This window comes from Hibiscus syriacus, unplaced genomic scaffold (assembly GCF_006381635.1).
Source record: "Hibiscus syriacus cultivar Baekdansim isolate YM2019G1 unplaced genomic scaffold, ASM638163v2 tig00111408_pilon, whole genome shotgun sequence".
NCBI lineage: Eukaryota > Viridiplantae > Streptophyta > Magnoliopsida > Malvales > Malvaceae > Hibiscus > Hibiscus syriacus.
In genome coordinates, this window is record NW_024063085.1 from 571,868 (window position 1) to 643,956 (window position 72,089).

At 34.3% G+C, this 72,089-nt stretch overlaps 4 protein-coding genes and 2 pseudogenes across 5 annotated transcripts; 4 read left to right on the top strand and 2 right to left on the bottom strand.

Annotated features, from left to right (window-relative positions):
• The first annotated feature begins 2,648 nt into the window (after window positions 1-2,648).
• Window positions 2,649-6,887, top strand: LOC120162767 (ATP synthase subunit gamma, mitochondrial-like). Its single transcript, XM_039172849.1, has 9 exons — window positions 2,649-2,803; window positions 3,163-3,206; window positions 3,360-3,512; window positions 4,229-4,342; window positions 4,431-4,558; window positions 5,625-5,747; window positions 5,844-5,963; window positions 6,437-6,558; window positions 6,664-6,887. The coding sequence occupies exons 1-9, from the start codon at window positions 2,649-2,651 to the stop codon at window positions 6,731-6,733; spliced, it is 1,029 nt and encodes a 342-aa protein (XP_039028780.1). The 3' UTR covers window positions 6,734-6,887.
• A 1,691-nt stretch (window positions 6,888-8,578) lies between these two features.
• On the top strand, window positions 8,579-26,808 carry LOC120162768 (annotated as a pseudogene).
• A 2,149-nt stretch (window positions 26,809-28,957) lies between these two features.
• LOC120162778 lies at window positions 28,958-33,330 on the top strand. The gene is made up of 3 exons (XM_039172855.1): window positions 28,958-30,613; window positions 31,335-31,744; window positions 32,580-33,330. Exons 1-3 carry the CDS (start codon window positions 29,716-29,718, stop codon window positions 33,282-33,284), a joined length of 2,013 nt encoding a protein of 670 aa, XP_039028786.1. The 5' UTR covers window positions 28,958-29,715; the 3' UTR covers window positions 33,285-33,330.
• A 549-nt stretch (window positions 33,331-33,879) lies between these two features.
• On the bottom strand, window positions 33,880-35,281 carry LOC120162779 (annotated as a pseudogene).
• Window positions 35,282-36,422: 1,141 nt separating this feature from the next.
• LOC120162780 (glycine-rich RNA-binding protein 2, mitochondrial-like) lies at window positions 36,423-39,415 on the bottom strand. Of its 2 annotated transcripts, XM_039172857.1 has the most exons (6): window positions 39,359-39,415; window positions 38,380-38,533; window positions 38,214-38,282; window positions 37,822-37,928; window positions 36,767-37,041; window positions 36,423-36,706 (listed from the first exon to the last, which is right to left on the bottom strand). In XM_039172857.1, the coding sequence occupies exons 2-6, from the start codon at window positions 38,522-38,524 to the stop codon at window positions 36,577-36,579; spliced, it is 726 nt and encodes a 241-aa protein (XP_039028788.1). In that variant the 5' UTR covers window positions 38,525-38,533; window positions 39,359-39,415; the 3' UTR covers window positions 36,423-36,576. The 2 variants fall into 2 exon arrangements, with proteins under 2 accessions (XP_039028788.1, XP_039028787.1); XM_039172856.1 differs by having other exon boundaries at window positions 36,423-37,041.
• Window positions 39,416-50,775: 11,360 nt separating this feature from the next.
• Window positions 50,776-51,576, top strand: LOC120162781. Its single transcript, XM_039172858.1, has 2 exons — window positions 50,776-50,962; window positions 51,122-51,576. The coding sequence occupies exons 1-2, from the start codon at window positions 50,783-50,785 to the stop codon at window positions 51,395-51,397; spliced, it is 456 nt and encodes a 151-aa protein (XP_039028789.1). The 5' UTR covers window positions 50,776-50,782; the 3' UTR covers window positions 51,398-51,576.
• The last annotated feature ends 20,513 nt before the right edge of the window (window positions 51,577-72,089 follow it).

Genomic DNA, 72,089 nt, shown 5'->3' on the forward strand with positions numbered 1-72,089 from the left:
AATACCCATTCCCAATAGTATTTCTAATACTACGTGGGATTGAACATTACCAACATTCCCCCACTAATGCGAAAGAATTCTTCTGAAACTCGAAAACAAACTTTCCAGAAGAGCAATAGCGATATTAGTTGCTTAAGCACTAGTGAACGTATCTGGAACTAGTACAATGAGCAATCATTCTCTTAGATAAGGGAAACTAGTCTGAAACTTTCTAAGATGGGGGTAAACTCATAACACACAACTAACCCCTTCATCCACCGGAGTCCTCGATGTGTAAGATATATATATATATATACAAAAGTATATATTTGGTCATCTTACCTCAGGATTTTAGTAAGTGTGCTAGAAAATTGGCCCAACATTTTTCATAGAAGGCGGCTAACCCTTCTCACTTACATAGGTTATTTCATCAAGTTTATCTCGATATAAACCACCCTTAACAAGGATATGAAATAATTAAGAGGTTTTATAAAAGCTCAACCTCACAAAGAGTATGGTGACTTTCTTCAAGTTCATTATAAATGAACCACCCAAACTCTGGGCTAAGAAGTCATTAAGAATAAATATTAAACCTCGTTTATCGGTAAATTCAATAAGTCCTTCTCACTAGAACCATCCAAATACTTGGATTTAAATTTATTAAGAGTTTAACAAACTCAACATTTCTGTTGGTAAGTTCATTATTTCCTTCTCACTTAGGAATACCCACTCAAATTGGGTTATGAACTTATTAAGAATAGATATTCAGCCAAAATCGGTAAATTCATCAAGTCTTTCTCACTAAGACCACCTAAAGCCTGGGCTATGAATTTATTAAGAGCACTTAAGCTCATCCTGGGCATGCACATTTAAGATAAATTTAATACGATGGTATGTTTCTGCTGGTAAAATAGACTGTAAAACCACACCGTTAGCACTGACAGGAAAGATAAACAGTAATTGAAAAAGAACAGATTTGTAAACCGTGTCGTGGTATAAACACTACCTTAGAAACGAATTAGCCCCGATGTGTGTAATCGCTGCTGTATGCGGACCGTTCCCCGAGGTTAACACGGTCGCTTCGAATTTCGTACACCTGAAATCGGAGTGGACTGCTGGTGGTATTGCTCTTCTTATCGGAAATCACACAGAGAGAATATTTAGAAAACACTTAGAGAGTGAATTCTGAATGTTGAGAGTGAGTCGAGAAGCTGAATATAGCTCTCTATTTATAGGCTAGAAATAGGGTTAAAGTAATCCATAAAATTTCAGGATTAAATCTCTTCTTTGTAACAGCTGAAACGTCTAGATGAACCTGACTCATAAATATTCCAGGTTCATTGCATCATTATTCAGCTGTTATAACTCCCGAAATTATATCATGTAACCCTTGGAATTAAATCAAATAACTCCTGTAACTCCTGATATTAACAGCTTGTCCCCTTTGTACAAAGCTGGAAATTAGTCCAGATACATCTTAACGTTTTTGATTTAATTTAGGAAAAGTTGTTTAATTTCTGATAACTCTCATAAACCAGCTGTTATCATTTAAATTTAAACAGTCCTCAACAGACTATAAATATCTGTTGAAATCTTTCACATTTTTCCATTTATTTCTTTCAAAGAGAAATTCCTCTGAAAAGATAGTATCCGCGCGGACGCGTCGAAGACACGTATTACCACGAGCCGAGCCGTGCCGTGCCGAGACGAGACGGACAGCGGCGGCAGCGGTGCGCGAGAGTCCCCCTTGTTCTCTTTCACTCAACAAAGAAGTGAGAAATCCAAACCATAAATACCCATTCCCAATAGTATTTCTAATACTATGTGAGATTGAGCATTACCAACAGTTACCATAATGCTTCGTTTGTTGTGGGTCTAAGCAGCAGTATATTCGCCTATTGCATGACAAGGAGACTCGAGATATTGTACTAAAGAGCTGGATCAATGAAGCTATATATTGCCTCCACTGTTCGTTTTTCTTAAAATATAATTAGGTACAGAGAAATCTTTAAAAACAAATGTACATTCCCGTGTTAGACTAAAACACATATTTATGTCCCACACTCATACTCGAATTTGAATAAAAATTAACTGTTACAGTTTGCAAAAAGCTTTTGCGAGCAGAATTAATTCTATTAGTCGTTTGTATCTATATCGTTTCGACCCTTCATTTAAAATATTCATGTTCAATACTTGTATACATTGCATACTTGGATATAGGTTGGTGATAGGGTCCTCTAAGGACCCTCGAAATACATGGAAATCTATTATTAGTCCTATTAGTTGTTTCTATTTGTGTTGTTCCGACTCTTCCTTTGGAACATCTATGTTTGACGCATACATGGGGATGGAGATATTACACTCTAACAACTGTGAAATATCAAGATAAACTTTGAAAAATTAAACATATTCGTGTCATACACATATTGTATTTGGCATATGCATCAAAGTTCAAGTAACACACAATGTTTGTACAAGTATGATATGGAATTGATGCCTCTTAATGTTGTTTGTAGGTTCGAAACCAAAATTCTAACGGGAAATATGCTGTCGTTTGAAAAGCAATATGGCGTGGAACGATTTAGTATCTAAAAAATGCACACAAAAGTTTGATTGTAAGATTTCTGCGATCACGGCGTATTTGTCGAAGGTGAAAACCGAACAATTCGATGCCCCTGACTATTCTTAAGTTGTCTAAAGTAGTTGCCATCGGCAAGATTTCTACTGTCGAGTCACATTTTTTGAAGTTGAAAACCGAGCAGTTCGATGGCCTCAACGCTACTCCTAGGTCATCTAAAGTGGCTCTTGGTTGTATTGCTGGAGAGTAAGATTTGAAAAATCAGTCAACAAGTATTAAATTGGAAAAATGGAAAATCATTCTATTTTTCTTACCGGGGTATTAAATTGTCAACTGTTCTTGGTGGACAAGCTTAATCCATTTCCCTGCTAACATAAGTTACTGCATTAATTTTTTAAATAAAAATTCCCAATGTGATGAAGTACATATAAAAAATGAGATAAACATTGATTCTGGTCTGATTGGGTGATTTAAATTTTCAAAAGACTGGAAAAGATTAAAATATAAAAAGTTTGATTGAACCTAATAAGATTTATAATGAAATTTATTTTATCTATTTTCTTTGATGTAATTTGAACTAATAAATAAGTTAACTCGGATGGCAGGGATGAGGGTCCTATTGGAGTTCGCAATATTTCAACTCACGTCGGTAAGAATATTTCCTGTTTCTTTTAGTTTCCTCCTGTTTCTTTTAGTTTCCTTTTAGTATGATGTTACATGGTTATGCTTCTCATGCTTTCTTCTAGAGTTAGGGTTTTTTTGTTAAGGTAATAACTTGGGTGATGGCCAATTATTCATGCAGTTAGAAACCGTATGAAGAGTGTTAAAAATATTCAGAAAATCACAAAGGCAATGAAGATGGTTGCAGCCTCAAAGCTGAGAGCAATTCAAACTAAAGCTGAGAATTCTCGTGGCCTCTGGCAACCGTTTACTGCACTTCTCAGTGATCTACCCAGTATGTCCACTAAGAAGCCTTTGATATATATATCCCTTGACTGAGCAAGCTCAGTTGAATTTGTGTGTGTTCTCATTGCATTTTGCTTAACGTTTGCTATCTCAAATTGTGCTTTCTTCCCTTTATGTTGAATTGGTTTACAAGTTGTGAACCATATGGGGGCTGGCTTAGTTTTTCTTCCCCCATTCTCTATATCCAGAAGATTACACAAATGTGGCTTATTTTGTTGGTAAAAAAATAACTTGAGCAGATTAGCTGCACTTTTATGTATGCTTCTTATTGTTTATTTGTTTGAAAGTTTAGTGAATATATCCTTATTTGTCCGAAGTTTATATTAGTTCATGATTTGGAGAAGATGGATTTTTCTCATTGAATTTGTTTATTGGGGAGTAATCGGGATTGTGATTTTTCATGCAAACATGCTGTATGTGTGTGCCTATTTGGACTAACTCTGAAAGAACATAAGCTTAAACAGGCTATGGTTATTTACAGAACTGGTTCTGTATCAATAATGCATAGTTTCAGTTAGTAACTAGTATACTTGGTTCAAGTTGAAAAGAGTGGTGAACGGAACTTGCTTGGTTATGGTTATAGGGTTTTCTATTCATTCTCATGTCTTGTCCTTCTATAGTTTTGTTATACTATCATGTTTTACATATATCAAATTTATATTTTTCTTTCTGCCTCATTTTATTAATGTCTTGTCACAATGCTAGGTGCTGATGTCAAGAAGAGTGTCGTGGTGACCATCTCTTCAGACAAAGGTCTCTGTGGTGGAATTAACCCCACATCTGTCAAGATAAGCAAAGGGCTCCACAAGTTGAACTCTGGTATATCTCCCTCACAACTACTTGTTTGTTCCCTCTTTGTTGGTATCCAAATTGGATGCTTATGAGTTAAATATCTTAATTTCCGAAGGTCCTGAAAAAGAAACAAAATATGTTATTTTGGGAGAGAAGGCAAAGGCTCAATTGATTCGTGACTCTAAGAAGGACATTGAGTTAATCATAACCGAATTGCAGAAGAATCCTTTGAACTACACTCAGGTCTGTCATTGTGCTTTATTTGCAACTATGAAAGAACATTTGAATGCTTGATTTCTTTATTGACATCTTTGGTCATTCAGGAGTAGGATATGTCGCATTAAGAAAAATCTGGTCATATAACGGGCAAGGACCAGTAATTATAGGACTTAATTTGATAATAGATCATAACTTTATTCAGTTGGTTTAGAAAGGAAATACTCCGTTTTGAGGGCAACAAAGCAACTAAAGATTCAACCTTCCTACTGACCTGGGATGTGAATAGTAGCCATAACAGTAATTTAAGGTAGGGTTGGAGGTTGTTTTGCTGTGGATCTAGTTAGAGTTTGATAGATGGGGGTTCTGGGTTGAACGAGAATGCTTTAAGGTTGGTTATAATCTGTCGTAGATCTCCTCAGTCTTCCCTTAAAAGCCATAAAGGCTTCATATAGGATTAGGTATTCTTCACGCAAACCTAAAGAGCTTACAGGTGCATATTCTCCTATAATTGTTCTCTATTAGTTGAATGATCTAATTTGTACATGTATGTAGTCTTTTACTTATCCTACTATCACACTTAGTAGATTCCCAAAGTGGGAGCTAGCAAAATTGACTGAATGAAATTCAAAACTGAGAAGGGGAATATGATAATGGAAGGAAACTTTTAATGGGCCTTTGGTCTCAAATTCTAATATTTAAATCAAAAGAATTATCAAATGCTGGACTCAAGTCCAAGAGAAAAGACTTTTCTTTAACGCATTTCAACCATTGACCTGAGAACATAACATTGGCACTTATCAATATCAATTCTAGCTTTAGTTAATGCCCATTTGTCTAACATCAAATATAGAATGCAATCCCAAATTTTCTTGGTTGAAGTTCAATTTTAACTTTCCCTAGTCCTCTTTCTTTGCCAAGTCACCTTGTCTTTCAATAAATGTCTTGTACACAATGTTGTAGATTGCAGTTGACTGTGTTAACCATCAATCTTTTCGGATGAACTGTAGTTTTCCAAAATAGTTGAATCTCTTTTTTTTGTGGACTTTTTCTATTGTTTTTTCTCCATACTTGCAAACATTTGTACCTTCAGGTCTCTGTCCTTGCTGATGAGATCTTAAAGAATGTTGAGTATGATGCTTTGAGGATTGTCTTCAACAAGTTTCACTCAGTAGTTTCATTTGTGCCGACGGTATCAACTGTATTATCACCCGAAGTGAGTATTACCAGAATCTTTCAGCTTGATAGTTTCTTTTCCTGCTGTAATGTTGCTCTATTTGATCTCTGGTTTATTTGGCGATTATTCGTACAGATTGTTGAACGGGAAGCTGAATCTGGGGGAAAGCTTGGTGATCTAGACTCCTATGAAGTTGAGGGTGGTGAGACAAAGGGAGAAATACTTCAAAATCTGGCAGAGTTCCAATTCTCTTGTGTAAGTCCTGTTTTTTTAACAAAAATCCTTGTTTTTTCTCTTTCTGCATCAAAGTTATACCATGAAGGCATGAACTATGAATAATTAAATATTAAACATTTAATGAATAAATTCCCATCTTTCAAATTTGTGAATGTTTCTCAACACCCTAGGTCTTCTGGGAGAGCTGTATAACGATGAGTGTAGCCTCTTCTATGTAATGCTGGTTAATGAAACGATATAAAGTAAACACTTGATCAGTGAGGTTCCTATAATTGTGATAGAGGTTTAAGCTTCCTTGTTATATTATTGCAAATTCTGCCGACTCTGGTTGCCGGGGCAAGCCCGTACAATCTCTGTCTGACCCATATGGATGACCGAGTACAATCTTACCGTTATAAAATCTGTTAAAAAGGATTCTCATGTGTGCTTTATATCAGTGTGTGATAGAGTTTCCGAAATTCACCCTCAAAGGATTTTCATGTTTCCCGCAGGTCATGTTCAATGCGGTGTTGGAGAATGCTTGTAGTGAGCAAGGAGCAAGAATGTCCGCAATGGATGGTTCAAGCAGAAACGCTGGCGACATGCTTGATCGCCTAACGCTTACATATAGCAGGTCTCCCTCTTACCCTCTGCGTTTATGTGACTCGGTTATTAAACCGGATTGCCAGTCACTTGTGTTGAGCCTCATTTAGTCTATTTTTACATATTCGTGTTACAGAACCCGTCAAGCATCGATTACCACCGAGTTGATTGAGATTATATCTGGATCATCGGCACTTGAGGGTTAAATAAAAATAGAAAGATCGACTGCTAGGTTTCCGACGGTGACAAATAAAATTCCAATGGTGCGATGTTTTGGAATCTGCTCAAATGAGGCCTAATGCTTTGTTCAAATAATTGTTGATTTGATTAAATTTGATGTCGTGGTATTATATGCACAACTTTTAGCACCTAACATTTACCTTTTTTTTTTTTGCCACTGTGGTTTTAATTCTGAAAACATGCCATATGGGTTAAAAGTGTCCATTGAACAATGATCCCTTAAAGTAAAAGTATGATTCAGTGTTTCTGGGTGAGGGATCGAATCGAATTGAGTGAAAAAAATCGAGTTATTCTCGAGTTTTATTTTATAATTCAAATTTTATTTGAAATGTTTTCAAGTTGAGTTTAATTTTTAAAATTCAAGTTGAGTTAGATGAGTTTTTGTTTAAGTTTGATTGTAAATATTTATAATATTATAGTATTATTGATTATAATTTAAATGGTTCTTTACAACCATCTATAATACTTATATACTTCATATTTTTTTATGTATGATATATGTATATAATACAAAATTGAGATGTTTAATTCAAACTTGAAAATTAATTTATTAATCAATAAAAATTTTGAGTTATTCGAGCTACTATTTGAGTTCTTTTTATCATTCATTTGAATTTAATTTTTTTGAATATAAAATTTTAAATCGAGTCGATTAATTTTTTCTTCTTATCTCTAATTAAAGTTGTTCCAACTGAAAATCGAAGCCAGGCCCAAGAAGATACGAGCAAAAGCTTTTGCCCTTTGCAATGGTTGTAGTAAACTATGGTGTGAAGGTCGGATTTTTAGAATTAGAATTAATTTATAATAATATTTAAAAGTTAAGAATTAAATTTATTATTATATAAATATTGTCAATTACCTCGTCAATTTTTGATTAAAAATTAATTATTTATGATCATTTTGTAAATTTTAATAATTCGAATATTAATTTAGAGAAAATTATTAAAATCACAAAAAAATATGTGTTTTCTTCACTATTGAGTCTTCACCAAGCAAGTGTTCGAAGAAAAATATATGGGTAAACTACATTTCCAGTCCCTCAACTGTACATTTGTTTCTATTTGGTCATGAGACTACTTTTTTAAAAAATTTATCACCTAATTTTTTAATTTCATTTTTTGTCACCTACTGTTAAATATGCAATGCTGCTTTAAATTTTTTTCAGTTTATGTAAAAAAAATTAAAAAATTTTCTTTTAAATTTTTTAATTTATTAATGTTAAAATATTTTCTTTTAAAATTCAAATGATGAAAAAACCAAGAAAGAAAAGAAAATCAATATATCTTGATAATACGATAATCATATAATAGATATTATATATCATATTAAAATTTTGATTTAAGTTTTGTTGATTTTGAAGAAAATCAAACTGAAAAAAAGAGAGAAGAAATGGGAACACTTTAGTAGGACAATAAATGAGACGAGATAGATCTTGAACTATTCGAGATTGGCTCAGTCAAAGCTTGATAAATACTCTACTCGAGTTTTTAACAAGCTGAAACGAGCTACTTGATACTCGACTCGAAAATACGAGTAACTCGAAAAAATAATATACTAAATTTTATTTTTTTAAAATAAATTATTAATAGTATTAACATTTATGTATTTATTTTTTTAATATGCAATATAAATTTTTCATGTACTTAAGGTTTATGATCGAGTTAGAGCTTCAACCGAGTTAGGTTCGAGTTTGAGTCGAACTTGAAAATTTTAGGCTAGTAAATTTTCGAGTTGATTTTAGTTCAACAATACTCAAGCTTGACTCGTTTTAACCTACACTTTTGTATCACTTACATATTACATCATAAATGATGACCGACAACGGTCAACCATCAGAAGCCTCAACTACTCGGCACATTGATAATAAGCTGCCTTCCAAAGGTTCTTGTCCTATGTATTTCAAGTGGTTCCCTTCGTATATTGCTTTATTTGAGTTCCCCCAAAATATTGGATAAAAAACAAGAAAGGGGTTTAATTTTAAAATTAAAATGGCTTCTGAATTTTATGAGCTTGAATGACGAATGCCTGAACCTGGTTAAGGGTTTAAGTTTAAAGCTAGAAATTAGAATGCTCCGACTCTTCATTTTTCTTTAAGTATTTGTGTCCGACACTTGTGTTCAACACATGAATATGGGGATATGATCTTCAAGGATCCTCTGAAACGCATAGAAAAACATGGAAAAATCTTATCATACCTGTATCAGACACATACTATTCGACATTCAAACCCAAGTTTGAGTAATGTAGATTTAACTTTTTTATGTCTTGTGATGGTAATTGTGATTTCCTTTATTGATAGTCTTCTTTATTACATTCCAGAGGTTCTTGAGCTGTGGAGAAGTGCTGATGCAGTATGCTTTGATGTGGATAGCACGGTATGCGTAGATGAGGGCATCAATGAACTTGCAGAATTTTGTGGGGCTGGAAAGGCTGTTGGAGAATGAACTGCTAGGTTCTTTCCCCACATTTTTAATTACTTCAATTCCATTGTGAATCGTAGATGGTTGATTCTTTTTTTTTAATTTATTATATTTTTATTTGTAGAGCAATGGGCGGTTCTGTTCCTTTTGAGGAGTCCTTATCTGCACGATTATCTTTATTCAAACCTTCCCTATCTCAAGTCCAGGATTATCTCTGCCAAAGACCCCCAAGGTATGAGGGTTATACTTCAGTCTTGATTATATATTGATATGTTCGTATGATCACAATGCTTTTCAGTTATGGATGGTTAGTAGCGTCAGATTAATACACTCTGCTAGGAAGTCCGTAATACGAATTAAACTTGCAATTTTTGTTCTGCAATATGTTCAATATTTGCTTTAAATATTATGATATATTATGTTGTAGTGCTTGCCCTGTTACTTGATGCAAGGTACATTATAACTAAGTAAATTCTGGTGCTTCTATTTTGTCAATGGCCATTTGTCTCTGAAACAACCATCTTAACCTTTACGAATATTTTACATGTTTCAGAACCTTAAACCCAGTGTTCTATAGCCAACTGTCAGCCTAGGTTAGTGAAGTTAAGCTCTAGTCTTTTATATAATGCTTCTCAGTTTATGATTTAAGAAAAAATGCTCGTCACATAATGATTGTTATTTGCAAAAAAAATCATATCAATCTTTATAATTGTAGTATGTAATTTAAATTTGTAAAACTTGTTAGTTGCCCCTTGGATTAGGGCTTTCCTAATGTTTGTCTTCTATTCGACATGATGATTTAAGGGTTGTGTTCATTGTTCTTCTTACTGATGTGTAGGCTTTCTCCTGGCATAGAAGAACTAGTCAAGAAGCTGAAGTCTAGGAATACCAATGTTTATCTAATTTCCGGGGGGCTTCCGACAAATGATCAAGGTATGCAACTATGCTTCTAAATGCTTGAAAGACTATCTATGTTTTACTTTTATCTGTTAGGGCATTCATGTGGTTTTGTTTTCCATTTTGATGGACGTAGTCTGAAATCACTAGCAATATTCTGATGGCATTGAAAATGGAAACTCGAACTTAAGAATCTGGAAATGAATGAGTCTCTTGCCTAACAATTAAACACCAAGTGGGAAATCCTTGCATGACTTTAGGTCCGAGACATACAGCAAAAGGCAAACGGTGACTTGGGAAAACAATCAGATTTAAAACTATTGAAGTATGTATGATATGGTTAATGTTGTTTTACGGCCAAACAATGTGGTATCCGATGATCTGCTTTATCAGTTTAGAGTCATTATCAGCATGTAGGTTCTTTACCATTAAAAAAACCTTATATATTAATATAATCTTTGATGGTTATTTGAGAAACTCTTTTGTAGCCCGTGGCATCAATCCTCGGGATTCCACAAGAAAAGATTTTTGCCAATCAGCTGCTCTTTGGAAGTCCTGGGGAGTTTCTGGGATTTTATCCAATGAGCCTACTTCAAGGAGTGGAGGAAAAGCTGTTTAAGAAAGGTGTGTCTTGTTTCTGTTTTTTTTTTTTTGTATCGGCCGGCTAAAAGTTCTGTTTTGGGGAATTTGAAGAGTGTTTTATATTACATATATTTATTGTTTTTTATTTTTTATTTTTCGATTGATTATTATTTATTTATTGGATTAATTAGCTCAAAAAGTATCAGATTTTGATGGTCCAGTCAGCATATTGAATATTTAATTGAAATTTACCTGATATAAGATTATCCATAAGATGAAGTAGAATTCAACCAGAAGTAAAAGACTTAAATATTTATTTTTATCTTTTGTGATAAACCTTTTTATTTAGGATTTTTAGTTTGATTACTTTATTATTATTTTATTTAGGAATTAATTATTTTATTAGAACTCTTGGTAGTATTTTTTAGTTTCATTAGAAATTAGTCATTTTATTTACTTAGAACTTTTCATATTTTTACTTTTCTTTCATAATTTTCTTTTCACAATGCTAAGCATGATCTAATCCATGCTTAGCTAAATCTTTTTTAGTCGATACCTGAGCGATGACTCGATTCTTTTCGTGAGAATTGAAAAACGCTTCGTACCTTCAAGTATCTTTCTTGATTTTTGGAAAACAAGGTTAGGTAATCGACTTATTATTTAAATTATTTACACTTTCAATTCAAAGATTGCACCGTGACTTGAATGTTGTTTTGATTTACCGTTAGGGAGGAGAATCGGCTTGTAGCAAATTCAAATCCCTAAAAACAAAGAATTCGATTCTCATTGAGACGTATAACCCGAGCACGGACTTTTCCAGTATTAAAGAAGATATTGGCGTTAACATCGATAGTCAAAGTTAAATTCAAACAAGAATTAAATTTCAATGATTGACATTGGAAATTAGTTCGCATGAGAGAAAAGCAAGTTACAAGGGTTGGGCCTTGTAGACTATAACCGGCAAGAATTTCGAAGTGAAATCTATTTTAATGATCGAGACGAGTCGAGTCAAAGCGAAGCTAGAGGTTATCTCCTATCATTATCTCTTTCAATTATTTATTTTTGTTGTTTTGTTATTTTTATTTAATTTTAATTTATTCAATTAAATTCGATAAGCCCCCTTTTTATTTTATTTTGTAAATTTTCTGGTTAAAAATCAAATAAGATTTAATTGAAAATTCCTTAATCCCTAGGGATCGACCATATTTCACTATTATATTTATTTTATTTTATTTTTAAATTAAAAATTAGGTTTATTTATTTCACAATTACAACGAACGTTTTCATGAGATTACTAAAGAAATTTTCCAGGTTAAGGGATACAAAGCATTAGTGATGATCGGTGATGGAGCTACTGATCTCGAGGTTAGCAAATTCATCAGAACTTTCAATATATTAACTGTCAATGACTGCATTTATTATAAGACTATTGATATAAAAAGAAGAGAAAATCGCCTCAGTGACCAAAAATGCCTTATAATATACGATTTTAACCAATTTTTTTCGGATTTGCCAAAATGACCAACAAAATCGCAATGCGATCGCTAATTCGCAACGCGATCTCCATTATCGCAAATTCGCGTTGCATTTCGCGTTGCGATAGTTGTAAATCGCGTTGCGATGGTCTACAGTGTCGTTGCGATTTTCCCAATTCGCAATGCGAATAAGTAAATCGCAACGCGAATTGGGAAAATCGCAATGCAATACTGACTATCGCAATGCGATACTTACTATCGCAATGCGATAATACAAAATCGTAACGAGATACTGACTTTCGCAACGCGATTCTGACTTTCGCAACGCGATTTACATAGCGCCATTCGTATTAACGCGTATTTTTTTTTTCAAATTCCAAACACGAATTTTTTCTTAAAAAATCGGAAACTGAACCGTCCACAGTAATCGCAACTCATAACCTCAAACCCAAAATCACAACACTCAGTCACATCTCCATCTCTCACTCTCTACGGTGAAATCCGTCCCCATCTCCGAAGATTTCCGTCCCCATCGCCGGCGAAATCCCTCACAACCATTCACAGTCAAAAATCCCTCACAATCATTCAGAAATGGAAAATCAACCTCCGATGGTTAGTTTTTTTATTTTTATTTTGAAATTTTTGCATTATTTTAGGTTTTTCATATTGAGATTGATGATAAGTTTACTGGTAATTTCAATAATAGATTAACCATTTCACTTAGATTTCTTATTAAATTCATTCGATTGCTGCCAATACTGCTAAACTGTTTAGCCTGTGAAGTTAGTATTTGTCTTTGTTTTGTCTTTTGGTTGAAGTAATGCAGAAGAAGAATAGTTTCGAGAATGAAAATCGCAACGCGGAAATAACTATCGCAACGCGAAACCAAAATCGCATTGCGATTTTTATTTCGCGTTGCGATTTTCATTTCGCGTTGCGATTCTCATTTCGCGTTGCGATTTTCATTTCGCGTTGCGATTCTCATTTCGCGTTGCGATTTTCATTTCGCGTTGCGATTCTCTCGTCGCGATAGTCATTTCGCGTTTCTCTTGTTGCGATAGTCATTTCTGCATTGCGATTTTCATTTCAACCAAAAGACAAAACAATGTTGCAAATTTTAGTTTCAAGAATAAACTACTATTTATGTTTATTGTTTTTTGTATATCTTGACAGTGTAGTTTTTGGTATATCTAACTTGGTATGTTTATTGTTTTTGTAGAAATTTTTTTCGGCTTCATTGACATTAAGGAATAAAGTTAGCCTAGCCACTACAATTGCTTCGAAGCTTTCACCTGCACAAAGAAAATTGTTTGAGGAAACCTGCTTCGGGCCATGGCTGAGAGTACATCATCCGGGTGAGATGCTAATTTGACCCATTTGTGGCTTCAGACCATGATTAGAGATCTACCCGACAATATACAACATGGTGAGGAAGAGATATGGTTTCATTTTCCACCGGCATATACTTGTTTTGGGCGGAAGGAGTTCTGCTTAATCACTGGTCTACGATTCGGACACGATGATGTAGGCCGGTACACTCGTCATATCACCCGCCCATCATGGTTATCCAGGGTTTTTCCTGATGAGTCAATAGAGAAGCCGAACTTACACGTCGACGACATGAAGAAATTGTTTAATAAGAAAGATGGTTTTACTCGGATGAATGACGTCGATGTTGTCCGAGTATGCCTTCTACTACTTTTGTATGCCGGCTTTCTAGGCAGAGAGGCCAGACAACCTATTCCTCAGGAGCTAATATTATTGGTAGAGGACCTAAATGCATGGAATCTGTTTCCGTGGGGTTCGTATATATGGAAAGCTACATGGACTAAGTTGTCGTCTGCCTTTGATGACCGCAAAAGTTTGCGGGGCGATGGGTCGAAATACACTTTGTCAGGCTTTGTTTGGGCCTTTGAGGTAAGAATTTCTATATAATGTTTTCAAAATTATAATTAATTATTTAACAATTACTAATGTTTGTTATTATATTGTTTGTAGATTTGGATATTCGAGGCTTTCCCCAGCATGCGGACATATGCATTAAAATCCTCAGATGATATTCCCAGGGCTATTTCCTGGAAGAGAAAACGTCTGTTGGATTGGGAAGACTTAATACCATATGCGACAATAAATAATGTAAGTTAACACAAATACTATCATATATAAACAAGTTATTAATAGTAGACGTTTAACTTTGTTTGAGTTTTTATATTTTTAGGAGGCCAACATTCCATTAATTAGACTGACACCCACGGAGGCTGAGCTTGCAACTGATTGGTGGCAAGCTAGTCAGCGTTTTCTTGATGGCACGAATGATGAGCAGCCTCCACTTCCTCCACTTCGAGAGCCATCACCTCACCCAGAGCCATCACCTGATCGACCCGACTATACACCTCTACAACGAGAGCCATCACCTATCCCGTCACATCATCGAGCCTCTTCTCCACCATCACCTCATGATAGGCGACCGGCAAAGATGCCACGACTTCTATCTCCCTGTTCTCCACCTCCACGGGATGAGTCAAGGGAGTTACGTGATGAGGTCAATGCCTTGCGTGAGGAGATCGGTACTCTACTCGATAACGATGGTGCATGGCGTGTGGAGGTGTCTACTTTACGTGGTGAGGTTGCCGCTCTACGTGAGATGGTAGTATCGTTGCAGAATGAGGTTCATACTCTACGCAACGAGGTAAGTTTAAGATTTTCCATATTTAACTTGATGATAAATTTACTCGTAATTTCACTTAAATTAATCATTTCACTTAGATTGCTTAGTAAATTTATTCGATTACTGCCAATACTGCTAAACTGTTTATTAACACTGTGAAGTTAGTATTTGTCTTTTTGTTTTGTCTTTTGGTTGAAGTAAATTTATTCGGTTGCTGCCAATTCTGCTAAACTGTGTATTCTTTAACACTGTGAAGTTAGTATTTGTCTTTGTTTTGTCTTCTGGTTGAAAGTTTGAAATATATTTGTCTTTGTTTTCACTGTTTAAATATCATGTCTGTTTATTTACTGATATTTGTATTTAATTATTTAGCGGACCGATAAGGTGAATGCTTTACGTCGGGTTTTTCTTGCACGACAGAGTTCACGCATCAGACGGCGTGTACGTGCTATTAAGTCTCCGTATACCCCAATAGTGCGAAGACACCACAAGAAGAAGCCCGACTCGCTTGTCATCCCTCAAGAGTCCACTCCTATCGTTGAAGAGGCCCCTATCATTCCTCGAGAGTCCCCTCCCACCGTTCAAGAGGCCACTGTCATCCCTCAAGAGTCCACTCCTATCGTTGAAAAGGCCCCTATCATTCCTCGAGAGTCCCCTCCCACCGTTCAAGAGGCCACTGTCATCGTTGAAGAGGTCCCTCCCACCATTCAAGAGCCCGATTCATATGGCGTCATATGTAGGATTCTTGAGAAACCCTCTGACGTGCCGGACATGATGGATTCAAGTTGGCTCTCGTATGAGTTACCGGCCAGTACCATATCGGTATCTGAAGTGGAGAGGAAACAACTACCGGACACAATTCTGGATAACACCCTTTGGGCTAAGACCGCAGTTGATTTTTATCTACATGAGCGAAGCCAAGGGTGTTTCACTGACATATGCAAGCTCAATGATGATATCTATTTGTTGCTTGATTGGTCTTGGTGGGGCGTATTATTAGGGGTCGAAGACAATGGCTATTTCGATGGAGGGGTAAGTCTTATATTTTTCTTATATTTTAATTTGATTATTTTTTTGTAAATTTATGTAAGTTACTAATATATGTCATTTTTTGTAAAACAGCATATCGATGCGTGGGTGTCACATCTTCTAATAATTAGGAAACTTAAGGAAAATAAAAGAAATACACGATATACAATTATGCCGACGTCTTTTAACGCCGTTCACTTGAAGAATCAACGAGATGAATCATTTGCGTTGGGCAATGGACAAGCTAAACTTTATCCTGCATGGTGGGAGGTCGATAAGGTTAGTGTTTATTTTAGATTGAGTTTAAAGGTATTCATAAATAAGTGCGCAAATGAATGAATTATTACTTATGATTGCAGGTGTTTATCCCTGTTTTGGAACATAACCATTGGCTTCTCGTCGAGCTTCAGATCCCATCCCTTAAGGCAATAGTATATGACAGCATGATAAATTACATATCATTGGCTGATTTAAGAGATATTATTAAGGGATGGAGCTCTTATTTGGCTAAATTCTTGGATGCGATAAATTATTGGACTCGTTCTGGAAACAAGAAGCCAAAGAAGCTCAATATTACAGTTAGCAGAGACGAGACCGCACCACAACAAACGAAAGGACCCAGAGGGGATTGTGGTCCTCTCGTATGCTTGGCGTTGGACCGTTTGATCATAGGAAGTATAAAGTATCTACCTCCCACCGATATAGATAGAGCTGCAGTAGGCTTGTGGTTTCGATATTATATGGCTAGATCGATATATACGAGACGCTGCCTACCTGCATCCACGTTATAAAAATGTCCATAAACAATTGGTATGTTTATAGGCTTGTGGTTTGAAAATGTTTGGTTAAGTGCCTAGAATTCAATAATTTGATGTTTGTAGGTTTTAGATGTGTAGAAAGTGTTGTTTGAGCAAATGTTTGGTTTATGCAGGTTAATCTCAGAAGTGAGCTGCGTGAAAATGATGTATGGCTACAAAAGTTGATTCAATAGTAGAAGTGTTATTTTCTCTAATAATTATTGCTTATTTTTTGATTGTTTAATTGATTTGTAAAAGGTGATTTGTAAAAGTTGATTTGTTTAATTGATGTTAACATAATTCTTATTTGTGCTTGTTTAATTGATTGAAATGTAATGGTTGATTTTGTTGATTTCAATCTGCATTATGTTGAAGGCAAAAAGTACTATCGCAATGCGAAATGAAAATCGCAACGAGAGAATCGCAACGCGAAATGAAAATCTCAACGAGAGAATCGCAACGCGAAATTAAATTCGCGTTGCGATTTTCATTTTGCATTGCGATTCCCTCGTTGCGATTTTCATTTCGCATTGCGATTTTCATTTCGCATTGCGATTCTCTCGTTGCGATTTTCATTTCGCATTGCAATAGTAATTTCTGCGTTGCGATAGACATTAAGATGATTGCATATTAAGTGATAACAACTGAACAGATCATAGCAATTTTCAAACTCAAGTTACTAATACATGCCTAACTGAAAATGTTAAAAGTTCACACATAAAATCTACATAATACAACGTTTGCATTTAAAAATCACCTAAGTTAACAGTCCCAAAAGGTGAAGCCAGTTGTGATTGGGATTTAAAAGATGATTGCGATTTTGATTGCCTTTTTCTTGACACCATATGAGCTTTGGATTTTGATGATGATCCATATTTTGGTAGAGGAAAAGATGATTGTGATGGCACTGGTGATCCACATGTCAACCTTGTATGACCACTTTCCTTGCACCGACTACATGTCGATCTCTTCTTCTCTTCACCCTTAGACGGTATACGATCGTGACTTTTTGGTCGGCCAGGTAGCCTTCTGTCCATGGCTGGTGGCAAAACTGTTTGTAAGTCATCTGGTATGTCCTACTCAGAAGGATGTGGAATAGCGTAGACAATCTCGGCATAAGTCTGTCGATATACTTCTGTAGTGTAGCAATCCATAGCGTATGTGCTTGAATCATCTTGGTTTAGATGAAGAGCAACTTTTATAACATGGCCACACGGATAACCAGATGTTTGCCATTTCATACAACTACACGTCCTTGCATTTAGATCGACAAGCCCATTTAAGTTATTATCCAGTACTTCAAACAAAGTGTTTGAACATGGTTCAACTCTCCATGACGTTGACTTCACAACACGTTTCGTTATCTTTTTTCAGTCCATGGTGTAACACGATGTTCCAATGTTCCTGTAAATTTAAATAAATAATACTTAGTAAAATATATGATAAGTTACGAATTCAAAGAAATAATACCTGCATGGTTTCTTTTCTTGTAGTACCACTGTTGAATAGAGGCTCGAAAAAACTCCATTAACATAGTAATGGGTAATTTCCGGGAATGACGACTTAGAGCGTTGATTGATTCTGCACTATTAGACGTCATAAAACCATATCTTGCTCCAAGTTGATGTACTCTTGACCATCTTTCAAACCCGACATCTTCTAGTGTTTGAGCACACTGAGGCAAAACACGTCTTAAACAGTTTATATGCTTATTGAAATCCACTTCCCGATAAGCTTTTACAGCCTTCCTGTATGTCCATTTGTGCTTTTTTATACCAGCAGACCTTGATTTTAGATTTCTATACAAATGAACACCACAAAGTCCATGAAAAGCATATGGGAAACACCTTCTAACAGCGTTGTCAATTGATTTTGCCCTATCGGATATGATTGTCAGATTGCTAATAGGACCTATGCAATTCCTAAGATGCCCCATAAACCATGTCCATGAATAAGAGGTTTCAGATTTGCCAACCCCGTAAGCTATTGGCAATATCCCATTGTTAGCATCCATGGCTACTGCTAATAAGTTTACTCCAAGGTATCGACTTTTCAAATGTGCTCCGTCAACTATAATAACTGGGCGCATGCAAGTAATAAACGAATGAATCTACAAAATAATATACACAAGAAATATAATCATTTAAATATGAAATGCATGTAACTAACAGAAATGAGTCAACAGAATTATATTGATTTACTAACCGCAGCACCAATGGCGATAAACAACAACTCAAAGCGTCCATCTCTATCTGTTTTGATATGAGTTACCGACCCAGGATTTTTCAGCTTTAAATTGTGACAATAAGCCGGCAGTTGGGCAAACGATGCTTCTGGCGACCCCCTCAACAATTCCAAGGCATAACATTTGGCTCTCCAAGCTTGAGAATATGATATACTAATCTTGAACCGAGCATTCATGTCAGTCATAATTTCATGTCCCCGATATACCCTGCCATTCAAAAACATTAACTCAGCCAGAAAACCACCCAACACCTTTTTGTTTGCATGTCTATGGTTAGGAAAAACTTGGGTTCTTGAACATGTATGTTTATCAATAAAAGTCCTAACTTGAAACATTTCGCAATCTTTTATCCTCTTTGCAATCATACGCCACGTACAGTTTTTGTCAATCATACACCTTGTTTCGAAACGATCTTTGCTTGATTTGTTAACTTTTAGTTGATAGCCATCTTCCACACATTTCGTATACAAAGCTATCTTCAAGTCTTCCTTTGTATCAAAACAATCATCTTTCTTGATACGAATAACTTTTGTGTAACAATCAACTGCTTTCTTTACCAACTCTTCTTCCGGTATCTGAAGTAATTCTGGCATATTCCAGTTATACTCCCGTGGCATTTTCTTTTCTTCGAGGACTTTTTCTTCTTCAGGATTATATGAATTACATAATGGATGTTCAACATGTTCATTCACAGCCTCCACTTCCTCCTCATTATCATCAATAACATCTTCCTCGGCAACGGTTGTTTCATCATCAAAATTCGGGTATTGACCAATATCAAAATCATTACACGCAGGGTATGTTTCTTCTTCTGAAACATCATCAAAATCCGAGTATTGACCAATATCAAAGTCCGGGTATTGACCAAGATCAAATTTCGAATACTGACTAGTACTCACAATTTTTTCTCTTGGCTCATCATCGTCTAATTGGTCAATACGAAAACCAGAATTTGGTGCTGAAAGTTGATTGGGATTTGGATTAGAGAAAGGTTGTAGGTTTTGAGAAAAACTTAGTTGATTACTACCCGCTACTGACCCAACAATACTACTTCTAGGTTCAACAACATACATTGTAACATCATCACTTGAAACACTAATGTAAGCAATGAATCGTTCAACATCTTCATTGTCGGTTAACAAATAAACTTTACCATTCCTCTGATAAGATAGCCTAAATCCACTTAGGGGCTCTAAATTCAATTTCTTTGAAACACGTAACATTAGAGTTTCATAAGTTAACTTTTTTAATGACAGTTTTAGTTGAAGATTCATGGGTAAAGGCATATATTGTAAAACACCATTAACATTCTCCCATGACCCTCCAAAACACAAATCTATCCAAATATGATCAACATTAGATGATTTCATGGTTGTAAATTAATTTACTAAACAAACGAGCTGCGAAACTAAGACCTGTTGCCGGATGGGGAAGGATGTAGGAACGGATATAGGAACGGATGTCGCCGGAGAGAGTGATAGATGGAGATGGAATGAGTTGCGATTTAGGGATTTAGGTTATGAGTTGTTTCTTCTGCGTAGATATATACACAAAAAATTTGTGTTGCGAAACTAAAACCTATTGCGAACTTTGAAAATCGCATTGCGATTCTGTATTATCTCGTTGTGAAAGTAAGTATCGCGTTGCGATTTTCCTAATTCGCAATGCGAATAAGTAAATCGCAATGCGAATTTGGAAAATCGCAATGCGATACTAACTATCGCAACGAGATAATACAAAATCGCAACGAGATTCTAACTTTCGCAACGAGATTCTGAAAATCACAATCATCTTCAAAATCCCAATCACAACCGGCTTCACCTTTTAGGACTGTTAACTTAGGTGATTTTTAAATGCAAACGTTGTATTATGTGTATTTTATGTGTGCACTTTTAACATTTTCAGTTAGGCATGTATTAGTAACTTGAGTTTGAACATTGCTATGATCTGTTCAGTTGTTATCACTTATTAGACATTCATTTGACTATCGCAACGGGGAAATCGCAACGCGAAAATGGCTATCGCAATTCGAAATGAAAAATCGCAACGCGAAAATGGCTATCGCAACTAGAAAATCGCAATGCGAAATGAAAATCGCATTGCGATTTTCTCGTTGCGATTTTCATTTCGGATTGCGCTTTTCATTTCGCATTGCGATTTTCTCGTTGCGATAGTCAGTTTCGTGTTGCGATAGTCTGTTTTGCCTTCAACATAATGCAGATTGAAAATCAACAAATCAACTATTACATTTCAATCAATTAAACAAGCACAAATAAGAATTATGTACACATCAATTAAACAAATCAACATTTACAAATCAATTAAACAATCAAAAAATAATAATAATTCTTATTTCTTCATAAATAATTGATTCAATGAATTAACAACTTTGTGACCCCGTACATCCATTTCACGCAGCTCACTTAAGGATTAACCTGCAGAAACCAAACATTTGCTCAAACAAGACTTCCTACACATCTAAAACCTACAAACATCAAATTATTGAATTCTAGGTACTTAACCAAACATTTTCAAACCAAAAGGAGTATATATGTTAACAAAACTTGCATTTGACTTACCAATTAACAATGGACACTTTCATAAGGCGGATGCAGGTAGGCAGCGTCTCGAATATATTGCTCTAGCCATATAATGTCGAAACCACAAGCCTACTGCAGCTCTATCTCTATCGGTAGGAGGTAGAAACTCTGTGCTTCCCGTCGTCAAACGCGCCAAGCACAAGCATACGAGAGGACCACTATCCCCTCTGGCTCCCGGCGATTGTTGTGGCGCGGTCTCGTCTCTGACAACTGTGACATTGAACTTCTTTGGCTTCTTGTGTCCATAATGAGTCCAATAATTAATCCCATCCAAGAATTTAGCCAAATGAGAGCTCCATCCCTTGATCATATCTCTCAAATCAGACAGTGATATGTAATTTATCATGCTGTCATACACTATTATCTTCAGGGATGGGAGCTAAAGTTGGACGAGAAGCCAATGACGACGTTCTAAAACAAGGATAAACACCTGCAATCATAAGTAATAATTCATTTATTTGCGCACTTATTTATGAATACCTTTAAAAAATTTAAAACATAAACACTAACCGTATCGACCTCCCACCATGCAGGATAAAGTTTAGCTTATCCGTTGCCCAATGAAAATGATTCATCTCGTTGATTCTTCAAGTGAACTGCGTGAAAAGCCGCCGGCATTATTGTATATCGCGAATTATTTTTATTTTTCCTAAGCTTCCTTATTATTAGTAGACGTGACACCCACACATCGATATGCTGTTTTACAAAAAAATACATATATTAGTGAATTACATTAATTTTTAAAAAAATTAATCAAAATCATATATAAGACAAATATAATACTTACCTCCCCATCGAAATAGCCACTGTCTTCAACCCCTAATAGCACACCCCACCAAGACCGATCAAGCAACAAAAATATTTCATCGTTGTGTTTGCTTATGTCAGTGTAACACCCTTGGCTCCGCTCATGTAGATAAAAATCAACTGCGGTCTTAGCCCAAAGGGTATTATCCACAATTGTTTCCGGTAGTTATCTCCTCTCCATTTCAGATACCGGAAGGGTACTAGCCGGTAACTCATACGAGAGCCAACTCTCATCCATCATGTCCGGAACCGGTGGGGGTTTCTCAATACTTCGATATATTACCCCATGTGAATCGGGCTCTGGAATGGTGAGAGGGACCTCTTCAACGATGACAGTGGCCTCTTGAACGGTGGGGGGACTCTTGAGGGAGGATAGGGGCCTCTTGAATAATTGGAGGGGACTCTTGAGGGATGACAGGTGAGTCGGGCTTCTTCTTGCGGAGTCTTCGCACCATTGGGGTGAACGGAGACGTAATAGCACGTCCACGCCGTCTGATGCGTGAACTCCGTCGTGCAAGGAAAACCCGACGTAAAGCATCCACCTTATCGGGCCGCTAAAAAAAATTAATACATAAATCAGTAAATAAACAGACATGATATTAAACAAAGACAAATATGTTTCAAACTAGCATTGTATTCACCCAAGTCATTATTCTATCATAGTTCACAAAATGCTCATATAACATTCCAGAAGTAAGCACATATATAAACATTTAAAAGGACAACATATATAAACATTCCAGAAGAAGAATAGTTTACTTTCGCAGCACGAAACTTAAAATCGCAACGCGAAAATGACTATCGCAACGCGGAAATGGCTATCGCAATGCGAAATGAAAATCGCAACGACAAAATCGCAATGCGAAATGAAAATCGCAACGACAAAATCGCAATGCGAAATGAAATCGCAACGACAAAATCGCAACGCGAAACACAAATCGCATTGCGATTTTCATTTCGCGTTGTGATTTTGTCGTTGCGATTTCATTTCGCATTGCGATTTTGTCGTTGCGATTTTCATTTCGCATTGCGATAGCCATTTCCGCGTTGCGATATTCATTTTCGTGTTGCTCAAGTAAACTATTCTTCTTCTGCAAATTGAAACTTGAATGGATTGCATTACTTCAACCAAAAGACAAAAACAAAACCAAAAACAAATACTAACAAAAACAGTTTAGCAGTATTGGCAGCAACCGAATGAATTACGAGTATGAAAAATCTTAAACTTACCTCGTTGCGTAGAGTATGAACCTCATTCTACAACGATGCTACCATCTCACGTAGAGCGGCTACCTCACCGAGTAATGTAGACACCTCAACACGCCATGCACCATCGTCTTTGCGTAAAGTATCGACCTCCTCACGCAAGGCATTGACCTCATCACGTAACTCCCCTAACTCATCCCGTTGAGGTGGAGGTGGAGAACAGGGAGATAAACGTCGTGGCATCTTTGTCAGTCGCCTATCTTGCGGTGATGGTGGAGAAGAGGCTCGATGATGTGACAGAATAGGTGATGGCTGTCGTTGTGGAGGTGTATAGTCGGGTCGATCAGATGATGGCTCTGGGTGAGGTGATAGCTCTAGGCGAGGTGATGGCTCCCGAAGTGGAGGCTGCTCATCAACCGTTCCATCAAAAAGACGCTTACTAGCTTGCCACCAATTAGTGGCAAGCTCAGCTTCCATGGGTGTCAGCCTCTGTAGAGGAGTGTTGGCCTCCTAACAATATAAAAGCTCAAACAAAGTTAAACGTGTACTAGTAATAACTTGTTTATAAACATATGGTAGTATTTATGTTAACTTACATTATTTATTGTCGTATACTGTAGTAAATCTTCCCATTGCAAGGTCCGTTTCCTCTTCCAGGAAATATCCCTGGGAATATCATTTGAAGTTTTTATTGCATATGTCTTCATGGCGGGAAAGGCCTCAAATATCCAAATCTACAAACAATATAATAACAAACATTAGTAATTGTTAAATAATTACTTATAATTTTGGAAACATTATATAAAAATTCTTACCTTAAAGGCCCAAATAAAGCCTGTCAAAGTGTATTTGGAACCATCGCCATGCAAACTTTTTCGATCATCTAAGGCAGACGATAACTTATTCCATGTAGCTTTCCATAAATACGAGCCCCACGGAAACAGGTTCCACGCATTTAGGTCTTCTACCAATTTGATTAGATCATTTGGAATAGGTTGTCTGGCCTCTCTGCCTAAAAAGCCGGCATGCAAAAGAATTAGAAGGCATACTCGGACAACGTCGACGTCATCCATCCGAGTAAAACCATTTTTCTTATTCAACAATCTTGTCAGGTCTTCTACGTGTAGATTCGGCCTCTCCAGCTCAAGAAAAACCCGGGATAGCCATGATGGGCGGGTAATGTGTCTAGTGTACCGACCTACATCATCGTGTCCGAAGCATAGACCGGTGATTAAGCAAAACTCCTCCCGCCCAAAACACGTATACGCCGGTGGAAAATCAAACCATATCTCTTCATCACGACGTTGTATAGTCTCTGGTAGATCGCTAGTCATGGTTTGAAGAAACAGGTGTGTCAACATCGCATCTCCACCGGGATGTTGTACTTTCAGCCATGGCCCGAAGCATGTATCCTCAAACATTTTTCTTTGTGCAGGTGAAAGCTTCGACGCAATTGTTTTGGCCAGGCTAACTTTATTTCTTAAGGTCAATTGAGCCGAATAAAAGTTCTACAAAAATAATAAACATACTAAGTTAGATATACCAAAAACTACACTGTGAAGATATACCAAAAACAATAATAAACATAAAGAGTAGTAGTTTATTCTTCAAACTTAAATTTGTAACACTGTGAATTTCGTATTTGTCTTTGTTTTTTGGTTGAAGTAATGCAATTCATTCAAGTTTCAGTTTGCAGAAGAAGAATAGTTTCTGAAAATGAAAATCGCAACACGAAAATGACTATCGCAACGCGAATTTGACTATCGCAACGAGAGAATCGCAACGCGAAACTAAAATCGCGTTGCGATTTGCATTTCGCGTTGCGATTCTCGGTTGATTTAATAAGCAATCTAAGTGAAATGGTTAATCTATTATTGAAATTACCAGTAAACTTATCATCAATTTCAATATGAAAAACCTAATAATAATGCAAAAATTTCAAAAAGAAAATAATTAAAAAAACTAACCCTCGTTGGTTGATTTGGTTGATTTTCCATTTCTGATTGTGAGGGTGGCTCTGAGAGATGGAGATAGACGGATTTCGCCGGAGATGGGGACGGATTTCGTCGGAGATGGGTGAGAGAGTGAGAGATGGAGATGGGGCTGAGTTGTGATTTTAGGTTTTAGGTTATGAGTTGCGATTACGGGATATACTGTGGACGGTTCAGTGTTCCAATATATTAATATTCGTGTTTGGAATTTAAAAATAAAATACTTGGCCAGGATACTAATGGCGCTTTGAAAATCGCATTGCGATTATGTATTATCGCGTTGCGAAAGTCAGAATCGCGTTGCGAAAGTCAGTATCTCGTTGCGATTTTGTATTATCGCATTGATAGTAAGTATCGCATTGCGATAGTCAGTATCGCATTGCGATTTTCCCAATTCGCGTTGCGATTTACTTATTCGCATTGCGAATTGGGAAAATCGCAACGACACTGTAGACCATCGCAACGAGATTTTCAACTATCGCAACGCGAAATGCAACGCGAATTTGCGATAATGGAGATCGCAAAGCGAATTAGCGATCGCATTGCGATTTTGTTGGTCATTTTGGCAAATCCGAAAAAAGTTGGTTAAAATAGTATATTATATGGGAATTTTGGTCACTGAGGCGATTTTCTCTAAAAAGAATGTTAACAAACCTTAAAGAGTGCTACGTGCAGTTTTCGACAAAATCCATCTTTATGCAAGGATTGGTGGAAGTTCGTGTTCCTTTTTTTTTTCCATGCATGTTTATGAGGAAGATAGCTTCATGTTCAACATGCTTTAAAGTTGAACAGATTTATTAATTGTGTCAAATGTATCTTGTTTGTTTGAGAGAGTGACGGTGAGGATGTCTCAGACATATCCCGAGTTCATTGTCTACTCATTGACTTATAATGTTGAGCACCTATAGGCTATCGTGTTGTTTCGTTTTTTTCACATCTTATTTTCATCACAAAACATAGGCCTGCAAACCAGGAGAGTGAGAGTAAAGGTGTCTCGAACATATTCTGAAGTTCATTGTCTATTCATTTAGTTGATTTATATCGTTGAGCACCTATAGGATATCGAGTTCTACGATGGATAAGGCCAATTTCTGGTTTTTTTTTTATAACCAAATCCCTTGTATTTGAGCAGCACTTTTCTTATTTGATGCCATTTTTTTAATCTTATTTTCGTCTCGCAACATAGGCCCGTAAACCAGGAGGTGCCGACTTGTTCATTTGCTACGCCGCCTGTTGCGGCCAAAGCTAATTGGCTGGTCTTCAACCTCACTGATCTTATAAATGCCTTGGAGTAACTTTATTTCTTTCTTTCTGGTTTCTATGTCCTTTTTTGGTTCACTGGTCCTCAAATGCGCATTAAGCATTCATTCATGGTGTTCGTGCAGCACCCATGGCTGGGTTGTGTGAGATATGTAGGCTCAAAACAAGCCTATAGCTTTTTTACTTGGACTAAAGTGAGTGTCGGATATAAATATATTTAATTGTTTTCGAGTTTTGTATGTATTTGTAAAGCCCATCAAGGTTCATATTTTATTATTCATAGCTGAATATGTTCCAATTATCAAGACCCCTGAACTTTTCCATTTTTATTGAAAATAAGCCTTTTGTACTTTTGTTAGACCCAATTATCCAAAATTCTTATACTTCTTTCTTTACTTTTATTTTTAGAATTAATTGCATCATACATCCTCAAATTAAGACTTTTATTCTAAATTAATTCCTAAACTTTTAAATTTTATAATTTCATCTCTAAACTATGACTATCATCTTAAATTAGTCTTCAAACTATTGAACATTTAATTTTCATCCTCAAATCCTCAATTTTTTTGAACATTTCAATTTCATTCAAAACTATACATATATACCAATCATATATTTTGTTAATAAAATCGTTAGGCTAAGTTATATTATTATATGTTTGAAAAAAAAAAATTAGGTTAAACTATGCTTGAAACTAATTACATATTTGGATGACATTAGGAATGAAATTGAAAGATTCAAAAGTTTGGGGGACCAATTTAGAATGAGGGTTATAGTTTGGGGATGAAATTAGAATGTTCAAAAGTTTAAGGATTAATTTATAATGAAAGTCATAGTTTGATGTTGATTGGAATATTTTAAAAAATAAGGGTCAATTTAAAATAAGATAATAATTTGAGGACATGTAATGCAATTAACTCTTATCTTTATAATAATAACATTTGCTCATTTATTAGTATAAAAATTTTAAAAATTGTATTGATTTAAGATCATCGTATGAATAAAAATTGATAATTAAAATTATTTAATTATTTAAATTTTTTATTTTTAAATTTCACATTCATATGATAATCTTAAATTAATATAGAATTTTATATTATATAACCACATGATATCGTACCTTTAAATAAAAATATATAAAAGAAAAACAAGATTGTGGGGGGTGAACTACTGGATATTTCATTTACATGTGGGGATATATTTTTATTTCATTTTCCTAAAGAAAAGTATGATATGGACCTCTTAAAATATCTTAATAAATGCTTTGTGAATTTGCAATTAATTCATTAAGGTTTGAAAATAGTTTCTTTTATGTCCCACCGTTATTAATTACTATTTTTTTGGATAATTAATTACTACTTTCTTTATCCAATATAACACTTCATTTTCTTCATGTAAATGTGTACCACTTGCATATACCTAATATTTAAGAATCATAATCATTGCTTGAATCAAACTATTTTAGTGTCTCATGAGATTAGGTTCGAGAACTACGTAAATAGGGATATGAACGTTCATTGCTAAAGACTTAAGAATCTTTGAACTTATATAATTTTTTATCCACTTCATATCTATAAAAAAATCACAATGTTTTAAAAGACTTTTGGTTTTTGGAGTTATTTTTTTTAATAATTTGATGTGCTTTATAATGAGTAGTACGTGTTCATAATATTTTTTAATTATTGATAACATATAGATACATTTCAGATATAATTTCTAGAACAGAAGACTTCATGAAAGAACAACATTTTCTTTAATCAATAAAGTTACTAACTTAAGTGAAAATTGAATCATAACGAATTAGTAAATAATACTTAAAAAAAATCTGAAATAGCGTGGAATACACAAATTATTATGTAGTTAATTATTAAAACTTACAATTCTAATTGAATTTATTATAAAAAATAATTTAATATTTTATAAAAAATTGAGAATTGTATTAATAAATAAATAAACATCAAGAGTTAAATTTATTAATGTAATAATAATAATAAATATTTTAGAAGAAACACAAATTGAACAAACTTGGTGGCTTTGCTCGGGTCAGTTGGTCCACAAAAAATAAAATTGAAGTAAAAAGGAGATTTTTTTTAATAAAAAAGTGCTAATATTTAGTGTGAAAAAAAAGGCAAGAAAAAAAATTAATTTCATACTGCAACTGATGCAGGTGAATGTAGCGTTGTTTAGATAGCAGAGCAAAGAGCTCTTATTCTTCCAAGGAATCCAATCTCAAGATTCAACAATGAGAAATCCATCTTCTTTTTAAACTTTTGGGTCTGCTGGATTTTACTTTAATACTCTTTCTATTTTGCTCATTTTATAATCTTCACATTGGGGCGAATGGGTTCTTTGTTGATTGTTTTTTGGAGTTCTTAGATTGTTTTCGAATGGGTGATTTCCACATCGTTTTCAGAATTGGGTGTTTCTCTTGAGACGGCGGTTGTTTTTGTCGCCATATAAGCTGTTTGTTCATTTATGACTTTGGTTGTAATCTGCTTGTAGTTGAATAAGGTTTGGTTTCTTGACAGTTATTCAGGATGTTCTTGTTTATGATATAGTGTTTAATTGCCTGAAAATTATCAATTGAAAAAGCTGATATTTGTTTGTAGTTTCAGTTTTATATTTGGCTGATTTGGTATCAATTTGCTTTGTTAAGTTTCTAGGATTGTTTATTTGGAAGTTGTGGGGGTTTTCATCTAAGCTTTGCACATTGCTTTGTGTTTTATGAGAACTTAGGTTCAGGGAGACAAAGGAGAAAGCCTGATTCGGTTGATTCGGGTGTCAGATTTGTAACTCAAGAGGGTTTCGATGTTTTGGTCTCTAGTTCGTTAATTGTTGTGTTGGAGGGCTAAAGACTGGTTTTGGAAATTTTTGAGCTTCATGGAAATTGTTGCTTTGAGGTTTTGGATGTTGAGGATTGATGTAAAGGTCAACTTTTGTGGTGTTGTGCTTGGGTAGTTTTTGGGCAGAAATGGATTCATGGCTTGTTGTGGCAGCTGCAGCTGGATATTTTGCTAAATTTTGGGAAAATCTTACAACAGTTAGAAATGGATTTCCCGAGGTTTCTTCTGCAGATTCCGGAAATGGGATGTCTACAACTGGGAAGGATCCTGTCAACAAATTTGCTACGATAAGGAAACTGCTGGAAGATGTTTCTCCAGAGAGAAGAAAGTTTTCAGATAGAAAAAATTCTGATATTTATGGACTTAATGTGGCTTCAGCTGCTGAAGTGGATTCGGCTGGTGGACTCAATAGTGAAAAGATAGGAAGATTGGGAAATCATAAGGATTGCGATGCAATTTCTCAATCAGGTTTATCACCAGTATCATTGACAAATGAAAACCTAAGAGAAGATCAATTTGGAAAAGGGCCGGGGGTTGATAGTGGTAGTGATTTTGCTAAACCTCTTATCTCTAGAATGGACCCTTTTAACGAGTCTATGCAGAAAAAAAGCTCTCTTAAAACTAAACATTCGTACGGGCGTTCACTTAAACCGCTAAGCTCCTTAGATAGTTGTCTCATGGCTCAACTACATATGCAACATGTTAAAATGGAGGAGTATGTACTTAGTTCTGTTTTGCTACCAGCCACACCGATCTTGAGACCATTGCTGATAACTGATGGAAGCCGAATAATCAACAGAGCAAGTGGTGATTTTTCTAATGGATCAAATGGAACCGGGGACAATAAGTTGCACAATCAAGCCACCTTTGAAAAGAATGAATATGTTTATGCAATTCCGCCCTTGCCAAAAGTTGGTTCTTCAGATCTCCCTGAGAAGTTGAAACTCAGGAGCGAAAATGCGTGTGATGGAAGACCAAGCATTTCTTGCAAAATTGATTCCAAAAAGCAGTTTCATACACACTGTGGTACTGTTCTTACATTGTTGTTTTAGGTTTTCATTTACTTTTTATATCAATACTATAAGAATCTGTTCTTATTACTTAACTGTGCTGATTTTCAATTTCTGAATTTGTTTTATTGTTAAATATCTTAGAAATTGAAAGAATAGTAAACGGAAAATCCGTATTTTCAGATATGAACATGATTGTAAGTGAAATCTCGGGAATGTTACTGTTCTTTTCTCCATCATTATAATGAGTTAAAATGCATTAGAAATAGGTTCTTACACTTCTATGTTGCTTGGACATAGGAGCGAGTATTACACACCGGTATGTGTTTGATAAGCACTGATTGTTTTCTCTAAAAGCTTTTCCTTCTATGTGGAGGGTTGTTCATTGGAAATTTCCGAGATAGATATTCTTTGAGAAAAATGAAGTCTCCATAGGATGTTTAAGCCTGTTGAATCATTTATCTGTTTTGGCATCTCATAAGTTATTTTCAGAAATCTGATAAGTACGATACGAACCTAAGCTTGATGTTAATTTAATTTATTGTTCTTTGTTCTCGATTCTGCATAAAGATATGTCTTGATTTCTCCTTTGCACCAGAAAAGCAATAGTATTTTAGTCACTCGTTATAGTCGATGCATTTGTTTTGACTCTCTATTCCGTTCGTTATTCGTTATACGTGTAATTTTTCTCTTCTAGTCTAACCAATTTCATGGCCTAATCCTTTTATACGTGACAGGTCGTCATAATGGAGAGGTTCTATTTTGTATTGGGATTTCTATTGGAATAATATGCTCTTATATAGGAAATAGAAGGGAAGTCGAGAAATTGAGAGGATTGTTAAAGCAGACCGAGAACTTGGTTCAAGATCTTCAAGAGGAACTCGAAATGAAAGATTCCTTGACAGTAAAGGAGCTAGTCAATGAGAATTACGAATCACGAGAAACACAAGACGATTCCTTTCTCGACAGGGAAACTAATATGAATAATTTAACAAGATTTGATGTTAAAGAATCATATCATCAAAAGGCAGAGAAAAGTTTGGAGTCTATGAGTAAAATCGAAGCTGAACTCAAAGCCGAACTCGAGAGGTTGGGTCTAAACATGAATGTACCAAATCCCGAGCACAGGCTTCCCGATCTTATCGAGGTAAGCTTGTGTTTATCTTAGCATTTCCATGGAGCATTTTAGATGGTTTAATGAAATCGTTTATTCATTGCATTTGTGTTACCTGCTCTCATATGGCATTTTCTCATTTTATTTAATAGATTTCTTTTTTAAAGTTTCATGGGAGGGTTATCCAGTTTGCTGGAGAATGCTATCAAATAACGGATCCTTGTACTATAAGTTGAAAAGCAAATTAGTCCCTTTACGATAAAAGCGAACAATTTAGTCCCTATATGTTTAGTTTTGAAGCAAAGAGTTGAAATTTTAAACGGTGGTTATATCGAGTGTCAAAAATATTGATCTCCGTTAATTATTTGACCTATTTGCTTCAAAATTAAATGTACAAGGTCTAAATTGCTCATTTTCATAGTAGAGGGATTAATTTGTCCTTAAGCATATAACACATGGATCCGTTAGGTAGTTTACCCCTATCAAATATGTTCGATATCAAGTGTTGAAACTTGAATATTTGGTCATGTTAGATGAGGTTATGCTAAATTTTTACCAAGTTTTTTCATGTATTTGAAAAATCAAACCCCCTATTCATATCCGAACGAGTGCCGGACACAGATAGTTTAGGAAAAATAACGAGCGACGATAAACTACTCAACCATGTTACTCAAATATGAGTGTCGACACAAATACTTGACAAAAAAATGAGAAGTCGGAGCAACATAAGTTGTTGTTTTATATATATATATGTATATGTATATGAAGATGATTCTACTTGTTTGTTTTGGCATTTGCTTATCTTTTTACCTTCCTGCTAGCTTGCTAGAATCAGATATCCCAATAATGCAGCTGAAAATTCATGCAGATTGACCCAGATTTTGTAGCAGATTTTGCCGAAGGTGAATTGAGATCTGATATGGTCACCGGACAGGCTCTTGCCCAATCTATGTCTAATGAAGATAGAAGCGGAACCTCGACTACTCGTTCAGCAAATTATGCAGTTTCGCCTCGAGAGTTGAGCTTGCGATTGCATGAAGTGATTCAGTTAAGGCTTGAAGAACGAGTACAAGAACTTGAGACAGCCCTCGAGAACAGCCAGAGGAAGGTGAAACTGATGGAATCAGAGAATAAGAATCCTGACAAATGGAAATATTCGACAACCCTGGAGAGTCCTCCAGTAAATCAAGATCCTTGTCGCACATTGAAGCCTCGAGTTCCAAAATTATCATGGGAAACTCCAGATCATGCATATGACGAGGCTTTTGAAGAGGCAATAGAAGAGGGCAAACCATTACGTATTTATCAAAATAATCAAGGAAACATGGCTTGGGGTGATCAATATGATGCAAACAAATTGGACGAAACATTTTATGATCAGGTAAGAACATCAAATGATCAACCTTCAAGAGTCCAGGAATTACTTGATGTGAATGTAAGTGAAGGTGAATGTAGTGATAATGATGATGAAATGGAGAAGCTATTGATACAGCAAATTGTGGAGAAAACCAAGAAAGGATCTCCTGTATTGCTAAATGCACAAAGAATATTGTTTTCCAAGGATGAAATTTAACGTTTGAGAATCGGATCGAAATCGAGACTGAATTTTTTGCAGTTTATACATATAGCTAGCACTTGTATTCTTAACTACAGCAATTCCCAGTTAAAACATTTTGATTCTAGGTTTCTAACTAATACTCCTCAAACAAGGATTTTCACAAAACTATAGTTCAACACAATCTATCTGCCTGTTACTCGGAAATGGATGCTTAAATAGAAATGAAGAGTCGGAACAACATACGGGTCTTGACCTCCTTCGTACAAAACCAAAATAGTTCCATGGATGATAAATAAGAAAAAACAGTATGAACCCTAATGAATGCCTGCTCAAATTACCAACTAGTCGGATCCACCTCGGTACTAAGTTATGGGTTCTCATAGGTAAACAGATGGCAAATCATTTTCATTTCTTTGCAAAATATAATTAGATACCTCATTCCGGGTTTCAACTTCAATCATAGAACCCTGATGACAGAGAAACAGAGTTTTACATAACATTTTACGCCAACTTTAATGGAAATAGTTAAATCATAGAAGGGAAAGCACATAGATCATGATCAAGAAAATTAATCATAAGTGATCATAGAATTTAGGGTACCATATGTCTATGATTTAAAGCTTGAAACGATTGAAAACTTTAAAACATCACGAGATTCAAAGAGCATTGTACAATGAAAACTTCAAGTAAGAACCTTGTTAAGAAATAAAACAACACACCGAGCGCTATAGACATAGGAAGAGCCGGTAGAGCTTTCTGATACAATGCCAATAGCGTCAATGTAATGCCCAAACCAGCTACAATTGCAAGATAACATGCATACGCTGTCATAAAATCATACATCGCTGCCCTACCGACTAACACGCTGTAGAAGATGAAATCCCCCAGTCCAAGCTTGATAGCACCGGATGAACCTAACCCCATACCTTCTAGCATCAAGCTTTCAGTTGACATACCATCTTGACCATCCATTCTCCGATCAATCAACGGTGCCGAAAGCTCAGCATCCCTCTCTGAAACCTGCCCCTCTTCCACTCTAGCGATTCTTGTACCACTATAACTGGCTTGAACGATACTAACAGTGGAATTCGAATCAGAAATAACGTTAACATTGCTATTTGAACTTGAATTACCCTCCAAATCTAGCCCAACATTTAGCCTTTCTCTCCAAATCCGTCTTTGAACCTGCCCCGAAGCAGGATCATGATGTGTAATTGGCCTAGCCTCATAAACCAAAGCTGGGATATCTTCCTCCCTTGACATAGCAAGCTCTACAAGTAGCCTTAAAGGCCCAACAGGCAATAAAACAGCAGCAAGATCATACAATGCCAATGCAACCAATAACCCCCAAGTAGTCCATTCAGGCAAAAGAGTAAACCAATAAGCAACCAACATTCCAATTAAAACCAAGTACCCTTGTGTCACAACAATCGCCATTTTCGACATAAAAACAGCCAAAACACCAATAACAGCAAATTAAACAGAAGCACCAAAAATGTAATGCAATCAATAGGAACACTGAATTTTTCAAACAGAAACAAGGCAATTTCACCACCCATGAATCCCAAAACAACGAAAGAAGAAAAACCCATATAGATTTTCAAGAACTTGGTGCATCTTAGGTAAAAAAAGAGCACCAAAATGAAGGTAGCAACAGTGACAACCGCAACAAACGCTAAGGAATTCAAAAGGGCACCTAGGAATTTGTCCCAGGATGAATCTGAGCTGGTTTCTGAGTAAGCTATGGTTGCAATTGATGTTACGGAAAGTGAAGAACTTGAGCTGAGAATCGAGACCAAAAGGACGACTAAAAACATGCAGATTGAAACAGGGGCTAGGATTCTGATGATTTCTTCACCTAAGGAATCAAGGAGGGTTTTGGGTCTTTGGTTTTGGGCCATTTGGGTGGTCAGAATTGGGATAAAGGTTGAATCTTGATGGAGTTTCTTATATGATTTCTCGATTCTCCAGGTTATTTTGATTTGGGATTTTGAGCCAAGTTCTTTTGATCAGGGGATGGAAGAACTGGATTTAAAAGATTATGAACCGTCGATTATTATAACTTTTCAGATATATATATATATATATATATATAACAATGGAGTCATATTTGTTTAGAATATTTTTAATTTATTAATAATGTATATATATCTTAAAAGATAATTAATTATTCAAACTTATAATATCCAAACAAAATAATATCCCTGTTATTATTGAAATGATACATATATTTTAGTTATGTATATTTTAGTGACACACATGTATTTCGATACATATATATATTACCCTTTAGAATGACATAATTGATAATGCCACTAAATTATGCTACAATACATTAAGTTGAAATATTATATTATAGTTTTTTAAGACTTTAATAAATTATTTTTTATTTTAAGTTGTATATATTTTATAGAATTGTTCAGTTTTTTTAATATTTAAGTCTTTAACATTTGAATTTATTATTATTTCATCCCAAACAGTTACGGTTGTGAACTGAGTACTAGGGCATTTGAATTTATTATTCTTTCATCCCAAATTGTTACGGTTGTGAACTGAGTACTCCAGCACTTAGAGTCCACAGGGACGAAGGTGTGTGATGAGAGGGACGATGAGCAAGCAAGGTAAAGAGGCATGGTTGAGCTTAGGGAAACAAGTGTTTTGTGTCATTTTCCTGTGAAAGGGACAGTTAAATTAACTTTGGGTTTCTTCAACCTCCTCTGATGGATACTGGCAACAAGTGCTTCAATGACTTGGCATTCTGCTGAAATGCAAGATGCATGTTGTTCTGTCACTGATACATCTTCGGCATATGGCAAATCATTAGCTACGGTTTTAACCGGGACTGCTACAAAGCTGCGCACTGTTTCCAGGAAAAAATGTCAACAACAATGAAAAGCTTAGCGATGCCTCTGATGTTTATTACTTGTCAGCATCCCTTGGCTAGGGAAACTTCATCCCCTTGTCTATTTAAACATTATCTGGTTTCAAAATTCTAGACATTAAAAGCCTAAGACTTGAGTCTGTGCATCCTCTATGTATTTAGCTTTACTAGATTGCTTGATCTTGTAACTCTAGACATTGCTAATTTGCTATCAGCCATGCCATTATAATTCTAATCTCAAATCTGAGTTCGAATCTTAAAAAATAAAAAGCTTTTTCAAACTCGACTAGGACTGAATATAAAATTATTCCTTCTTCCTCACTTCTCCACGAAAGAGACGCTCAAGGAAGTCATAAAAGTTCTACAAAAACCAAAAGTCACATGATTTGATCAAAATAAAAATTAGTTCCAAGAAACCAAAAGACATCATGCCCTTTTAGCAAAATCACTTCCATTCTCGTCGTCGTCATCCCGGAAGCTCCCGTTCACTGCCTCATTTGACTCAAATGTTTCTCCTTCCCCCTTCAAGCCATCTTCGGCACTACCAAATTGATCACCACCATCAAATCCCATATTCTGACTTCCATATCCAGCTGGACCACCAGTGGCAACGTTATCAATGCTGCCGCCGCCGCCACCAACATTGAAACTCCCACTATCAAAATTGGTTGCAGCAGATTGATCAAAACCACCATAATTTCCTTGGCCTCCATAGTTACCACCACCACCACCACCATATCCAACATTTCTGTTGTAGCCACCGCCACCACCATAGCCACCGCCACCATAGCCGCCACTGCCATAATTACCACCACCATAGCCACCACCGCCAAAGTTACGAGGAGGTCTCTCAGCTGCATAGTTTACTCTTACTTGACGGCCATGGAGAACCTGCAATAAGAATTCAGACAACCAAAAAATCCCACAAATAACTACCGAGGATATAAGAACCAATGCTGTTATGTTAAGCATCTGCAAAATCAAACAGGGTAGACAAAGATAAAACTACTGTTTTCACCATTATCTATAGTTCTATTCTATACCAGACAGATTAACCAAGAACATTATGATGACAAAACATCTCACACCCCAAACCAATTACTTGTACATACATGCACAAATTAAAGCCTACATGACAAAAAAATCTAATGAAAATAATTCATAAGTTGAGGCAATTGAGAAAATTAAAGTGGAATTTGTAGTTCATAGAAAAAAGCAGCAACAAACCAATAGGCCTATATGCAATATATGAAAGTGATCCTGATAAGTTGCCAAGGGAAAACGAGTTATAACAGGAACATTGAGGCCCTGACAAAAAATACACTATGTTCCAAGATGCTGATAGTGAAATTTGACAAGCATATATTAACATAAAATTAACTTGGGATGCAATAATTCCAAATACATAATTCACATTAGTATTAACATATATTGACATAGGCCTAGATGCAATTTGCAGCCAACATAATGCAAAAGCTTTTACCATAGTTGCAGCACCATGAGAAGACAATACCAAATAGGATGTATATTCTAAAATAGATATGCTCATTATAAAATGCATCAGCATCCTATGAGGCTAAAGGAAAGAGCAGCAACCTGCAAATATCCCAAGACTGCCAACATGAAAGAAGTAAATTCCTCTAAAATAGATACTTAGATGCCTTACAGTACCTGTCCATCCAAGGCCTGTATTGCGCTGGAAGCATCATCGGTACTGGCATATGTGACAAAGCCAAATCCTCTTGACCTTCCTGTTTCTCGGTCCACAATTACTCTTGCTACAATAGATATCAAATTAATCAGCTGTTTTACAAAGACAAAAGCAGTGGACATAAGAAAACACTTGACTGCATACTCAAAGTACACCATATTCACAATCTCACACAGACTTGAAGTTAAAAACATTTATCTTCATGGGACATGTCATTATACTTAAAAAATATGAACCAACATGACACTCAACATGTAGAGGTAAATATTTAAGCATCTCAAAAGACCTTTTAAATCCCTTTCACAAAGGCAATTACACATTGAAATAAGCAAATGCATTCCTCGCAGTATACCTTCAACAACTTCACCATATTGGCTGAAAGCTTCTCTCAGACCTTGGTCATCAGTTTGGAATGAAATACCTGCAATCAATGAAAGTTAACAAGAAACCCTTAGAAAATCAGGTAATAGAAAGTAGTTTGCTCCTAGAGTATAAACGAAAGTTGGATTGATGCAGGCCTCCAACAAAAACTTTCGAGCTTGGCGAGTTTGACATGCTCCGAAACACTTGAAAAAGGCCTGGCCTTGAAGCAGACAACTGAGCATTGATCTGCGTAGTCAAGGTCTGCCTAAGCATATTCCCGATTTTACTTAAGAAAGCCATTGTTCAATCCTAAGAGAAACAAAAAGTTAAACCTCGCTTTCAAGAAATGAAACAAACAAAGTAGAACAATAATAATATATAGTGAAATGATGTAGATGGGAGTGGAAATCCAAGAACGAAAGATAGAATAGATAGTACAAAAACAGATTTGAGAAGATCAAGATGAAGAACAATATAACAGTTAAGATAAAGAGGAAGAGCGGCAACAAAATATTCCATTCCCATTTTCACAATGCTAACCCTAATTACGATTGGGGGTTTAACCCAGCCTCATATCCCCCACTAATAAAACTATAAGCATAGAAGTATAAGCCTCCAAATATACGGGAAAACACAGAAAAAGTTGAACACACAGAGACATTAAAGGTAAATCTAAAAAGAAGCAAACAGAGTAACCTATTTTTACAATATTTGAACTTTCCCTTATGTTGATCTCTTATCTTTTTAACTCATAAAATCCTAAACCAAAATACCAAGAAATTTTCTTTTCTGAGAAAAAGCTCTTTCTTTTCCAAGCTCAAATGCCACAAAACCAAACAAGAAAAGAACGAAACAGCAGTCAAATATCCATTTTCAATCATCTCCCAAGAAACCCAATCCTTCATGACTTATGCAACCAAAGCAGATAATTGCATAAATATTATGAAACATCAAAACAGAAACCCGATACTACAAGAAAATTAGGGAAATGAAAAAAAGGAGCATCTGAAAACGGCACAGAAATGAAGAGAAACCCTCTGAAATAAAACATAAAAACGCCCTAAACTGATCAAAATGAAGATGAAAAAAAGTGGAAAAATCGAAAATAAAGTTTAGGGCTTTTTCGAAGCTTACCCTTTTGATTATGAGACTGGGAGACCTGGAGCTTGTATCTCTCTGTAAAAACCCTCGGGGTTTAAGTAGACGGGGCGGCGTTCGGATACTTTAGCTGAAACTTTCTTGTACACGTGTAGCTTTCTTGTTGGGTTGTCTTTTTCAGGTTTGTAACAGTCGTAAAATGTTATTCTTTAGTTTTTTATTTAATATAAAAAATACGGATGTATAATTTTTTAGTTGAACAACTCACAAGCTGATTAATCCATTAAACACCTTAATAGGTACTTTATAACATTAGTCATCTATATTACTTGTAATATATATATTTTATCTTGTTGATAGAAATGTTTATATTTATAGTTGACTTGTTAGGATTGATAGAACAACAACAATAAAATCATATTTTCATATGTAATGGGGTAAGGGGGAGATAGGGTAGTAGGCTGCCCCCAACGCCAGGTTGAGAGCAAATTCCGTGGAAGACCTCTGACAGTCAGAAAAATTAAAAATAAAGATAAAATGTAATGCATGTATAAATAAATAAATACATAGTTGAACAGTCTTCATATGCGCGTCTGTAATGAGAAACAGTCTCTGCTAATAAATCTGTGCGTAAAAATATCTGCATATAGACAGAAACGTAAGACCCGGCTAAATTTAAAAAGAGGATACATGAAGAGAATGATACACAGAAGTTAACCATATCAAGCTACGATAAAGAATAAAGTCAAATAGGTTAAAACCTAAACTTAGGCAACACTACTCCACTACCCTAGTTAGAAGCCTTCATAAATTCTAATGGCAGAAACGTATAAAAAAGTAGCCGTCATGGAAATTACTACAAAGACATTAAAAGAAGACAGAAGATGATACACCTAATGGATGTGACCCGCACTACTCGGCTACCCTGGTCTTAAGTCTCCATACTTTCCTGTCAGAGGTCATGTCCTCGGTAAGGGCAAAATCCTTTAAATCAGATCTCAAGCAGTCTTCCCACTTCCGCCTTGGTCGTCCTCTCCTTCTGGCACCGTCGACTGTAATCGACTCTACCCTCCTAACTGCATCCGACGGTTGTCGCCTAAGGACATGCCCAAACCACCTTAGTCTTCCCTCCCTCAATTTCTCGGATACATACACCACCCCCAATGACATCCTAATAGCAGAGTTTGGTGTCATGTCCCACAGAGTCCTACCACATGCCCATCGTAGCATTCTCATTTTTGCGACCTCCATCCTCCTTACGTGATCCTTCTTGATTGCCCAACATTCTGATCCATACAGCAGCGCTGGTCTTATTGCCATTCTATAAAATTTTCCCTTAAGTTTTAGAGGCATCTTCTTGTCACACAAAACCCCAGTAGCAGCCCTCCACTTTAGTCATCCCGTCTTTATACGGTGTGTAACATCATCATCTACACCCCATCTTTATGTATCATAGACCCTAGATACTTGAAATAATCCTTTGAGGGTGTCCTTCTATGCGTACTTCTACATTCCTGAAAATTATGGAGGCTGCCCGTGAAGTCCTTAAACATACCATCAACTCCTATCTGGTTTATCCAATAATCATATTCCCGGTAAGGATCTCGATGGAAATCCAAGTGTACAAAACTGTTCTCATTGCGGTAGGTGTATGGATGAACATGTATCATACCGAGATAGAATTTTATGTTAAGAGATGTGAAGTTATAAAATTTTAAGAGGATAAGTACTTATAAAATCTTAAGAGAGTGAAAATAAATTTTCCATGAAATGTACAAAAAAAATATATAAAATAACAAAATTGCTTTTCCACAACTGTTTATCTATAATATATAAGTAGGGAGTAAGTATTTGATCAAGTCGAGTCGAAAAAATTGATTTTTTATTACTCAAATTTGACTTGAAATTCTTTCGAGTCTAATTTTCGAGTTTTTGTTTAAATTTAATTGTAAATATTTATAATATTACTATATTTTCCGAGTCCAATTTAAATGACTTTTTATATTCATATACAATACATATTTGTTTCTTCATTTTTTTCATATGTGATAAACATATATTATACAGAATCAAGGGACTCAACTCAAACTTAAAAATCAATATATTAATTGCTAAAAATTTCGAGTTGTTCGAATTATATTTTATAACTCGATTTGAACATAATTTTTTTTCGAGTCGAGACAAGTTTATGAAATTACCAATTATTAAAATTTAACAACAACAACAATAATATTTTTTCGAGTCGATATGAGTTTATGAAATTACCAATTATTAAAATTTAACAACAACAACAATAGTAATGAAATATAAGACTGAAAATGGAATACTATAGTAATATAATAATTTGCATGGTTAAAATGGAGTAAAACTTGATTTGATTTTAAAAAAACATCTTTTAAAATTTTAAATTATTCGAGTTAATTTAAATTAGTAAGTCAATTTTTGAATTTGAGTTGAATTGAAATTTTACCAATTCAAAAAACCAAACAATTGTATTTCAAAACTTAACTAAGTATTTTCACTATTTACGATTTAATCCATAATTTTCTTATTTTTCTAATTCTTCATTTATTTTAAGTGCATTTTAGACTAAGTTTAAACAACATGCTCCTAGATCACAATAGAATATTTATGTAGCTCCAATTATTATTTTTAAAAATAGATTTCCTCTTTTTAAAACTTAATCACTAAACCTTGCATGATTTACTCATTTATTCAATTTTTATTTTGTCTTAAGTTAATTTTTAACTAAATTTGAAGCACGTGCTCTCCCACTGCTATATAATACCTATGTAGCTTTATTTTTTTAACAAAAATACTATTTTTTTATTTAGTCTTTCAACTTTGTATTTTATTCAATTTGGTTATTCGATTGTTGTTTTTTTTATAAATCCTTTCTTCCTATCAATTCTATGATCCCTTTATACTACCACCAAAATTTTATCCTCAAAATTCTTTTTTAAAAATATTATAAATATATTTTATAATTCTAGATGATATTTGATTTATTAAAGAGTTAATTGCATTATATGTCCTCAAAGTATGACATTCTTTTTAAATTATTCCCTAAACTTTTAAATATTCTAATTTCATCCCTAAACTAAGACTATCATTTTAAATTAATCCTTAAACTTCTGAACATTTTAATTTCATCCTCAAATAATGACCTTTGTCTAAATTGGTCCCTAACTTTTTGAACATTCCAATTTTATTCTAAACTTATGTACATACTAATCACATCCCTTGTTAATAAAATCATTAAGCCAAATTATATTATTATATGTTTTAAAAGACAAAATCTATGTTAAATAATTTTTGAAACTAGTTACATATTTGGATGAATTTGGAGATGAAATTGAAAGATTCAAAAGTTTGGGGACCAATTTAAAAAAAGGGTCATAGTTTAGGGATGCAATCAGAATGTTCAAAAGTTTAAGGATTAATTTAGAATAAGAGTCATAGTTTAGGGATGGAATTGAAATATTTAAAAGTTTAAGGACCAATTTAAAATGAAGGTTATAGGTGAGGACATATGATACAATTAACTCATTATTAAATAATATTATAATCTTTCTTATATATATATATTCTGCTACTAGGGAAAATTATTTGAATTACAATTAATATGTATTATAATATTTTAAGTAAGAGAAAATAATCTCAGTGACCAAAAATCCCATATAATATACGATTTTAACCAACTTTTTCCGGATTTGCCAAAATGACCAACAAAATCGCAATGCGATCGCTAATTTGCAACGCGATCTCCATTATCGCAAATCAGTTTACAGATTCGCAACGCGATTATGACTATCGCAATGCGATTTTCCAATTTCGCGTTGCGATTTTCCCAATTCGCAATGCGAATAAGTAAATCGCAATGCGAATTTGGAAAATCGCAATGCGAATTTGGAAAATCGCAACGCGGTACTGACTATCGCAACGAGATAATACAAAATCGCAACAAGATTCTGATTTTCGCAACGAGATTCTGAAAATCGCAATCATCTTCAAAATCCCAATCACAACCGGCTTCACCTTTTGGGACTGTTAACTTAGGTGATTTTTAAATGCAAACGTTGTATTATGTGTATTTTATGTGTGCACTTTTAACATTTTCAGTTAGGCATGTATTATGTGTTGCGATAGTCTGTTTTTCCTTCAACATAATGCAGATTGAAAATCAACAAATCAACTATTACATTTCAATCAATTAAACAAGCACAAATAAGAATTATGTACACACCAATTAAACAAATCAACATTTACAAATCATTTTTTACAAATCAATTAAACAATCAAAAAATAATAATAATTCTTATTTCCTCATCAATTATTGAATCAATGAATCAACTTTTGCACCCGTACATCCATTTCACGCAGCTCACTTAAGGATTAACCTGCAAAAACCAAACATTTGCTCAAACAAGACTTCCTACACATCTAAAACCTACAAACAACAAATTATTGAATTATAGGTACTTAACCAAATATTTTCAAACCAAAAGGAGTATATATGTTAACAAAACTTGTATTTGACTTACCAATTAACAATGGATACTTTCATAACGCGGATGCAGGTAGGCAGCGTATAGAATGTATCGATCTAGCCATATAATACCGAAACCACAAGCCTACTGCAGCTCTATCTCTATCGGTGGGAGGTAGAAACTCTGTGCTTCCCATCGTCAAACGCGCCAAGCACATGCATACGAGAGGGCCACAATCCCCTCTGGCTCCCAGCGATTGTTGTGGCACGGTCTCGTCTTTGACAACTGTGACATTGAACTTCTTTGGCTTCTTCTGTCCAGAATGAGTCCAATAATTAATCCCATCCAAGAATTTAGCCAAATGAGAGCTCCATCCCTTGATAATATCTCTCAAATCAGACAGTGATATGTAATTTATCATGCTGTCATATACTATTATCTTCAGGGATGGGAGCTGAAGTTGGACGAGAAGCCAATGACGACGTTCCAAAACAGGGATAAACACCTGCAATCATAAGTAATAATTCATTTATTTGCGCACTTATTTATGAACACCTTTAAAAAATTTAAAAAATAAACACTAACCTTATCGACCTCCCACCATGCAGGATAAAGTTTAGCTTGTCCATTGCCCAACGAAAATGATTCATCTCGTTGATTCTTCAAGTGAACTGCGTGAAAAGCCGCCGGCATTATTGTATATCGCGAATTTTTTTTATTTTTCCTAAGCTTCCTTATTATTAGAAGACTTGACACCCACGCATCGATATTATGTTTTACAAAAAAAAAAGACATATATTAGTGAATTACATTAATTTTTAAAAAAATTAATCAAAATCATATATAAGTCAAATATAAGACTTACCTCCCCATTGAAATAGCCACTGTCTTCAACCCCTAATAACACACCCCACCAAGACCGATTAAGCAACAAATACATCTCATCGTTGAGTTTGCTTATGTCAGTGTAACACCCTTGGCTCCGCTCATGTAGATAAAAATCAACTGCGGTCTTAGCCCAAAGGGTATTATCCAGAATTGTTTCCGGTAGTTGTCTCCTCTCCACTTCAGATACCGGAATGGTACTAGCCGGTAACTCATACGAGAGCCAACTCTCATCCATCATGTCCAGCAACGGTGGGGGTTTTTCAATAATTCGATATATTACCCCATGTGAATCGGGCTCTGGAATGGTGGGAGGGACCTCTTCAACGATGACAGTGGCCTCTTGAACGGTGGGGGGACTCTTGAGGGATGATAGGAGCCTCTTGAACAATTGGAGGGGACTCTTGAGGAATGACAGGTGAGTCGGGCTTCTTCTTGCGGAGTCTTCGCACCATTGGGGTGAACGGAGACGTAATAGCACGTGTACGCCATCTGATGCGTGAACTCCGTCATGCAAGGAAAACCCGACGTAAAGCATCCACCTTATCGGGCCGCTAAAAAAAATTAATACATAAATCAGTAAATAAACAGACATGATATTAAACAAAGACAAATATGTTTCAAACTTGCATTGTATTCACCCAAGTCATTATTCTATCATAGTTCACAAAATGCATCAGATAACATTCCAGAAGTAAGCACTTATATAAACATTTAAAAACATTCAAGAAGAAGAATAGTTTACTTTCGCAACACGAAACTTACTTTTGCAACGCGGAAATGACTATCGCAACGCGGAAATGACTATCGCAACGCGGAAATGGCTATCGCAATGCGAAATGAAAATCGCAGCGACAAAATCGCAATGCGAAATGAAAATCGCAACGACAAAATTGCAACGCAAAACACAAATCACATTGCGATTTTCATTTCGCGTTGCGATTTTGTCGTTGCGATTTTCATTTCGCATTGCGATTTTGTCGTTGCGATTTTCATTTCGCATTGCGATAGCCATTTCCGCGTTGCGATAGTCATTTTCGTGTTGCGAAAGTAAACTATTCTTCTTCTGCAAATTGAAACTTGAATGGATTGCATTACTTCAACCAAAAGACAAAAACAAAACCAAAAACAAATACTAACAAAAACAATTTAGCAGTATTGGCAGCAACCGAATGAATTTATTAAGCAATCTAAGTGAAATGGTTAATCTAAGTGAAATTACGAGTAAATTTATCATCAAGTTAAATATAAAAAATCTTAAACTTACCTCGTTGCATAGAGTATGAACCTCATTCTGCAACGATACTACCATCTCACGTAGAGCGACTACCTCACCGCGTAAAGTAGACACCTCAACACGCCATGCACCATCGTCTTTGCGTAAAGTACCGACCTCCTCACGCAAGGCATTGACCTCATCACGTAACTCTCCTAACTCATCCCGTGGAGGTGGAGAACAGGGAGATAAACGTCGTGGCATCTTTGCCGGTCGCCTATCTTGCGGTGATGGTGGAGAAGAGGCTCGATGATGTGATAGAATAGGTGATGGCTGTCGTTGTGGAGGTGTATAGTCGGGTCGATCAGGTGATGGCTCTGGGTGAGGTGATAGCTCTGGGTGAGGTGATGGCTCCCGAAGTGGAGGTTGCTCATCATCCGTGCCATCAAAAAAACGCTTACTAGCTTGCCACCAATCAGTGGCAAGCTCAGCTTCCGTGGGTGTTAGCCTCTGTAATGGAGTGTTGGCCTCCTAACAATATAAAAGCTCAAACAAAGTTAAACGTGTAATAGCAATAACTTGTTTATAAACATATGGTAGTATTTATGTTAACTTACATTATTTATTATCGTATACCGTAGTAAATCTTCCCATTGCAAGGTCCGTTTCCTCTTCCAGGAAATAGCCCTGGGAATATCATTTGAAGTTTTTATTGCATATGTCTTCATGGCGGGAAATGCCTCAAATATCCAAATCTACAAACAATATAATAACAAACATTAGTAATTGTTAAATAATTACTTATAATTTTGGAAACATTATATAAAAATTCTTACCTTAAAGACCCAAATAAAGCCTGTCAAAGTGTATTTGGAACCATCGCCATGCAAACTTTTTCGATCATCCAAGGCAGACGATAACTTATTACATGTAGCTTTCCATAAATACGAGCCCTATGGAAACAGGTTCCACGCATTTAGGTCTTCTACCAATTTGATTAGATCATTCGGAATAGGTTGTCTGGCCTCTCTGCCTAAAAAGCCGGCATGCAAAAGTATTAGAAGGCATACTCTGACAACATCGACGTCATCCATCCGAGTAAAACCATCTTTCTTATTCAATAATATCGTCAGGTCTTCCACGTGTAGATTCGACCTCTCCAGCTCAGGAAAAACACGGGATAACCATGATGGGCGGGTAATGTGTCTAGTGTACCGACCTACATCATCGTGTCCGAAGCGTAGACCGGTGATTAAGCAAAACTCCTCCCGCCCAAAACACGTATACGCCGGTGAAAAATCAAACCATATCTCTTCATCATGACGTTGTATAGTATCTGGTAGATCCCTAGTCATGGTTTGAAGAAACATGTGTGTCAACATCGCATCTCCACCGGGATGTTGTACTTTCAGCCATGGCCCGAAGCAAGTATCCTCAAACATTTTTCTTTGTGCAGGTGAAAGCTTCGACGCAATTGTTTTGGCCAGGCTGACTTTATTTCTTAAGGTCAATTGAGCCGAATAAAAGTTCTATAAAAACAATAAACATACTAAGTTAGATATACCAAAAACTACACTGTGAAGATATACCAAAAACAATAATAAACATAAAGAGTAGTAGTTTATTCTTCAAACTTAAATTTGCAACACTGTGAATTTCTTATTTGTCTTTGTTTTTTGGTTGAAGTAATGCAATTAATTCAAGTTTCAATTTGCAGAAGAAGAATAGTTTCTGAAAATGAAAATCGCAACACGAAAATGACAATCGCAACGCGAATTTGACTATCGCAACGAGATAATAAAATCGCATTGCGATTTTCATTTCGCGTTGCGATTCTCGGTTGATTTAATAAGCAATCTAAGTGAAATGGTTAATCTATTATTGAAATTACCAGTAAACTTATCATCAATTTCAATATGAAAAACCTAATAATAATGCAAAAATTTCAAAAAGAAAATAATTAAAAAAACTAACCCTCGGTGGTTGATTTGGTTGATTTTCCATTTCTAATTGTGAGGATGGCTCTGAGAGATGGAAATAGACGGATTTCGCCGGAGATGGAGATGGATTTCGTCGGAGATGGGTGAGAGAGTGAGAGATGGAGATGGGACTGAGTTGTGATTTTAGGTTTTAGGTTATGAGTTGCGATTACGGGATATACTGTGGACGGTTCAGTGTTCCAATATATTAATATTCGTGTTTGGAATTTGAAAATAAAATACGCTTTGCGATACTAATGGCGTTTTGAAAATCGCATTGCGATTATGTATTATCTCGTTGCGAAAGTCAGTATTGAGTTGCGAAATTAAGTATCAAGTTGCGAAAGTCAGTATCGCGTTGCGATTTTGTATTATCGCGTTGCGATAGTCAGTACCGCGTTGCGATTTTCCAAATTCGCATTGCGATTTTCCAAATTCGCATTACGATTTACTTATTCGCATTGCGAATTGGGAAAATCGCAACGCGAAATTGGAAAATCGCGTTGCGATAGTCATAATCGCGTTGCGAATCTGGAAACTGATTTGCGATAATGGAGATCGCGTTGCGAATTAGCGATCACATTGCGATTTTGTTGGTCATTTTGGCAAATCCGGAAAATATTGATTAAAATCGTATATTATATGGGATTTTTTGTCACTGAAATTATTTTCTCTTTAAGTAATTATAACTACTCGAATTCAGTTTTATAAAATTCAATTTTATTATAAAAAAAATTAAATAAAATTTAAACCATAAAGTGATAAAACTCGTCAAACAACTCAAAATTTTTATACATGTCTCATCGTCTGCCGCGCGGGCACTCAACAACTGAAAATCAATCCATGATCCTCACTGCCTGTCCATTCATTCCAGGCAAGGTTCTTTCAAAGAATCAACCAAAAATTCCCAACAAGGCACCCATAGCCGTAAGCAAATTCGTGAAACATGGAATCCATAGCTGTTTACAGCAGCAAAGCAAGTCCATTTCTGTTTTCTTCAAGGATCTAAGTTTTTTAAATCATCATCAAATTCTGCAACTTTCTCATCTTTTCTCATTCAATCCATGGCTACTCAGAAACCACCACCTCCGGTTGCTAAAACTGTTGGTTCTAGGAAGGTCAGTTCTCTTTTCAATCCCATCCCACTCTGTTTCTTTTTTCAATGGCTGTTTCTGGGTTTCTACGTGTTTAATGTTTTTGCTCGGAATCTGTTTGATTAAATGACAAACTACCTTAACCCCTTGTTACTGAATTTAACAACAACAACAATAGTAATGAAATATAAGACTGAAAATGGAATACTATAGTAATATAATAATTTGCATGGTTAAAATGGAGTAAAACTTGATTTGATTTTAAAAAAACATCTTTTAAAATTTTAAATTATTCGAGTTAATTTAAATTAGTAAGTCAATTTTTGAATTTGAGTTGAATTGAAATTTTACCAATTCAAAAAACCAAACAATTGTATTTCAAAACTTAACTAAGTATTTTCACTATTTACGATTTAATCCATAATTTTCTTATTTTTCTAATTCTTCATTTATTTTAAGTGCATTTTAGACTAAGTTTAAACAACATGCTCCTAGATCACAATAGAATATTTATGTAGCTCCAATTATTATTTTTAAAAATAGATTTCCTCTTTTTAAAACTTAATCACTAAACCTTGCATGATTTACTCATTTATTCAATTTTTATTTTGTCTTAAGTTAATTTTTAACTAAATTTGAAGCACGTGCTCTCCCACTGCTATATAATACCTATGTAGCTTTATTTTTTTTTAACAAAAATACTATTTTTTTATTTAGTCTTTCAACTTTGTATTTTATTCAATTTGGTTATTCGATTGTTGTTTTTTTATAAATCCTTTCTTCCTATCAATTCTATGATCCCTTTATACTACCACCAAAATTTTATCCTCAAAATTCTTTTTTTAAAATATTATAAATATATTTTATAATTCTAGATGATATTTGATTTATTAAAGAGTTAATTGCATTATATGTCCTCAAAGTATGACATTCTTTTTAAATTATTCCCTAAACTTTTAAATATTCTAATTTCATCCCTAAACTAAGACTATCATTTTAAATTAATCCTTAAACTTCTGAACATTTTAATTTTATCCTCAAATAATGACCTTTGTCTAAATTGGTCCCTAACTTTTTGAACATTCTAATTTTATTCTAAACTTATGTATATACTAATCACATCCCTTGTTAATAAAATCATTAAGCCAAATAATATTATTATATGTTTTAAAAGACAAAATCTATGTTAAATAATTTTTGAAACTAGTTACATATTTGGATGAATTTGGAGATGAAATTAAAAGATTCAAAAGCTTGGGGACCAATTTAAAAAGAGGGTCATAGTTTAGGGATGCAATTAGAATGTTCAAAAGTTTAAGGATTAATTTAGAATAAGAGTCATAGTTTAGGGATGAAATTGAAATATTTAAAAGTTTAAAGACCAATTTAAAATGAAGGTTATAGTGTGAGGACATATGATACAATTAACTCATTATTAAATAATATTATAATCTTTCTTATATATATATATATATATTCTGCTACTAGAGAAAATTATTTGAATTACAATTAATATGTATTATAATATTTTAAGTAACTATAACTACTCGAATTCAGTTTTATAAAATTCAATTTTATTATAAAAAAAATTAAATAAAATTTAAACCATAAAGTGATAAAACTCATCAAACAACTCAAAATTTTTATACATGTCTCATCGTCTGCCGCGCGGGCACTCAACAACTGAAAATCAATCCATGATCCTCACTGCCTGTTCATTCCAGGCAAGGTTCTTTCAAAGAATCAACCAAAAATTCCCAAAAAGGCACCCATAGCCGTAAGCAAATTCGTGAAACATGGAATCCATAGCTGTTTACAGCAGCAAAGCAAGTCCATTTCTGTTTTCTTCAAGGATCACAACAGATAAGTTTTTTAAATCATCATCAAATTCTGCAACTTTCTCATATTTTCTCATTCAATCCATGGCTACTCAGAAACCACCACCTCCGGTTGCTAAAACTGTTGGTTCTAGGAAGGTCAGTTCTCTTTTCAATCCCATCCCACTCTGTTTCTTTTTTCAATGGCTGTTTCTGGGTTTCTACGTGTTTAATGTTTTTGCTCGGAATCTGTTTGATTAAATGACAAATTACCTTAACCCCTTGTTACTGAATTTGTAATATCTGAATTTGATGCAGGGCTCGAACTCGAGTGTTTTCCCGCTGGGTGAGCCGGGCCCACGGAACAGCACAGCGGCGGCACAACCGGTGAAGCTACTTACAAATGTGGAGAAACTGAAACTGCTAACCAAAGCAGAAAAAGCAGGGCTACTATCGGCAGCCGAGAAGTTCGGGTTATCTCTATCATCAATAGAGAAACTGGGACTCCTGTCCAAGGCTGAAGAGCTGGGGATGCTATCGGCGGCGACGGACCCCGGAACTCCAGGGGCACTGTTGACACTCAGCTTGGGTTGATTGCTTTTGGGTCCCTCATGTGTTTACCTTGTGCCTGAAGATAACCTGTGGGAGATTGTGTTGCAGATTGTGGTGGCTGCTGTATGTGTTGGTGGTGGATCTGCAGCTTTTGCTGCATCAAATCTTGTGTCAAATTTGCAGAAATCAAGCTGAATTAGGTCTTTAAATAACCAAATTTGCAGAAATCAAGCTATATTTGCCTTGGTATTCACCTATTGACGTAGAAGTACTGGTTTTAATATTTTTACTTTATTGTTTTTCAGTATGGACTTCCATTTTCTTTGACTATATCCATTGCTACTGTGTGAACCATCCTTTTATCCATCTCACCCTTCAATGGTGCTCGGATCAGGATGGGGAATCGGGATCAGATTAAGTTAGGTTTAGAAATAAATCTTCCTGCTTCGAAATATTTATAAAAACACCCTTAATACGTACTATATACAAGGATGGATTAGTTGGTGTTAAGGGACGGTTCCACGTGTAATTTATTTTCTTTATATTTTATATAGATGATTTAATTTCGTATACTTTAAATTTCTATTATAACTTTTTTTTTGAATAGTCTGAAAATATATGTTTAAAATTTTCCTTAACGATTGAAAAACATATATCTTATAGATAACTCTTCGAATCCAATATTTATAGGAAGAATAGTGACTTTCATCGTACCGGTATCACAAACGGAATTAGTTGAACCAAGTGTGATTAGGAGAATGTTAAGATACGGGCCCAGAGGAGACTTTGGAGATGAATCCAAATTCTTATGACCATTCAAGGGGAGAAAAACCCACCCCAAATTTAAAATTATTTGATATCAACTATATCATGTATAAATTATGAATTTAACTTTTATATTTTAATTTTCATATTTTTTAAAATTAAAAATTTTAATCTTGACTCAGATAATAGAGAAATAATACAATTAAATTATTTGATTATCAACTATATCATGTATGAATTATGAATTTAACTTTTATATTTTAATTTAATTAGTTTTAATTTTCATATTTTTTAAAATTAAAAATTTTAATCTTGACTCAGATAATAGAGAAATAATACAATTAAATTATATGACTTAAACTTAGAGAACATGAACTGAATTTACAACTAACATGTAATATAAGAATTAATTGTAGAATTTAACTTAACTTATTTCGTATAAAATGTCTAAACAACGATCAAAATTTCAAGATTTAAAATTATAAGAACTAAAAATGAACAAACAAAAATACAAGGGTTAAATACACAACTAACAATACAAGTATTAATACTAAAAGTGTAACACCCATTTCCCGTATACATTTCCGTACATAAGTGATAGGTGTCACATGACTCGTAAAAACATTTACTCATTTGTAAAAACCAATAAAATTGTGTTTCGAAATTCAAAACCAAACATTTTAATACAATAACAAAATATTCATTGAAATATATTACTAAAAATTATCACTTTAAATCCATTACAAAACATTTTTCTTAAATTCGATTGCATACCAGATAAGTTTCAAAATAAATGTGATTGTCCTACTGATTACTGACTAGTCAACCTTAATTTGATGATAGTTGTGGCTGTTGCACCCCTTACTTGGCTAATCTTTGATTTTATCTACACGTGAAATCAACACACGTTAAATATTTACTTAGTGAGACATAAAACTGTAACTAAAACTACAATTTATTCATAAGCATGTCATGACTATCATAATATGAGATAATTCATATACTTCGTGAGAATCCTTTACAATCTTTTTAGTTAAACCCATAATTGGCATCTTTTATGCCGAAATGCACTGTTTTTCATCTAACTTGCATTAGTGGCACCTTTTTGCCAAAATGCACAGTTAAACATATAACTTATCATCTAACTTGTATTAATGACATTTTTCTGCCAAAATACACAATTAGGCATTTAACTGATCATCTAACTTGCATTAGTGACACCTTTTTGCCATTATGCACAGTTAGGCATTTAACTTATCATCTAACTTGCATTAATGGCACCTTATATACCTCCCTAGTATGCTGAAATAACGTCCAACTACTCTGCAACTTTACCCTTGTCCTTTTTCTTGCTTGACTCGGGAGCTTGGTTATGATCTTTGGCTATGGAGGAGAGCACTTACATGGGAAAGAAAGAGAGAAGATAGCTTAGTGTTTTTCACTTCCCCTTTTTCCCCTTACTTTAACACCCTAATTAAAAATATTTTTTTTATTTTTAAATTCATTTCCCTCTAAAAGACCAAAATACTCTTTCATTTTTCCATTCTTACTAATTGGTCTGAACTAAATCATTTCTAATACGTTACCGTTTATTCAACTTAATCCTCCAAATTTTTAAATCATTCCAAAATAGTCATTACCCTAATATCTGGGGTATTACAAAAGTTAACCAGTTTTAGGAATCTTTTATGTTTATATTTATGTTAATGTTTAAGTCTGTAACAATCCCAACCCGTATTCGACCCGGATGTGAGGCCAAAGTGCCACATTGCCTTTTCGAAACGTTTACTTTTACAAAATCTCATAAAATTTAAAACTTTTATTAAAAGCACAGTACACTAATTTACATAGATTCTATCAAAATGTTTACAAAATCGATCAGATCACTTATAACTTTAAACTATAATTACATGCCAACATAATTATTATAACAAAAGAACATACTCCATTAGATTACTTCTGATCTGATCTCTTTAAAGGAGATGTTGTCTTTCTAGACCTTAACCCTGGTCTTCCTGCTTCTTGGTACCTACATGTAAATTACTTACACGCTAAGTCACAGACTTAGCGAGGCATAATAGAATATGTAACAATGAATTCATAAAACATGCACTCTTACCATTCGATCGAGACATTACAACTTGAATGTATCTACTAAATGATAACATATATGATCATATCATGCACATATGAAATTTATCTTCTTATGCGAGTTTCAATCCAATTTATCTTTGGATGCCCAGATACATTATTGAGAACAGGAGGTACGTGAGTACACTGAGGTTGTGCACAAATGTTGTCACCACATCTCAAATAAATTCCCACTATGAGCACTTATAATTTTATCCCGCGGGACCACTTTGTCCCGAATGACCACTATGTCCCAAAGGACCACTTTGTCCCGTAGGACCACTTTGTCCCGTAGAACCACTTTTAACTCTCGACTCTTGGCATGCCAATTATACCTACAACTCTCATATTATATAACATAGGTTGAAATATGGATACATTTCACCTTTTCATATATCTTTTATCACTTCCCATATAAACATTTCATTCACTTCACATGTACACATATGATCACTTTACTTATTACACATACTTGGATTTGTTCTCTGATGATTGCATACATTACATCTTATATCATATGAAAGTATTTAAGAACTATGCAAATACTCACTATAATCATAACATATGCATGCATATGAAAAAGTAAATCATAAAATCAATTAGAGGATATAGACTTATCACAAGTCTTCTTTCCATAAAACAATATCTATACTACTAGGATATACACTCACCTTAGTCTTGCTTAATCCCAATTCACTTTTATAATTCTATCTCTTTGGATTGATCCCGACTCTGTGGCCGTTCCGGAACTTGTTTATGCTCAACATCTATACAAATATAATCTAATGAATATCGAACGTTGAGATACTCAAAAATGTTTCATACTAACTTGAACTAACTAAAATACTAATATCAACTTTTCCAACTTGAGATACCTTTCCTCTAGGGTACCGATACCCTCCCTAGGTATCGATACCTAATTTAAATTTGATGTTTCCCTGGTATCGATACCCTTAATCTGGTATCGATACCCCTATGCTATGGTACCGATACCACCTGCCCAAGTATTAATACCCTTTAAATATTTTCCCTATTTTACTCTTGAGGTATCGGTACCTGATGAAGCAGTATCAATACCCATAGTCTAGATTTTCCTTTTTAAACCCGAAAATTCATTTTTATCAGCTCAAACACTTCATGTTTTAATCTATTTCATATTCTAAACTCAAGTACACATACTTATACCAATTTTTACTCATTCAATATATCATTAACCTCAAAATCTCATCCTCCATATATAAATAAATAATCAAACCAAATTTTCAATATATTCTAAATTCAATTCTATCACTTGATATCTCTTAATTAAGTTTATGAAAAGTCAATTCCAGACTCAAACTTTATTTATTGACTCTTTTTCAGAAATTCATTTAGAAACCCCTTCTCTTTAATCATTCATAACTTCTTCATCTTTTGATTTTAATACAACTTAAGCTTTCCTTAAGCTTAAGTATCATCTAAAGATCATAAACCAAACTTGAATTCAACGAATAATTAACCCATAAGAAAACTCACCTTTGCAACCTTGGTTCTCGGTGGAGAGAAAGAAGAATGATGAAGAGAACTCAGGAGAAATCTTCTTTTTTCCACGTGGTTTTCTTATCTTATAAAGGGAAATAAAAATATTTCTTGTCAAATGACCATTTTACCCTTTAATTCATCATTCTTTTCAATTTAAGCATACACCAAAATTTTCATATAAATCCTTAAACTTTTCAATAATTTATACTTTAGTCACAAAATTCTAGAATTTTACAATTTAGTCACTAACCCGGTATTGAGGATGTTACAAATCTTCCCTTTAAGAAAATTCGTCCTCAAATTTTCATTGCACAAAAAGATGGGGGTACTGGCTTCTCGTGTCCTCTTCACGTTCCCACGTTGCTTTCTCCACCTTGTGATTCCTCCATAATACTTTGACCAATGAAATAGTCTTATTCCTTAGTTGTTTCACCTCATAAGCTAATATTTGAACAAATTCCTCCTCATAAGTCAAGTCAGGTTGAACCTCGATCTCTTCTGGTGTTACGATATGGGAGGGATCAGATCTATATCTTCGAAGCATGGAAACGTGAAAGACATCATGTATCTTTTCTATCTCAGGTGGCAAAGATAGTTGATATGCTACTAGTCTTACTCTCTTTACAATCTCATAGGGTCCAATAAACCGAGGACTAAGCTTTCTTTTACGTCCAAACCTCAATACTTTCTTCCACAGAGACACTTTCAAGAACACTTTATCTCCTACTTGAAACTCAATTTCTTTTCTTTTTAAATCAGTATATGATTTCTGTCTATTAGCTGCAGCTTTCAGATTATTCTGAATCACTCGAACTTTCTCTTTCGTTTCCTGAATCAAATCAGGACCAAGAACTTCTCGATCCTTAAGCTCATACCAGTTTAAGGGCGTACGACACTTTTTCCCATATAAAGCCTCATAGGGAGTCATTTTAATGTTTGACTGGTAATTATTGTTGTAAGAAAATTCAGAAAGTGGCAAGTATTTTTCCCACGATCCCTTGAATTCTATTACAGAGGCTCTTAACATATCCTTCATAATTTGGATAGTCCGTTCAGACTGTCAATCGATCTGAGGATGAAATGTTGTGCTGAAATTCAATCGAGTTCTTAACGCTCCATGCAAAGATTTCCAAAACCTCAATGTGAATCTAGGATCTCGATCGAAAACAATGGAAACAAGTACACCATGTAATCGTGTAATCTCTCTGATATACAATTCAACATATTTATCCATGGAGAAATCCGCTCGTACCGGAATGAAATGAGCTGACTTAGTCAATCTGTCTACAATCACCCAGATTTAATCTCTTTTGTTCGGAGTTAAAGGTAAAGCCGTCACAAAATCCATTATTACATTCTCCCATTTTCACAGAGGAATAGACATTGGTTGTAACAGTCCTGACGGAACCTGATGTTCAACTTTGACTAGCTGGTAAGTCAAACACTTGGATACAAATTCCGTAATATTTCTCTTCATTTCAGGCTACCAATATCGGCTCTTGAGGTCCATATACATTTTGTTTTCTCTAGGGTGCATCGTCAATGGGCTACAATAAGCTTTTGTTAACAATTCATTCTTTAACTCATCATCATCTGGAATCACTAATCTCCCTCGATAATACAGATTCCCATAAGACTTAATCTCAAAATCTTTATCTCTTCTTTTCTTACTTATTGCAACTTCTTCAGACACTTCTCATCTTTGCTTTTCAATTCTTTAATTCGATCTAACCATGATGGATTAAGAGTCAAATCTGCACATATTGCACCATCTCCATTTAATGATAATCTAGCATCCAAAGTTCGTAAGGGTGCAAACGTTTTTCGACTTAAGGCATCCACTACCACATTTGCTTTTCCTGGATGAAAATCAATCACTATATCGTAACCCTTTAGAAATTCCACTCATCTTCTCTGTCTTAAATTCAACTCTTTCTGGGTCATCAAATACTTCAAGCTCTTATGATCGGTATATAAGTAACGACGTTCACCATACAAGTAGTGATTCCAAATCTTAAGAGCAAACACTACTGCAGTCATCTCCAGATTGTGCGTTGGATAATTATTCTCATATGGTTTTAATTGTCTTGAAGCGTAAGCCACCACTTTACCTTCTTGCATTAAAACACATCCCAAGCCATTATGGGACACATCACTATATACTACATAGTTATTGCCAGATTCAGGTTGAACTAATACTGGAGCTTCTGTCAAAATCTTCTTCAACATTTCAAAACTTTCCTTACATTCAAGAGTCCAAGTAAACACTATATCTTTCCTGAACAATTTAGTTAAGGGTAAAACTATCATCGAAAAGTTTTTAACAAATCTTCGATAATAACCGGCTAATCCCAGAAAACTTTGAACTTCCGACACATTCTTTGGAACTTCCCACTCCAGAATGGCTTCAATCTTTTAAGGATCTACTCGAATTCCTTCTGCAGAAATTACATGTCCAAGAAATGTCACTTCGTTCAGCCAGAATTCACATTTAGATAATTTAGCATACAACTTCTTATCTCATAAAATATGCAGAGTTATCCTCAAGTGTATACTATGCTCTTCTTCTGACTTCGAATACACTAAAATGTCGTCAATAAGTACTACTACGTACTGATCCAAATAGGATTGAAATATTCTGTTCATCAGGTCCATGAAAGCAACCGGTATATTCATAACTCCAAACGACATCAAAATAAACTCATAGTGATCATACCTCGTTCTAAATGTCGTCTTTGGAATATCTTTCTCTTGAATCTTCAATTGATGATATCTCGACCGTAAATCAATCTTAGAAAACACTGAGGTTCCCTTCAGCTGATCAAACAAATCATCAATTCTAAGGAGGGGATACCTATTCTTAATGGTCACTTTATTGAGTTTCTTATAATCAATACATAGACGTATTGAACCATCTTTCTTCTTAACAAACAAAACTAGAGCTCTACAAGGCGATACACTAGGTCTAATAAACCTTTTATCCGACAGTTCCTGTAATTGAATCTTTGATTCCTGTAATTCTTTTGGGGCCATTCTATATGGTGCCATTGCAATGGGGCGCTGTTCCCGACATTATCTCTATTTGAAATTCCACCTCTCTATCTGGAGGTAGACCCGGCAACTCTGCAGGAAATATATCTGAGAACTCTCTGACTATGGGAATTTCTTCAATCCCTTTCTCCTTAGTTCTAACATCCAGCACATTGACAATGAATCCTTGACATCCTTGTAGCATTAACTTCTTTGCGGACATCATGGATATTATATTTGTCAATGGATTACATCCTTCACTAAATACAATAACTTCCACACCTTCTGAACTTCTCAACGTTACCCTTTTCAGTCTACAATCAATATTAGTATAGTAACGATATAACCAATCCATTCCCAGTATCACTTTGAATTTGTCAAAAGGGAATTCAATTCCCTGAATCCGTATGGAACACCCTCAACACACTCTATTTACCCGAGCACTATGCCCTAACGGATTAGTTACTATCACATCATTGCTAGTAGCTTCTAACTGAATGTTCAATTCCCTCACTAACTTACTACTAATGTAAGAATATGTAGAACTCGAATCAATCAGTACTAAAATACTCTTATCATACAATTGGAAAATACCTGTTATAATCTCTGGGTCATCTCGATCCTCATTGGTTTTGAGATTATACACTTGAAAATTAAAGCGTATCTCTTGTTGAGTAGATGACTCTGACTGACTTCTTCCTCTACCTCTACCCATTCCTCTCTGAGTCATAGAAGTAGATTTCTCCGGCTGTGCAGTTTCACCGGCTATCATTGGATAATCCCAGATAAAGTGTCTGGTGTCCCCACACTTAAAACAAGCTCCCGAAATCATTCTACAAATTCCTGGATGATTCCTTCCACAATCTGGACACGGTCTAACTTGGCTCTGGTTAGATCTTCCTATTCCGGATCCCACAGACTAAGTTTGTCTGCCTCTCATCAGATTGAATCCTCTAGCAGTTGATGCAATTGACTCTCATCTCGTATGGGGTCGAGAACCAATACTCTACCCCTTTTTTCTGTTGCAGAACTCGAAGAAGCACCCACTTTTTTAGATGACTGAGCTCTTTGATCTCCATATCTTTTGTTCTGAGCTCTTTCCAAAGCTTTGCCACAGTTAACTACCTCTTGAAACGAGGACAAGTTCAAAACAATTAGCATTTCTTTCAATCTCGGACTCAAACCTTCCACAAACCATTCACAAGTATTTTTCTCTATAGGAATAAGTTCGGTAGTAAAACGGCTCAACTTGTTGAACTCACACTCATATTCATACACTGTGCGATTCCACTGCTTCAGATTCATAAACTCTTGCTTCATCTGTCGGATAAAATGATCTCATATGTACTTATACTTGAATTCTTCTAAAAACAAGGACCAAGTTACCTGATCACTAGTCATCCTCAGTGTAATATTGGTCCACCAAATTCTCGCTTACCCTCGGAGCAAGGAGACTACTCCATCCAACTTCTCCGAATAGAAACAATGAAGTCCCTCAAGCATAATTCTCACATTATTGAGCCAAATGTACGCAACAACATGACCTTCTTCGACTTCACACTTAAATTCTGGAGCTCCTAAATCCTTCAACTCTTTCGCAATATTCATTCTTTGAGTTGAAGAGGCAAGAGGTTGGAAACGCGTCAGGACAGTGTCTAATGTCCTGAAGAAAATATCTTGATCACCTACAGGCACTCCAGAATGTACTTGTTCTCCACCTTGCCTGGCCAGGGCAGATGAATTACAACTCTCAGCGGGCCTATCATCTCCCGCTTCACTTCGGGAACTATCATGTCCGGATATCTAATAAGATATAACCATATCATTCTATTAGTAAAACAACATACTCACTATTCTATCACATCAGAAGTTCTCACTATTTTGTTGGTATGTATATCTTTAAAATCATTATAAACTTCAGTTTATGCATAGAATCAACTAAACCATGACTCTGATACCATTAAATGTAACACCCTCAACCCGTATCCAACCCGGATACGAGTCCGAAGTGTAACACCCCTACCCGTACCCGACCCGAATACGAGTCTGAGGTGTCACATTGACTTTTCAAACCTTGACACTTAAAGAAAAACCCCGGGGAATTTAAAACTTATTTAAAACAAAATACTTTAATTTACATAAAAGAGACCATAAAATACAAACTTGATCAAAGTACTCATAATTAACGACTTATTATATGCCAACACTCTATACACAACAAAATACATACTTTGTCGATTACTTCTGATCTGATCTTCTAGTAATAATACTATCCTTGCTACTTCTATTCTTGCTCTTCACGTTTCTTGGTACCTACGTGTAAATCACTTACACGCTAAGTCATAGACTTAGTGAGGCAATAAATAAACATGTAACAGTAGATTCATGAATATGCATTCTTACTATTTGATCATGATATCTCAATATGCATGGATATATTTCCTATGACATATATAATCAAGTCATGCATACAAGAAACTTACCTTTTTGCATCACTTTCACTTTAACTTATATTTCAATTGTTGTTGTTGTTGCCCATGTATATTATTGAGAATAGAGGTATGTGAGTACATTGAGGTTGTGCACTAATGCTGTCACCACAGCTCGTATAAATTCCCTCATGGGGCACCGAACATTTGTTCAGTATTCGTCCCGAAGGACTGCTATATATGTCCCGTAGGACTACTACGTTCCGAAGGACTACGTCCCGAAGGACTACAATACCCTCGACTCTTGGCATGCCAACTATACCTATAGCTCTCGTATCATATACTATGGGCATTTATTATAAATATATTTCTCATCACTTATTCTTTTTCTTCTGTCACATACCACATGTATGTGTAACCATATATTTCATATCATATCACATATTGCATATTCATATGTCATTTCATATATTCACATAGCTTATTTCATTTCACATTGGTCATATCTCATAGCATATATCACATATGCATATAATCATGTATATCATATCATATATCTTATGTTTCATGCTCTTATGTTTATGCATATCATGTATTCATGTACATATAAGAATCACATATCAAATAACATTTTAGGAGTCACTTCTTACCGTAGTAACTCCATCATTGGCTCATCGCAAGCCAATGTTCGTTCAATAATATAAGTACAATTAAAATTGCACTCACCTTAGCCTTGCTTTGATTCGATTATAATCCTTTGATTATTCTGGAACTTGTTTAGACTCAATATCTACATAAATATATCATTTCAAAACAACTATCAGAAGCCTAAACTTTAAACTTGATGTTAATAACTTAAATCGGTTTAATGAATCAAATTCTATTTTTTCATTCAGGGGGGAATCGATACCCCCCCAGGGGGAATCTGTTCCCGGGGAATCGATACCCCCCAGAGGGGGAATCTGTTCCTCCTGCACATATTGGAATTTTCGTCCAAGAGGGGGAATCGATTCCCTTCATAGGGTATCAGTTCCCTCTACCCAGAAATTGTATTTTAACCCCGAAAATCATCAATTCTTCACTTAATTCTTCTATTTTAAACCCCTATCATGTCATTAAACTCAACTACCATTACTTAAACCAACTTATATCCATGAAAATCATCTATAACTTCAAAATCCTATCCTTCATATGTAATTCAAGAATCATACTCAAATTTCAATATGTTCTAAATACAATTCTAACACTTCTATCTTCTTATTCTCATAGATGACAAGTCAAATTCAACTTATCAACTCTATTCCATGATTTCATATAAAAACTCGTTTTCTTAAATCTCTTATAACTTCTTCATCTTTTGATTATAAGACAACTTAAGCTTTCCTTAAGCTTAGTTATCATCTAATGATCAAAACCTAATCTTCAATTTAACAAATAACCAACAAATAGAAAACTCACCTTATGCTCTGCACGTTGGAGAAGAAGAATGTAAGAAGAAGAAGAGTTTTCTAAATACTCTCCCCCAACGTTTATCTCTTCATAAAGAGATAACAAAATATCTTTCATGTTAAATGAACATTTTGCCCCTTAATTCCTTTGATAATTACTAATTATTTTCAGGAAATATTTTCGAACAAATCATTACACTATTCAAATATCTTACTTTAATCAACACATTCTGAAGTTTTACAATTTAGTCACTAACCCGTATTTTGGGATGTTACAAATCTCTTCCCCTTAAGAAAATTCGTCCTCGAATTTTCACTGTACAAATATATGGGAACTGTCTACTTATATCATATTTGCACTTCCATATTATACTACAGATCCACCTCTTTTAAAGATCCATAAGGTCTAATGAATGTAGGACTGAGCTATACTATACAGAGAATCTTATTCAGAACAAGACATTAATAAATACTTTATCACTTATCTAGAAATTCCATTTTTTTCTTTAAATATATATAGAACTTCTGTTAACTATCCACTATCTTAATTTTTTTTCACTTTTCTTCAACTTCTTTGATCCAATCCGTCCATACAAAATCTCAATATTTCTATTCAACTAACTTAATAGTTTCCAGCATTTCTTTTACACAATGTCACAACAAAAAACTATTTTGATATCTTTCTTTACTTGCAAACCTACTACTCATTAAACAAACTCAATAATAACTATTCCTATGACAACATTATCTGATTTTAAATCTTTAACTTTCCCTTCGTGGTTGCAATTACTAAACTTATTTTCAATCAACAAGGAATTACATTCATTTATATCTTTTCACTCATTCGATTCTACACCTTTTAATCTTTATAAATTCGTATAAATATAATGTCGCTCATTATGGAAATAATAAGGTTCCATCCATACGGTAATCTCAATCCTTATCACTCAACATCATGAGTCCGTTGATTTCTTTCATCCATCTCTAACGACTTACAACATAAACCAAACATTTATTCTTATACCATCTTCATCCAAATTATTATACACCTTTCTTTCTAAATTTTACTCATATCAATCTTGAAATTGATGTCAATACTCTTTTTTTTTTCATCTCAAAAGTAACATACTTATCTTTAATAACTTGATTAGAGAGAATACTATCATTCAAATATATCTCAAGTTTCCTTCAAACATATAAATAAATCCTTATCTCTTTTACTATATTTACATGGCTAAGAAACACAACCTTAAACCAATACATGTTACACTTGGTTAACTTAGTCTGACATTCTTTTTCCGATCTTTTAAACTCTATTATACGCTCCCCTTTGCAATTAATTTTTTTTTTCTAATATGATACTTTAAGAAAACTTTATCGTCTTCATAAAATTCAATTTATTTCTGTCTCAAGTCTGACTAATACTTCTGTCGATTAGATGCCATCTTGAAATTAACTTAAATTATCTTTACTTTATCCTCAACCACTTTCAATAAATCCTAGAAAATAAAATTTTGATCCTTTAACTTGAACCAAATTAATGATGTCCGATATTTTCTCCCAAATAAAACTTCATACAGAGTCATCTTAATGCTCAATTAATAAGTATTATTATAGACAAATTCTACTAAAGGTAAATAATTTTCCCATGATTCTTTGAACTCAATCATACATACCCTTTTTAAAGTATGAATAATCTGTTAAACTCACTATTTGTCTATGCATAGATATCAATGCTACAATTAATTTAAATTCCTAAGACATTTTCAAAGATTTCCACAACTTTGAGATAATCTTAAATCTTCATCAGATATAATTAAGACATGAAATTTACAAAATCCAACAATCTTTTCATATAACCTTACATACTTATCCAAGAAATATTTACCTCAGTATGATAAATGATACTAACTTAATCAGTTTCTTCATAAACCTCCAAATTTAGTCTCTACTGAAATTCTGATACAAAATTCATAACTCTTTATCCTTTCCACTTAGAATTGAAAAATTCTTACTTTTATACCAAACTTATACTTTACACCTTATCATAACCCTTTTCATTCTTAAACCTTTAAACTCTATCATTTAATTTCCTTATCTCTTTATTCCTTCACAAATCAAAATCTCCTTGCAATCTAAATCATTTCATTCATTTTTTTTACTCCATTACGTTTTTCATATTTATATGAAAAACATCATAATAACACTTATACTTATATTTGATTACTAATATTTATCACCTTTTCATAACCTTAATATTTAACATTATTTTCACATAACTTTATTCTTTATTCTTTCTTATACTTGCATTATTTTTATTTCTCAAAGCTCCTTTTAAAACCTGTAAATACTCTTCTCATTGCCTTAATCATATATATATATATATGATCCAAATACCTAACCATATTCAAATCCATATCATACTTGATTAATTCACTTTATATTTTCTTCCAATCAGAATTATCTCAACAATTGTTTACTTAACTTGTCAAATCCACATTCATTCTCATGTATCATGAAATTCTATTTGTTCACTCTCAACATTTCAACATCTTCCATCTTATAAAATAATTACTGACATATCTATTTCTTAAACTTTTTCAGAAACAATATTCACATCAATAAATCTTCCATTATTCCCATTACAACATTTATTTACCATATTTTAACTCAACTGCATAGCAACTAAATTATCTCATCTAAATTCTCCACTTTATAATAGTGGATATCCTTTAACATTATTTAATAGCACCTTAATTTTTTTAAATGAAATCTTTAATTTTTAATCTAGGGTACAACCCTTATCCACTCAATCATATACCATATTTTCAATCAAATTATATATATATATATATATATTCCAATGATATCTTACTCAACTTTTCAAACTTGGACGTTTACTCACACGCAATATTATTTATCTGATTAAAATCGAACAGTATAACTTTCTTTATCTTATAAATTGTTCACCGACTTACTCATTCTCAAACTTTTCTATTACTCTATATCTTATCTTGAACATTCAAATCCTTATCTCACATACACATACTTAAACTTATTTATATCCCTTTAAAATAATAATTTTTCTTCAATTTTCATAACTTCTAACAGAGCTTTTAACCCAATTCACAAAGATTGCCTTTAACCCTGACTTATCATCAATTAAATTCTTATTTAATATTCAAATATCAGACCCTACCGCATTAGTCTGTCTGACTCTCATCTGATTTGATTCTCTGGCGGAGAATGCAACTAATTCATATCTGATTTGAAGTTGAAAGCTAGAATCTCTATCTTTCTTTAATGGTGTTTAACTCTATTAAACACTAATTCTCTTAATCATCTAAAATTTATGTTCTCCAATCCTTTTATTCTTAGCTCTCTATAGAATTTTAACGTGATTAATCATTTCTTGAATTGAGAACAATTTCAAAACCAGTAACACTTTTTCAATTTAAGGTGCAAGCCCTAAACAACCAATCACATGTTCTTCCTTATCCTTCCTAATCAAAATTACCCTACCGCTTTAGTCTGTCTGACTCTCATCTGATTTAATTCTCTGGCGGAGAATGCAACTAATTCATATCTGATTTGAAGTTGAAAGCTAGAATCTCTATCTTTCTTTAATGGTGTTTAACCCTATTAAACACTAATTCTCTTAATCATCTGAAATTTTTGTTCTCCAATCCTTTTATTCTTAGCTCTCTATAGAATTTTAACGTGATTAATCATTTCTTGAATTGAGAACAATTTGAAAACCAGTAACACTCTTTCAATTTAAGGCGCAAGCCCTAAACAACCAATCACATGTTCTTCCTTATCCTTCCTAATCAAAATTAACACAACAATAAATCGGTTTAACTTATTAAACTTATACTCATACACATGCATGTGTAACTTCTTTGTTAATCTCATATATTCGATCTTCATTTGTTTTATGAACTGACCATTCATGTACTTATTCATAAATTCTTCTACAATTGATAACCACGTCACTTGATATTTTAACATTCTTATGGTGACATTTATTCACCATACTTCTAGCTTACCTACGTAGTAATAAAACTACTCAATTTAACTTCTCCACTTTGGAGAAATGAAAATTTTCTAATATTATCTTCCTACCATTTAATCAAATTTCCATAACAATGGAACATTTCTCAAATTCACCCTTAAACTCGGGTGTTCTCAACTCTTTTCAATACATTAATTCTATGAATTATAGAAGTATAAAATTAAAACACATCATAATATCATTCAACATCATGAATCACTTTCTAATCTTATACAGGCATTCCCTGAGGTTTTCGCTCTTCTCCTTGCCTGGCCAGGGCAGGTGAATGCTATTACCTTCAGGTCTATCACCTTGTATTTCACTTTAGAAACTCTTATGATCATATATCTAATATAACCTAATATTTTAATTATATTAGCAAGACAGTACACTTACTATTCCATCAGATCAGAAGTTTTCACTATTTTGTTGGCATGTATACCTTATAAAACACTCTAGACTCCGGTTTATGCCGAGAATCAACTAAACCTTAGCTCTGATGCCATTAACTGTAACACCCCAACCCGTACCCGACCCGAATACGAGTCTGAGGTGTCACATTGACTTTTCAAACCTTGACACTTAAAGAAAAACCCCAGGGAATTTAAAACTTGTTTAAAACAAAATACTTTAATTTACATAAAAGAGACCACAAAATACAAACTTGATCAAAGTACTCATAATTAACGACTTATTACATCCCAACACTCTATACACAACAAAATACATACTTTGTCAATTACTTCTGATCTGATCTTCTAGTAATAATATTATCCTTGCTACTTCTATTCTTGCTCTTCACGTTTCTTGGTACCTACGTGTAAATCACTTACACGCTAAGTCATAGACTTAGTGAGGCAATAAATAAACATGTAACAGTAGATTCATGAATATACATTCTTACTATTTGATCATGATATTTCAATATGCATGGATATATTTCCTATGACATATATAATCAAGTCATGCACACATGAAACTTACCTTTTTGCATCACTTTCACTTTAATTTATATTTCAATTGTTGTTGTTGTTGCCCATGTATATTATTGAGAATAGAGGTATGTGAGTACATTGAGGTTGTGCACTAATGCTGTCACCACAGCTCGTATAAATTCCCTCATGGGGCACCGAACATTTGTTCAGTATTCGTCCCGAAGGACTGCTATATATGTCCCGTAGGACCACTACGTCCCGAAGGACTATGTCCCGAAGGACTACAATACCCTCGACTCTTGGCATGCCAACTATACCTATAGCTCTCGTATCATATACTATGGGCATTTATTATAAATATATTTCTCATCACTTATTCTTTTTCTTCTGTCACATACCACATGTATGTGTAACCATATATTTCATATCATATCACATATTGCATATTCATATGTCATTTCATATATTCACATAGCTTATTTCATTTCACATTGGTCATATCTCATAGCATATATCACATATGCATATAATCATGTATATCATATCATATATCTTATGTTTCATGCTCTTATGTTTATGCATATCATGTATTCATGTACATATAAGAATCACATATCAAATAACATTTTAGGAGTCACTTCTTACCGTAGTAACTCCATCATTGGCTCATCGCAAGCCAATGTTCGTTCAATAATATAAGTACAATTAAAATTGCACTCACCTTAGCCTTGCTTTGATTCGATTATAATCCTTTGATTATTCTGGAACTTGTTTAGACTCAATATCTACATAAATATATCATTTCAAAACAACTATCAGAAGCCTAAACTTTAAACTTGATGTTAATAACTTAAATCGGTTTAATGAATCAAATTCCATTTTTTTATTTAGGGGGGAATCGATACCCCCCCAGGGGGAATCTGTTCCCGGGGAATCGATACCTCCCCAGGGGGAATCTGTTCCCCCTGCACATACTAGAATTTTCGTCCAATAGGGGGAATCGATTCCCTTCATAGGGTATCGGTTCCCTCTACCCAGAAATTGTATTTTAACCCCGAAAATCATCAATTCTTCACTTAATTCTTCTATTTTAAACCCCTATCATGTCATTAAACTCAACTACCATTACTTAAACCAACTTATATCCATGAAAATCATCTATAACTTCAAAATCCTATCCTTCATATGTAATTCAAGAATCATACTCAAATTTCAATATGTTCTAAATACAATTCTAACACTTCTATCTTCTTATTCTCATAGATGACAAGTCAAATTCAACTTAAAATTCAACTTATCAACTCTATTCCATGATTTCATATAAAAACTCGTTTTCTTAAATCTCTTATAACTTCTTCATCTTTTGATTATAAGACAACTTAAGCTTTCCTTAAGCTTAGTTATCATCTAATGATCAAAACCCAATCTTCAATTTAACAAATAACCAACAAATAGAAAACTCACCTTATGCTCTGCACGTTGGAGAAGAAGAAGATAAGAAGAAGAAGAGTTTTCTAAATACTCTCCCCTAACGTTTATCTCTTCATAAAGAGATAACAAAATATCTTTCATGTTAAATGACCATTTTGCCCCTTAATTCCTTTGATAATTACTAATTATTTTCAGGAAATATTTCCGAACAAATCATTACACTATTCAAATATCTTACTTTAATCAACACATTCTGAAGTTTTACAATTTAGTCACTAACCCGCATTTTGGGATGTTACACGAAGGGCCACATTGCCTTTTCAAAACGTTTACTTTTACAAAATCTCATAAATTTTAAATTTTTTTAAAAGTACAATACATTAATTTACATATATTCTATCAAAATGTTTACAAAATCGATCAGAGCACTTATAACTTTAAATTATAACTTTAAACTGTAATTACATGCTAACATAATTATTATAACAAAAGAACATACTCCTTTAGATTACTTCTGATCTGATCTCTTTAATGGAGATGATGTCTTTCTAGACCTTAACCCCGGTCTTCTTGCTTCTTGGTACCTACGTGTAAATCACTTACACGCTAAGTCACAGACTTAGTGAGGCATAATAGAATATTTAATAATGAATTCATAAAACATGCACTCTTACCATTCGATCGAGACATTACAACTTGAATGTATCTACTAAATAATAACATATATGATCATGTCATGCACATATGAAATTTATCTTCTTATGCGAGTTTCAATCTAATTTATCTTTGGATGCCCATATACATTATTGAGAACAGGAGGTACTTGAGTACACTGAGATTGTGCACAAATGCTGTCACCACAGCTCGAATAAATTCCCAGTATGAGCACTTAGAATTTTGTCCCACGAGACCACTTTGTCCCGAAGGACAACTATGTCCCAAAGGACCACTTTGTCCCGTAGGACCACTTTTAACCCTCGACTCTTGGCATGCCAATTATACCTACAACTCTCATATTATATAACATGGGCTGAAATATAGATACATTTCACCTTTTCATATCTCTTTTATCACTTCTTGTCGTAACCGTTTTTCGGTTGAAACAATCGTTTAATTGTTTTAGAAAATAGTTACGACTTTTAATTTTGGAAAATGGTTGATTTTGAATTAATTTGGATTAAATTGGAAAGAGTCTCCATCGACCTTTGGGTTAGGTAGGTCGAATACCTAAAAAACATCTTTTAAAAATAATTTTAAGAAAAAATCATTTTTTAGACAAAAGTTGGTCTGTGTTTACCAAAGATTCGATTAAAACAGGTTCGGGAGTCGGTTACGCGTGGGGAAGGATTAGCACCGTCACAGCGCCCAAAATTGGTACTGTGTCGCTTATACATTGTCGTAAATGGTGTTAAATCCTGAATCAAATATCAAGTTAAAATATGATCAGTTTATTGAATATTAATTTGCTTCAAATTAATTAATTCATTAGAGAAAATTCTTTAATTTGAAAAGAAATCTCAATATTAACAATCCTCTATCGAGAAAGTTATTTCATCTATTTCTTATCTGTAAAAGAATATTCTCCCAACTATTTATTCGAAAATATTAAAATCGAGTAAAAACTCAATATCTGAATTTTATATGGAATTATCTAGAAACATAAATTGTCAATACTTAAATTTAAATAGAATAAAATATCATGGAATAGAATAAAAATATCACCGTCATTTAATGGAATATTCGACTTATTTTAAATTCTCCATTTCATTCAAATATTGTATTGAATCGCACTACCTCTGTAAGGTAGTGCTTTTCACACATATTCTAAGATGAGTATTATTACTAATGTTCGAATAAAAATCTTGGCAAATAGTAGTATCAAATATAAGAGTATTTAATATCTTTAATAATAATAAAACACACATGTTCCATTAAATATTTAATATTTAATGTTAACAATGACGTCAAAACTAATTAAAATCTAAGATCTGTACGTACATGGAATATGAGGTTAAAATGAACGAATAAAAAACAAACAACTAAAAATGTAACTAAACCACAAAATACTATACATGATACTCAAACATTGATCAAATGAAAGATCAAAATAGTTATAATCTCTTAAGTAATTTAACCGTAAGTTTATTTATATAGTGACCAAAGACAAAGCCTGTTACAATTAAAATCTATAAATCCAATATTAATTTATTAACAAAATTTGAAAATCTACATACGCATAAGCAAAATTAATATTCCAAATTAAATTAAATGATTCACATCAATATTATCAAAAACATGAGTAATGAAGAAGTGTAATTACAAACAAAATTAAGGATTATAAACGATAATAAAACAAATTTCACCTAAAAGAATTGATCCAATTAAATGCCATCACATATTTGGCTTTTCAAAACAACTTTTCTCCTTGTTTTTGAAGCAAAACCGGCGGCTGAAGTATGAGTATAGACTAGGGCTTTTGTTTTGTTTTCATTTTTTATTATATAATGTATATATATTGTAACATGTGAGCTACTACATTGGGCCTATGTAAAAGACAATATAAATGGACTCTTTTTTAATATCAAAAAAGAAAATATTACAAGTTACAAGACACGTTGAAACCCTTTTCTAAACCCCTTTTATGTGTAATTCTCTAAATTATCATTTGTTTGTCTTCTCTCTGCCGCCTCTCATTTAACCTCCCTGTTCTCTATTCTTTAACTTTCAAACCTTCAAAAATCCCAAAACCGACCCTTTTCCTTTGAAACTCGAAATTACAACTTTAAAAACTAAAACTTTTTACCTTAGTGATAGGGTTCTTCTTCTCCGGCGAGAGCTTCCAAAAATAAGGTAAACTTCTTTTTTAGTTTTTTTTAATCTCTTTGTGAAATTTCCTCTGTATTTTTTATGTTCGAATGGCCTCCAGAGTCCTCTCCGCTTTTTTTTGCTCGATTCCTCTTCGATTTTATTGTTGATATCTTCACCGAATCT

Bases quoted from the DNA above. Each gene is read 5' to 3' on its own strand.
- LOC120162767 (XM_039172849.1), top strand. From the start codon at position 2,649: ATGCCCCTGACTATTCTTAAGTTGTCTAAAGTAGTTGCCATCGGCAAG. The intron at 4,343-4,430 runs GTATATCTCCCT...TAATTTCCGAAG, and splicing joins GCTCCACAAGTTGAACTCTG to GTCCTGAAAAAGAAACAAAA. The intron at 4,559-5,624 runs GTCTGTCATTGT...TTGTACCTTCAG, and splicing joins ATCCTTTGAACTACACTCAG to GTCTCTGTCCTTGCTGATGA.
- LOC120162778 (XM_039172855.1), top strand. From the start codon at position 29,716: ATGGATTCATGGCTTGTTGTGGCAGCTGCAGCTGGATATTTTGCTAAA. The intron at 30,614-31,334 runs GTACTGTTCTTA...TATACGTGACAG, and splicing joins GCAGTTTCATACACACTGTG to GTCGTCATAATGGAGAGGTT. The intron at 31,745-32,579 runs GTAAGCTTGTGT...AAATTCATGCAG, and splicing joins GGCTTCCCGATCTTATCGAG to ATTGACCCAGATTTTGTAGC.
- LOC120162781 (XM_039172858.1), top strand. From the start codon at position 50,783: ATGGAATCCATAGCTGTTTACAGCAGCAAAGCAAGTCCATTTCTGTTT. The intron at 50,963-51,121 runs GTCAGTTCTCTT...AATTTGATGCAG, and splicing joins AAACTGTTGGTTCTAGGAAG to GGCTCGAACTCGAGTGTTTT.
- LOC120162780 (XM_039172856.1), bottom strand. From the start codon at position 38,524: ATGGCTTTCTTAAGTAAAATCGGGAATATGCTTAGGCAGACCTTGACT. The intron at 37,929-38,213 runs GTATACTGCGAG...TATCTATTGTAG, and splicing joins ATATGGTGAAGTTGTTGAAG to CAAGAGTAATTGTGGACCGA. The intron at 37,042-37,821 runs GTACTGTAAGGC...TTCTTATTGCAG, and splicing joins TACAGGCCTTGGATGGACAG to GTTCTCCATGGCCGTCAAGT.